Source organism: Gossypium hirsutum, chromosome D13 (genome assembly GCF_007990345.1).
Source record: "Gossypium hirsutum isolate 1008001.06 chromosome D13, Gossypium_hirsutum_v2.1, whole genome shotgun sequence".
In the NCBI taxonomy this organism is placed as follows: Eukaryota; Viridiplantae; Streptophyta; class Magnoliopsida; order Malvales; family Malvaceae; genus Gossypium; species Gossypium hirsutum.
This window is the reverse complement of record NC_053449.1, coordinates 39,608,500-39,680,588: the sequence shown is the minus strand read 5'-3', so window position 1 is coordinate 39,680,588 and position 72,089 is coordinate 39,608,500. Positions and strand designations below refer to the sequence as shown.

At 33.7% G+C, this 72,089-nt stretch overlaps 2 protein-coding genes and 1 non-coding gene across 4 annotated transcripts; 1 reads left to right on the top strand and 2 right to left on the bottom strand.

Moving 5' to 3' along the window:
* Positions 1-3,094: 3,094 nt before the first annotated feature.
* LOC121225875 (small nucleolar RNA R71) lies at positions 3,095-3,200 on the bottom strand. The gene has a single exon (XR_005923779.1). It is a non-coding gene; the product is annotated as a small nucleolar RNA R71 (small nucleolar RNA).
* A 39,697-nt stretch (positions 3,201-42,897) lies between these two features.
* On the top strand, positions 42,898-48,010 carry LOC107919943 (solute carrier family 40 member 3, chloroplastic). Of its 2 annotated transcripts, XM_016849387.2 has the most exons (13): positions 42,898-43,593; positions 43,811-44,015; positions 44,106-44,169; positions 44,478-44,602; positions 44,685-44,774; positions 44,863-45,039; positions 45,147-45,221; positions 45,972-46,073; positions 46,161-46,278; positions 46,406-46,552; positions 46,921-47,027; positions 47,109-47,222; positions 47,633-48,010. In XM_016849387.2, the coding sequence occupies exons 1-13, from the start codon at positions 43,427-43,429 to the stop codon at positions 47,924-47,926; spliced, it is 1,785 nt and encodes a 594-aa protein (XP_016704876.2). In that variant the 5' UTR covers positions 42,898-43,426; the 3' UTR covers positions 47,927-48,010. The 2 variants fall into 2 exon arrangements, with proteins under 2 accessions (XP_016704876.2, XP_016704877.2); XM_016849388.2 differs by lacking the exon at positions 46,406-46,552.
* An 869-nt stretch (positions 48,011-48,879) lies between these two features.
* Positions 48,880-52,222, bottom strand: LOC107919942 (proteasome subunit beta type-4). The gene is made up of 7 exons (XM_016849386.2): positions 52,006-52,222; positions 51,829-51,893; positions 51,641-51,717; positions 50,449-50,578; positions 49,736-49,895; positions 49,460-49,645; positions 48,880-49,160 (listed from the first exon to the last, which is right to left on the bottom strand). Exons 1-7 carry the CDS (start codon positions 52,009-52,011, stop codon positions 49,047-49,049), a joined length of 738 nt encoding a protein of 245 aa, XP_016704875.1. The 5' UTR covers positions 52,012-52,222; the 3' UTR covers positions 48,880-49,046.
* Between the last annotated feature and the right edge of the window lie 19,867 nt (positions 52,223-72,089).

Genomic DNA, 72,089 nt, shown 5'->3' with positions numbered 1-72,089 from the left:
GTCAAGTAGTAGTGGCCACTGCAGTCTAACACTTCCATTGCAATTCTCATTTTAAGCAATCAATCAATTTAAGATAGCAATAATTTTGATATTTTTAAAATTTTCTTAACAACAATTATAAAAAATATATATAAAAATAAATAAAAAATCATATAAAAAATCAATTGCAATAAAGAAAAATAAAGAATTTTGCAGCTAATTTTTCCACATTCAATCTCATAAAAATTCACAGTATTTGAACTTTCACAAAAAAATTAAATACTCATTTAGTTTGACCCTACTCATTTTTTCATTAATCTAACCCCAACTCTCTCCCTAATAGAATCTTTAAAGGTAAATACATTTCGAGGAATGATTTATTAAGTTCTGATGAGGGCACCAACTGCTCGTTTGTTTGGAAAAGGATTTTTCTACCAAGGATTTGTTGTTGAGAGGCATTAGTGGAGGGTTAGGACTAGGCATTCAATTGTCTTTTAAATGAACCTATGGCTAGCTGATGATAATAGTTTTTATGTCACATCGAGCCCTTTGTTGGGTATAGAGAACTTGTGTGTATGCAATCTATTCCAAACTGTTGGTAAGGGTTGGGATATCAATCTTATTTGTGGCATGAATGAAACTTATTGAGGCAAGTCGCATTCTAAAGTTTCTCATCAACTATTTTCAATTGAACAATGATGGGTTTGGCACTATGATCATTGATGTAGATACACTTTGAAATATGGCTATCGACTTTCTTTTGATTTGAGGGATCGTTCGCTTTTGTATAAGGTGTAGGGGTCATGGCTTAAGCTATGCAACTCTTCTCTTCCCCCAAAAGTTAAAGACTTTGTATGGCGGTGCTTGTGTAATTTTCTACCTTTTTGGTGTCAGCTAGGAGAAAAAGGTTGCAACGTCTCTCTTACATGTGTGTGGAGTGGGGAGTATAAATATGTCAATCATGGTTTTTTGGGGTGTTCGACTACAACATCAATGTGGCCTTTGGCTAGCATTACTCCCTCTGTTTTGTCCTTATCTGATTAGCTCAAAAGCTTGTTTGAGATAGTTGTTGTTACACCATTGAGCTTGATAAATGCTAAAAGTAACATGTTTTAGCCACATTCTTAATGCATTTTATGGTGAACTTTATGCTCCTAATCCTTTAAATTCATGTTTTTATACTTAAGAGAGTATTTTGGGAGCAAAAGGAGTAAAAAATAAGCAAAAATGGGAAAATTGAAGCAAGTTTAAGGAGCCACACGGGCTGGACCATCACACACGGGCTGGGCACATAGTCGTGTGAGCCACACGAGCTGCCACACGACCATGTGCCAAACCGTGTAGATTTCACGAATCGCGCTCCAAACACGCGAAAAAATGCAATTTTTAGGTTTTTCAGGCATTCTAAGACCTATATATACCAAATATAATAAGATTGGAGCAAGCCGCCAGAGGATACTCAAGAAAAAAACACAAAAAACACTATTAAAGCTGACTTAGAAGCAGATTTCCATAGAGATTGAATATCTCCTTTTGGTTTCTTTGAAGTTTATTATGAGTTTCTTTATTTCTTGTGATTATATTGTCTTTGAAATGTCTTTATTTGCGATTGTGAACTAATTTTCTAAATACCTAAGGGAGATGAACCCTATGATGAATGTTGTCTTTTGATTTCTGTTTTATGCAATAAATACTTGAATCTTGTTCTCAATCATGTGTGGTTAATTCTTGGTTTAATATTTCTAGACTATTAATCCATGTTTGTTGTGCTTAAATTAGAGGAGGAATAGACCCTGTTTAAGAGTAGATCTAGCATAATTGAGTGGATTTGCATGCAATCCTAAAAATAGGATAACATAAATCTACTAGATTAGAGTCAAATCTAATAAGGGGATCCATAGATCGAGTTAATGCGATAATAGGGGTTTTAATTAGAAAGAAATTTCAATTAATCAACCTAGAGTCAGTTGCTCTTACTCTTGAAAGATATATTAGCATAATTTAGGGATTTCTACGGATCAGGATACTAACTCTTGAAAGAGATATTAGCATAATTTAGGGATTTCTACGGATCAAGATACTAAGTGAAGAAATTGTTTAATTCAGATTGATAATGACAAATGAAATCTAGGTGAATTCTTTCCTGGGTATTGTTTCGCTTCTTGGTTGTTAATCGTTTATTTTCCTGATTTTTCTTTGTTGTGTTCTTTAGTTAATTAATTAATTTAATTTTAGTTTTAATCAATCTATCCAATTTTTTGGTTATATAATAGAAATACAATAATTAATAATATGTTTAGTCCTCGTGGGAACGATATCTTTGTTCACTGTAGCTATTCTATTAATTGATAGGTGCACTTGCCTTTGTCAAATTTTTAGTTGGTTTCGTGGACATCAAGTTTTTGGCATCATTGTTAAGGAATAAAGTATTAGGAAAACCTTATTTCTATTAATTTAGTCATTATTTATTTTTATTTTTATTTTAATAATTTTTTTAATTTAATTTTTATATTCTAATTTTTTGTTTTTTTGCTTCTGGTAGGTTCTTTTGGTTTATGACTAGAGGAAACCTATTGGATCCATTACTTTTTTCACTGAGATTGAAAAGACTACTCACAGAAATCATAGAGAGGTTAGAGAAGAAAGGCAAAATCAACAGAATATAGTAAACAATCAAGAGGAAAAGGATATTATTGTGGAGATGCGTGACAATCAAAATAATCAGCTACCTCTTGCAAACCCTGCTCTTCGGACTATGTATGATTATGCTAAGCTTACTCTGATTGGGACTGCATTGAGTATTGTAAGACCTACCATCACTGCAAACAATTTTAAGTTGAAGCTGAACACAATTTAGATGGTACAATAGTATATTCAGTTTGATAGTTTGCAAGATAAAGATTTGAATACTCACTTGGCTAACTTTCTAGAGATTTGTGACACATTCAAGATAAATGGTGCTTTTGATGACGCTATATGCTTACGGTTGTTCCCGTTCTCTTTGAGGACCAAAGAAAAACAGTGGTTAAATTCATTGCCACGAGGTTCTATCATGACTTGGGATCAAATGACCGAGAAGTTTCTGTTGAAATACTTCCCACCGGCTAAAACAACTAAGTTGAGGAACAACATCTCTTATTTTTCCCAAATTGATTTGGAGACATTATATGATGCATGGGAGAGATTTAAGGATTATTGAGGACATTCCCTCATCAAAGGTTACCTTTGTGGTTATAAGATTAAATTTCTACAATGATTTGAATCTCTTGACTAGGTAATTAATTGATGCAGTAGCTGGTGGAGCACTGAATAATAAAACACCTAAGGTAGCTCAAGAGTTTATTGAGGAAATAACACTGAATAACTATCAGTGGCAAGTTATGATAACAAAATCAATGAAAGCAGCATGTGTTTTTAATCTAGATGCAGATGCTATGTTGACAAGTCAAGTGGAAACACTGAATAAGAAAATTGATGGTTTGACTTTTTCAAAACAGGTGAATCCGGCAGTGCAATATGATGTGAATGGAGAGGGGATGATCAATCCAGAATTTTTACCTTTTGGTTCTAGTATGGAGTATGAGCAAGCCAATTTTATAAGTAACAATTCTAAACCTCAAAATAACTAATATAGCAATAACTATAATGCATGTTGGAAGAACCATCCAAAATTTTCTTGGGGTGGTCAAGGAAATCAAAGCTTACAACCCCTTCCGGGTTTTCAGCAACCTTATCAGGAAGAAAAGAAGTCAAACATTAAAGAGATGTAGGTTACATTTATTTCGGTGTTAGAAACTCGATTTCAAAATACTGAAACAGTACTGAAAAATCAGCAAGTACCGATTCAAGGGCTAAAAAATCAAATTGGACAGCTCGCCAAACTTATTTCGGAAAGACCACAAAGGAGCTTACCTAGCAACACTGAAACTAACCCAAGGGAGCAAATCCATGTAATCACTGTTTGAAACGTGGAAAGGTTAGTCGAGCTTGAAATGAAGTCGAAGCTAGAAACTATTGTGAAAAGTAATGAGGTTGAGAAATGTAAGAAAGAGGATAAGCCAGTAATTAGAGAATACAAACCACGAATTCCATACCCGAAAGCATTGAAGAGAGACCTCACAAATGAACAATATGGTAAATTTCTTGAACTTTTAAAAAAAGCTGCATATTAACTTACCTTTTGTTGAAGCCCTTTTGTAGATGCCAAAGTATGTAAAATTTTTAAATGAGCTGTTAACAAAGAAAAAGAAGTTAGATGATTTTTCGACTGTGGATCTCAATGCAGTTTGCTCTGTCATTCTCCAAAACAAACTACCTAACAAACTTAAAGATCCAGGGAGTTTTACTATTCCTTGTATCGTTGGTAGTTTAAATATTGAAAGTGCTTTGGCTGATTTGGGAGCTAGTATAAATTTTACGCCTTATAAGATGTTTAAACAACTTGGTCTTGGGGAACCCAAACCCACTAGGATGAGTATTAAATTAGCGGATAGATAAATTAGATATCCTAGGGGTATTATTGAAGATGTACTTGTTAAAGTTGATAAATATATATTCTCTGTTGATTTTTTTGTATTGAACATGGATGAGGATACTGAGGTACCTATGCGGAAACACGAAAATTTATGTATTTTTACATGCCCTTTTTAATTTAAAATCATGCTATTTCGGTTAAATTCTTGTCGAAAAATAATTAAATATTATAAAATAATTAAATTATGTTAAAAATATGAACATGATGAATTTTAATTAATTTTATAGTTAATTTTGATTAATTTTGACTATTTTCAACAGATTCGCACAAAGGGCGAAAATTGGCTCGGTAGACAATGCTCGAAGAATAAAACTGAGAAGCAATTTGAAGAATTGAGGAAAATTTATTTCCAGCCTAAGATGGTCCAAAAATTTGTGCTAATATAATTAATTTTAATTTATTCCCAATTTAATTTGGGATAAATAAATTATTATTAATTAATTATGGAAAAAAAGGGTCTTGTTGAACCGCATTGGTTGAACCGAATCTAGTGAACCAAACCAGCTACCAATTGGGCTGCCCAAAACCGTCCATATGCTGACCCAAATCAGCATTTTAGCTGACTAAATAAGCTTGCAAAGAAGCCCTTGAAGAACTTTCAACCTTGCATTCAAACCCCTCCAAAAAATGTGGCTTTATGGATTTGCCCCAAGCTATTTTTATCAAAGTTGAATCTCTCAACTTTGTCATGTGTGTGGCCAGCCAAGGGGGGTCTCTTTGGCTGATGGAATTTTCTATTTTTAGCAGCCACAATTAACTATAAAAGCCACCCCTTGCTGATCATTCAAATCATTCCTCATTCACATCTCTTCTCTCACAACTCTTCTCTCCTCTCTCACTTTTTTCTCTCATATTCCCATTCAAAGTTTCTTGCTCTTGTGCCGATTTCTCCTATTGGGAAAGGGGCCTTATTCAGCCATTTTGGAGCATCAATTGAGTGTTCATAGCAGCCTTGACCGGTGAGGACAACAAAGAAGGAAGAACGGAGCAACCTAGTCAAGCTACAGAAAACCACCGGATTTGATTCTTGCTCCTTATCTCTTTAATTTTTGTTGTTTTTATGATGAACATATCTATGAATATTTATGATATTGGAATGGTTAATTTAATCAGCTTAGCTTGAATTTAATTCGTGTTGGGTTGATTGCATTACGTCCTCTTGATTTGTTAAATTTATCTTTATGCTGCTATAGGCCTCGGTAAAATGTTTGATTAAGTAAAACCATGATTAAGTTATTTTTGCATTACAATTGTAAGATAACTAAAGAATTAATTATTTAAATGCATTGAAATTGTAATTAATGGACACAGTACTTAATCAGTGCATGTTTAATTCTTCTAAGGTAGCTGAAGATTAGATTGGCATTGTATTTGGCGATACATATGACTTGCATAACTTGCAAGATTATTGTGATTAAACTGTTTCAAGGTAAGGATACTTTGTTACCTCACATAGTCTTTTATATTCTTGTTAGGTTGAATTAATCGTTTGAATCGACATAGCAATATGCGAGAGATTGTTTAATCTAATAAGTATGTATGTGCAATAACATGTTTATCTTTATAAATTTGTTTTATCGGTCGAATTGACATAGGAATATGTACAAAAGATGCATGGGTTTTTTATTTGTAAATATGTTCATAAGTTAGCAAATTATCGAGTTGTTGTGATTTATTAGTAATAAGTATAAGCATAAGTTTAATGATTCTAAGGTAAGGAAATGTAATTAATCCAACACAATTATATCATCTTGATTAAATCAACTTTTGAAATCGTGTATTAGGACTTTATTTTATTTTATTTTATTTTACTTACTTTGCTTTCTAGTTTTTAATCATTTCCCAAACCCAAATATTTTTCTTCACCAAAGTGTTTTAACAATAATTTCATAAATATTCCTTTTTACAGTCCCTGTGGGTACGATAACTCGACATTTACTTGTCACTTTATTACTTGTTACAATTGTGTACACTTGCACATTTTCGTCATTCCACTATGATCTTAGGTCAACCCTTTTTAGCCACTGCTAGAACTATTATTGATGTGGGTACTGGTGAACTTGTGCTTTGTGTAAGTGATGAAAAGATTACTCTTCTAGCATGTGATTTTGTGGGACTCCTTAGTGAGCGAAATGATACTAATTGTTCTTTTAATGTTAGTAATCATATGGCTCAACTTCGTTGCCAGAAATCCCTCATGAAAATATGTTGGAGCCATATTTTATTCAAGGTGATAGAACTCGAGAGACAAGTGAAGAGAAACTGGTGCAGCTCGACGAACTAGATGAATGGTGAATAAAGGTCGATGAGAAATCGAGAAAGCAAAAGGAAATAACAAAGCAACACCATAATGTGCATGTAAAGAGAATGAACCAATTTAAAGTTGTGGACAAAATACTATTAGACAAATCAAATCCACAAATTTTTCCTTCAAAATTTAAGTCAAAAGGGTCCAACCTATTTGTGGTAAAAACCGTTTTTCCATGCAGTACAATTGAGGTAACACGTCTTGAATTCGGCACATTCAAGGTAAACAGTACTTGTCTCAGACCTTATTTTGGTGTTAAAACTAATAACAAGAGAGAGGAGTTTCAGTTCCAATATCAACCTTAACTTGAGTTTAAAAAAGGGAAGTCGAGCTTAGACTTTAAATAAGCGTTTCTCGGGAAGCAACCCGAGTGTTTTTGTGTTATTTATTTATTTTTAATTTCTTAAAAAAGTACATTAATTTTTATTTTATTACTTAAAATAATAATTAAAATTTTAAAATTTTAAAAAATTCATTCATTATCAATTTTTTAAAATTGAAAAAATAAAAAAATAGGGGTCACACAACCTGGGGTGGTCTACAAGGCCTGGAGACACGGCCGCGTGAGACACACGGCCTAGACACACGTGCGTGTCCTAGGCCATATGGATACTGGAGTTAAATTTTTTTTCTTTTCAATTTTAATTTACCCCCACCTCCCCTAGATCTCCACTGTGCACAACCTACTTCCCCCTCCTCTTTTCCCGTTCGTCCACGTCAAACAACCCTTTAACCCTATTCTACCACCTCCGTCGCCTACCCCCACACCCACAAGCTCCCACCGTTGAGCCACCTTCGTCAACAACACTTCCTATTCCCCATCCCCCTTTCTTGGTTCCTCTCGCCAGAACTAAGCCCCCTCATTCCCCTTACACCGCATGTCATCGCTGCCGAACATTTAACCGTCGTCAGAACCCCAACTCTAGTCACCACCATCGTAGCTAGTCTCCGCCTCCATAGGCTACACTTACCCCAACCACCATTTGGCCCATTACCTTTATTTTTTTCTTTTTCTGTTATTTTTATTATCTTTAATTATTTTAGTATTATTATTGTTATTTTTATTACTGTTACTGTTCTTATTATTAGTATTTGCTTGGTTGTGTTTCATATTTGATAGTTTAATATTATTATTATTAGGCTTTATTTATTTATTTATTTATTATGCCTTTATTGTGTATATTATGTTAGGCATTAGTTTAATTATTATTATATTAATTATTAGGTCTTATGGTTTCGATTTTAGTTTAGATTTGGTGTTTGTTGTGCGACTTATTTGATTGAGACCTTTTTTTCAATTTTTATATTTGCTTCATTTTGTACTAATTTTTATTCTGATTATCTGATATTGGATATTGATCTTTTATTACAGGTACATCGTGGTGAACATGAGAGGCAAATCTAAGGTTCCTGTTCCCGCTTCAAAAAACCGAAAGACTCCAGGCCCGACCTAATCTTCGAACCCCACCTTAGTTGCAAGATAGCCATGTCTCCAATTCCCTTCAGGTCCTCAAGAAGACCTATATCAACATTTACGGCAAAGACACTTGGGATTAAGCCGTTGTATCAATCAGGAGGAGATACACTTGGTCGGTAGAGTGCGCGCACTGATTGAGACAGCTCCTTGGGACCGATTTTTCTCCATCATCGAGCCCACCTACTTGGACCTTACATTAGAAATTTGTTCAACATTTTTTCTGCAATAGGTAATGTTGAGACATGATGAACTGCACACTATTTCTTTTCGACTCGGTGGTATGATACGTTATCTAAGCGTCCCGTGCTTTGGAGCCGCCTTTGGACTCTATTCTCCAAAGTTCATGAGTGTCGAAGGGTTCCTCACATTATACTAACACATTCATCAATCCCCTTCTCTCTGTTAGACTGATATTATTGCGATTGTGACACCTTATAACCCAAGTCAATCGAAGGCGACTTCTCTACCTCCAGCATTGTGCTACATCCATGCCATTTTCGCGTACACTTTAACCGGTCGGAGAGAGAGCACTGGTATTGTGGGTACATATGATGCTTACTTTCTTTGGAGCATGATGATGTGATGGCCCTTCAATCTTGTTTACTTCGTCGTCCTATCTTTTCGCCACTAGTCTGACCGTAATAGGAGGGGTCTTACCTGTTTGAGCCCCTATGTGAGTCACCTAGTGAGGTATTTTGGCCTCCTTGCTACTCTAGAGCAGACAACTTCCTTTACACTAGTAGGATAGATGACACCACAGGGAATATCAATTATGAGTCACATGAGGATGATCGAGTGACAGCATGGAATGGGTCCACGTCGATACATATTATGTCCTTCAGAACCTCAAAATGAGTATGAGGAGTTTCCCGACGATGATCCTCCTCACCATGCAGACCTACCTTGTTCTCCACCATTGAGTCACCTTACCATTGATCCTACTGTTACACTCGAGAACCTCTCTAAGTGGTTCGACTGATTTGAGCAGTGATGCTTTGAGTGGTTCGATAGCAACGACGCGGCTTTGCATCAGATTCTTCAACACCTCCATATCTCTTCACCCGATTATGCATCTCACAATCCCGACGCCTCTCACGACGATGATCACTAATCTATTTCGTTTTATTTACTTTATTTATATTATTTCCAGTTGTACTGTATTTTTAATTTTTAGTTGTTTTATTTTTATTTGTGAGACTTTTTTATTTTATTTTAATTTAGAACTATGCTATTGTTTTTATTATTTATATGGTTGTTTTTATTTGAGTTTGTAATCTCTTTGTCTTCTTATTTATTTTTATTTCTCTTATTAGTTGCTAGGAAGTATGCACTACATTTAGACTTACCCACATTTTCGGTTTCTCTATTCTGGCAATTTCCTCCAAATTCAGGCAGTGTCAGTTCTCTCCCTCTCTTTTGATATTGTGCTTATATTGTGTTTATATTTGTTTGTACATTAAGGACAATGTACCTCTTAAATGTGGGGAGGTTGTTTGTATATTTGTGATAAAATCCCTGAATTATTTGTTGTGTTTAAGTACATTTCTCATACCCTCCATTAGAGTGAATTTTTTTCCAAATTTGGATTTTTTATTGATGTTGTTTTGGATTTATTTATGGATACTTGTGCATTTGTTGATTTATATTTTAAGACACTAGAGAGTCAAGCATGATAAGTTTTTTTTCAGAAATAAATATTTTAGGTTGTCTCCTTGAATTGAAGTATTATCTTGAAATTTTAAAATTGTAAGTTTGACATCGACACCATAACTTTTTGTGAGATTTTAAGCCTACAGAGCATATATTTTAGTTCGTGATCATTTTATTTTTGGTTGAGAGTAGGTCAACTTGATTTGTTATTCTAGAACTTGCTTCAATTATGCATGTTGAGACCACATTATTGATTTGATATACTGAGATGATAAAGGCACTTAGGATTTAACCCATTTAACCTATAAAAAGCTTACCTATTGAATTAACCCCTAGTAAACCCCTTTGATAATAACACATTTTTTTCTCTACCCCGTTTTTTATTAACTCATAGCCCATATGTATGTTGTAAAATTGTCCTTTTTACTGACTCCCTTTTTGTCGAGATTTGATTTGGTTAGTTGCCTAACTATGTTTCATTTTTTTAATTGCTGAATTTTATTTTTGTTCTAAAAAAATTTAAAAAAAATGGAAAAAATATATTTGATTGAGCTTGAATAGTTTAGTTTGTAATTTCTCTTAATTCAGAAATTGATTATTTTTCTATTTTGGTAACTTATTAATTCGATCTCGATTATAACCAACTTTTCTGACCTTTCCTATACACCTAACCTAAGCCCCATTACAACCTTGAAAAGACCTCTTGATTGGTGTGTCATCTCATTTTATAGTGGTAGAGATTTGGTTTTTAAGCAAGCCTATGGTAATGACATCTCTTATTCGACTATTAAGTGCATATTTCATGAACCTTAAACACTTTGAGTGCTTTGAGTGAATCTTTAGTGAGGATATCAATTCTTGTTGATTTTGAATTTAAGGTAATTATTTAGATAAGGGAAGACACCTATGTTTTCGTGCTTTAAAAATTTCAGCTTGGATTGCTTGAATCTTTAGTGTCCTTTTGGTTGAGTTTCCAATGTATGATTGTTTGCGAATTATCTTGGAACATTATTGATGAAAATGACAAATTGGGAAAAGTTAACTTGAATGTGGGTTAAGAATTTTGCTTGAGGACAAGCAAACAATTAAGTTTTGGAATATTTGATAAATGCTAAAAGTAACATGTTTTAGCCTCATTCTTAATGCATTTTTGGATGATTATTCAATTTAAAATGGTGAAATTTATGCTCCTAATCCTTTAAATTCATATTTCTATACTTAGGATAGCATTTGGGAGCAATAGGAGCGAAAAACGAGTGAAAACTGAAAAATTGGAGCAAGCTTCAAGAGCCACACGGGCTAGACCATTCCACTCGGGATGGACACACAGCCGTGTGAGCTATATGGGCTGCCACATGGCCATGTGCTATACCGTGTCAATTTTGCAAATTGCACTCCAAACACGTAGAAAGATGCAAATTTTAGGTTTTTCAAGCATTCTAAGACTTATATATACCATATATAAAAAGAGAGGAGAAAGCCGTCAGAGGATACTCAAGAAAAAAACTCAAAAAACACCATTGAAGCTGACTCAAAAGCAGATTTCCATCGAGATTGAATATCTCCTTTTGATTTTGTTGAAGTTTATCATGAGTTTCTTTATTTCTTGTGGTTATAATGTGTTTGGGATATCTTTATTTGCAATTATGAACTAATATTTTAAATACCTAGGGGAGATGAGCCCTATGATGAATTCTGTCTTTTGATTTCTGTTTTACGTAATAAATACTTGAATCTTGTTCTCAATTATGTGTGCTTAATTCTTGTTTTAATATTTCTAGACTATTAATTCATGTTTGTTGTGCTTAAATTAGAGGAGGAATAGACCCTTTTTAAGAGTAGATCTAGCATAATTGAGTGGAGTTGCATACAATCCTAGAAATAGGACAACATAAATCTATCGAATTAGAGTCAAATCTAATAAAGGGGATCCATAGATCGAGTTAATGCGATAATAGGGGTTTTAATTAGAAAGAAATTTCAATTAATCAACCTAGAGTCAGTTGCTCTTACTATAGAAAGAGATAATAGCATAATTTAGGGATTTCTACGGATCAAGATACTAAGTGAAGAAATTGTTTAAATCAGATTGATAATGACAGATAAAATCTAGGTGAATTCTTTCCTGGGTATTATTTCGCTTCTTGGTTGTTAATCGTTTATTTTCCTGATTTGTTCTTTGTTGTGTTCTTTAGTTAATTAATTTAGTTAATTTTAGTTTTAATCAATCTCTCCAATTTTTCGGTTATATAATAGAAAGACAATAATTACTAGTATGTTTAGTTCTCGTGGGAACGATATCTTTATTCACCGTAGCTATACTATTAATTGATAGGTGCACTTGCCTTTGTCAAATTTTTAGTTGGTTTTGTGGACATCAAAGCACTTGCCTCTGATCATGCTTCTATGCCACACATTACCACATTTGTTGCTATATTTTTACAGGATTGGGAAGCCTCCAGGCTAGCTTATAGTCAGGTGTAGTCAACATCTTCATCTTCAGCTATGGCTACTGCTGTCTAGTCTCGCCCATCATCAAACTATGTTAAGTGGATGCAGCTACCGATTCGACTCATCGGGCCAGTACTTTTGTTGCTGTGATTCAAACTGAATATGGTGAGTTCCTGAAAGCTTTTTCTGGTCATTGCTCTGCTCTATTTTCTCCTATTTGGTGAAGGTTTTCTCAGTATAAGAAGCACTATCTTAGTTTATGGCAATAGGGTTTGACTCTATTTTGCTTGAAATGGATTTGTTGGAGGTGTATGTTGCTCTTCAAACTCATAGCTCGAACATTTTTTAGCTTGGAACTTTGCTTGATGATTTTCCACTTCTGAAAGCTCAGTTTTAGAATCTTTCCTTCTATTGGGTTTGTTGGAGTGCTAATAAGACAACTTACCAACTTGCTTGGGTTTCCTTATCTTAAGCACGCCTTCACACTTATGATGTTATTCTTTTTTGTTTGGTTTGTACTATTAGGTCAAAGGTGTATTGGGTTAGTTTATTAGCTTGGGTTTAGGATTTGCCTTCTCTCATCGTTTTTTGTTATTGCCTTCTTGCTTTATTAAAAGGAGTTGTTTTCCTTTTAAAAAAAGAATTTAGAAGAATAATATAAAAATGAAAAAATAAATTAAATATTTTATAAGGTTATTTTAAAGAATTATCAAAGATAATATTTTAGAAGGGTAAATTTATTTTTAGATTTCAATCAAAAAACATGTTGCACTAAAATTATATTTTAATTTAGATTTCATAAGAAAAATATTGTTTTTTAATGACCAAAAGGGAAGGTTAAAAAAATTAAGTTAAAATTTAATAATAAGATTTGTTTTTAATAAAAACAAAAAAAAAGTTAGATTATTTCAAAAAGAATACAGAAAAGGAAAAATAACTTTAATTAAATATTTATAAAGAGATTTAAAAGAATAATAAATAATAAATATTTAGAAATATAAAAAATATTTTTAAGATTTTTAAATGAATATTTTATAAGATTATCTTAAAAGAATTATATAAAATACTTTAAACCTTACATAAGTGATTAATTTTGTAATTTGTCCAATATTTTAAAAATATAGTTTTGCAAATGACTTTTAATATTGTTGAAGTTTAGAGTTAAGTAATTATATAAATTGATAGGTGATTTTTAGCATTTTTAGTTCAATTTGATTTTTTTTTAGGAGGAAAAGTTGAAAATCAGGAGAAAAATCTGATTTGTCATTCTCCTATTAGAAAGGGATAGGGATAATATGGAATCGCAGTTTCATACAATCTTTTTTTCTACACATGTATATAGGGGTAAATATTCAAAATGCATTTGTACAAAGCAATTTACTCTTTTTTAAAATAAATAAAACAATCAAATCCTTGCACTATTAGAAAATGACTAATAAAAGTAATAATAATCACGTTAATTAGTTTTGAAGAAATTTGGTCAATTTCAAATTAAATAGAACAATTGGTTGAATAAAAGAGAAGCCTAAATGGCCTTACCGAAATCAACCATTAGAAGTTTGGCCAAGTCCTACATCTTCCAGCAGCAATCTCCAGCTGCCTGCTAGTGGTGTCTCCATCTCAATAATCTCAAATCATTCGACTGCGGCTTTTCGCAACAAAATCTGCAACCCTGTTCGCCTCTCGAGGCACATGTTGAAGCTCTGCTCTCCACTGCCATGAATTCTACTCCAGGGATCCCTCAAGCTATGCTCCATAGGTTCATGACTGTTGTAAAATATTTATAGCCCCTAAGTTATAACATTCAAGCTCTACAGACCTATAACCCTGATCCCAAATCACGTGAAATCCCTCAGCAATCGCCTCCATCTTAGGGTGCAATACCGAGCTAACCAACATTGCGTCCAAATCCCAAAATCCAGTTAACCCATTTGTCTCGAGAGACAACTCCAATTGCTGCAAAACCACTAGAAAAATCCATAGCACCATCCACATTAATTTAATCCATAGCTCAAAATAATTTAATCTTTATATATTCAAAAGTGAACAAATTATGGTAATTGTATACAATACGATGTTGACTATTTACATTTTGAAACATGATGAGAAGGGAAAAAAAAATAGATATAGTTGTAAAAAGATCTACACATATCCATCCTCCATTGCTTAAATTTAACTTTTTACAAAATTAATAAATATTTCCAAATGTTTGAAAAATACAAAAAAATAATAATATTCTCTAAAGGAGTTCTTTTAAAAGTATTTTTTTTTAATGTTTTAAGTAGCGTTTGTGTTGATCCAAGCTTTATTTGACAAAAACATTTTGATATAACAAATACTATGTTTTGAATAAAAATCTTTTTAAACAACGCTTGACAAAATTGTACTTCAAATTATTTCTAAATTAAAAAAATCAAATTTATACTTAGAAAATTTTTCAAGGCCAAGTAAATTAAAAACAACACTTCAGAATATCTTTTAAACAAGACAAAAATGCTTCAGGTCAAGAAGTATTGATCCACTATCGATACTTTTTGTCAAGAATCGATAGATTTCTAGAAATTGATACCAAAATAGGCTAATGACTTGCAAACGATTTTTCAAGTATCAATACATTTTTGTTAGGTATCGATAAATCTTTAAATGGTATCAATTTTGACAAATTTTATCGAGACATTTTTTAGTATCGGTACGAAATTAGCATTCTGCCATTTTGAGGTATTCATTAAGTATCGATCATGTATCGATACCTTTTGTTTGGTATCAATAATTTTATCCTGGTATCGATTTTATCGGTTTTAACGATCACTGAATCAATGCATTAAATGCTAAAATTCTCGATACTTTTTCCAAATAGTATCGATACCTTTTGTTGCAGGTGAATTAAATGCACTGGTATTTTCATTCCAACGACTCTATTAACTTCCACAACAACCCCAATGGTTCGAAATGAATTAGAGGATATAAATACCATCGTCCAAAGGTCCTACAACAATAAGAAATCATATTCAAGCAAAAAGATCAATCAAATAACCTTTGTGCCAAATATTTCCATACTTTTCTTTCATACACTTGTGAGCTTTATTTTATTCTATTTACTTAAGTGTTTTTCATGGTAACTAAGCTTAAATTGCAAACACTTTGATCTTGGTAGGATAATTTCTTTGTTTGTTTCATTGTATCTTTTTGATATGGTTTGTATCTTAAGGGAGTTTGTAAGGTTAAACATTATCCTCAAAGGTTATCAAATTAGTGAATTTGGGAAAATCCTTAGTTGTGGAAAGCTAAGGTAGCGGAGTAAGCAATTGGGGTCGAACCACTCTAAATTATTGTGTTCAATTTTCTATCATTTTTCTCTAGCATTCACAAAATTTTTAAAAGCCAATTCACTCCCCTCTCTTGACAATTTTGGTTTGATTTATTGAGCTAATAATTGGTATCAAATATATTCTGTAAAAGACGATCTAACAACCAAGAGAAGATCCTCAAGGTAGCTCAACTTTCATCAATTTAATCCACACAAGATGACATCCACTTTCGACTCATTTTTCTATGATGAATCTCAATCTATCTCTATACCTCCATACTTCAATAGAGCCAATTACTCTTATTAAAAGACGAGGATGATGTTGTTCATTCAAGCTAATGATTTTACTACTTGGGACATCGTCATGGATGGTCCCTCCATCCTTCAAAAATAAGGAGAGCGTTTGGTGCCAAAAAGCAAGAATGAGTGCAATGAAGAGGATAGAATGAGCATTCAACTTAATGTCAAGGCCATGCACACTTTATTTTGTGCACTTGGTCTGAAAGAATATAGTAAGGTATCATCATGTACCAATGCCAAGGAAATTTAGGACAAGTTAGAAGTCACTCATAAGGTTACTAGTCAAGTTAAGAAGTCTAAAGTGGGAATTCTCACACTCTACTATAAAACATTCAAGATGAAGCCTGAAGAAGACATCAAGACTATGTCCAATCCATTTACAATTATCATTAATGGGCTCAAATCTTATGGGAAAACTTATCCCATTGAATAAGCTGGGAGGAAAATGCTTCGAAACTTGCCAAATTCATAGCCATAAAAGAAGCAAAGGACTTGGAAACACTCTCATTAAACGAGCTTATTGGTTCTTTATTCACTCATAAGATGAGAATAAAAGAAGGGGTCGAAGAAGAAAATGTTGAAAAGAATAAGGTTGCTATTGCTCTCAAATTCACGACAATTGAAGAGAGTGATTCTAGTGACGATATGGATGAGGATAAAGAGATGTCGATGTTTGCTAGAATATTCAAGAGGTTTATGAGATCCAATAGAGGTAGAAAGTTCCAAAAGAAAGAAAAACTCAAACTTGAATCTTCCAAGGAGAAGGAACCAATAATATGCTACGAATGCAAGAAATCGGGACAAATCAAGTTCGATTGTCCCCAATAGAAGAAAAATAGGTCAAGCAAACAAAAACTCAAGGCTTATGTTGCTACTTCGAGTGATGAGGATTCATCCAAAAATGAAGATCAAGAAGTAGAAAATCTTTTCCTTTTGGTCATCGATGAAACGAAGGTAAATTCTAACTCATCTAGTTCAATTTCCAATTCCTTTTATGAGTTACAAGATGCCTATTATGAACTAGGCTTGGAATTTGAAAGTATGGTTTCAAAATATAAGAAAATTATTTCAAAATTAAAAGATAAAAATAGTTCACTCTCTAAGGTCAATCATGAACTCGAAAGTAAAATTCATGATATGCAAGCAATTATAAATGATTTTGAGAAAAAGAACCAAAACTTGCATAATTTTCTTTCAAAAGTTCATGATGATCATCAAAAGCAACTTGAGTTTCTTGAAAAAGAAAAAGCTTTACATAACAAAGTTTCTTCAAAAAGTTTTTAAAAGGGAGAAAGTTCAAAAAAAAAGTTTGTTAAATCAAGTTTTAATTTCTATAAACATAGAGGTCCCTCAATGTTTTATAAAGGAAAAATTGTTAAGAGTAAATGGGTCTCTAAAGGATTTATTGTTACTCAAGACAAAGAGATACTTTCCAAATGGTTCCCAAAGGGATAAAAATTTTAGGAATTAATACATAAGGTCCTAAAAGAATTTGGGTACCAAAAACAAAAATTTAATTCTATGTTTTTCGGAAGAGGAGTATTGCTTCAAGTTGGGCAATTCAAGCAAAAACTCATGATACCTTGAGATGCTCAAGGCACATGACCAGTGACAAGAGCCACTTTATCAAATTAAAGCCAAAAAATGAAGGAGAAGTTACATTTGGTGACAACTCCAAATGACAAATAGAAAGAATTGGCTCTATTGGTAAAAGCTCTTCAATTCTTATTAAAACTGCTTTGTATGTCAATGGTTTTAAACATAATTTATTAAGTATTAGTCAATTGTGTGATAAAGGTCTCAATGTCATTTTTTTAGGGCCAGTTCTTCATTGATTAAAAAAAACACTTTTGACTCCAAAAGCACTTTTAGAAGAAAAGCTATACAGAACAAACTACTTTTGGCTGAAATTTTTAACTTTTCAAAAGTGCTTTTGAAAAGCACTTCTGAAAAGGAGAAGCCAAAAATTTTAGCTTTTCTTCTCTCAAAAGCACTTTTGGTGCTTAATTACTTTTTCACCCCTCCAATAACAGAGTACTTTCCTTTTTTTTCTTGGTGCTTAATTACAAATGTGTTAAAATCATTAATTAAAAATAAAAAATATTTTTTAAAATACCAATTACAAATATTTAATGGTTATATTTAAATATTTAAAATATAGTTTATATATTCTAATTAAATTTTATAAATAATTAATATTTATTGCTTAAAAATATTATTAATTTATATTTCATATATTAAAATATTAACAACAAGTTATGATAATTTGTTTATATTTTTACTAAAATATAATAATATTAACTAATTTAAATATTATTTAAATGCATATTTGTTACTTGATAATAACATGTCTAAAATGGATATTTTATTTCTCAAAAGCACTTTTTGACAGCAATGCTAAACACTCAAATTTTAAACCAAACTTTTCAAAAGCACTTCTTAAAAGCACTTCTCAAAAGCACTTTTCCACAGCACTTTTCAAAAGTAATGAAGAACTGGCCCCTAGCCTAATGGATGTAAAGTAATTGACATTGTGTCTTATAAGATTATGCTTGAAGGACATAGGATATGAAATACTTATATGGTACATTTAGATGACTTGCATGATTCATACATATGCCTTGTTGCTTGAGACGATGGAAATGTGCAAGTGCACACAATCGCAACAAGTAATAAAGTGACAAATAAATGTCAATTTATCGTACCCACAGGGACTGTGAAAAGATTTATTTATGAATGCAAATAAAAACACTTTAGTGAAGAAAATTATTTTGATTTGAAGAGGTGATTAAAAACTAAGATTTTTAACTAAGTAAAATAAATAAAGAGGATATAAAAGTTCCAATGCATGATTTCAGAAGATGATTTTAATCAAAATGACATAATTGTGTTAGATTAATTACATTTCTTAACTTAAAATTACTAAACTCATGTTCACGTTGTTACGAATAAATTCATGGCAACTTGGTAATTTGCTAACTTACGAACATACTCACCTACCAATATCCATTTATCTCTTGACTATATCTCTATGTCAATTCAACCGATTAAACAAATTTTAATAAGCAAATACATTAATGCATATACATACGTATGAAATTAAAAATAATCTCTTGTACATATCTCCATGCCAATTCAAACAATTAATTCAATCTCATAAGCACATAAAACATTACGTGAGGTAACAATGTATTTTTACCTTGAAACAGTTTAATCATAATAATCTTGCAAGTTATGCAAGGCTAATGTATTGTTAGATACCATTGCTAATTTAACCCTTAGCTACCTTAGATGATTAAACATGCACTGATTAAGTATCGTGTCAATTAATTACAATTTCAATCCGTTTAAATAATTAATTCATTAGTTACCTTACAATTGTAATGCAAGAATAAATTAGTCATGGTTTTACTTAATCGAACATCTTACCAAGGCCTATAACAACACAAACACAATTTTAATAAATTAAGTCGACAAAATGCAATCAACCTAACACGAATTAATATTTGAGCTATATTAATTAAATTAAATATATCAACATCACAATTATTCATAGACATGTTTATAACAACAATAAAATTAAAAGGATAAGGAATAAGAATCAAATCCGGTGTTTCTTCGAGGCTTAACTAGTTTGTTCCACTCTTCCTTCTCCGCTTGTTCTTGTTGAACCGATACTTCCATAAACACTTGAATGCTACTCCAAATGGTGGTTTAAGGACTCTTTTTCAAGAGGTGAAATTGGCAAGGGAATGGGGAAGAAAATGAAGAACAACAGAAGGGGATTGAAGAGAGAAAGTGAGAGAGAAGTGAAAGGATGAGAGGTTTTGAGATGTGTTTGAAATGAGCAGCCAAGGGGGTATTTATAGGTTGAGTAGGCTGCTAAAAATAGAAAAACTCAGCAGCCATAGAGTACCCCCATGGTCGGCCACACATGTGGCAAGTTTGAAGGTTTCAAACTTGCTATTTTAAGGTAAGGGCAAATCTAAGAACGCATGATAAGTGGAGGGGTTTGAATGCAAATTCAAGGAGTCTTCAAGGGTTGTTTTACAAGCCTAACAAGTTGATTGGGTCAGCATGTAGGACAGTTTTGGGCAGCCCAATACTCAATTGGATTAGTTTTCTCGGTTCAACTCAACTAGGCCTCTTTTCATAATTAATTAATAATAATTATTTAACCCAAAATAAATTAGATTTAAATTAAAATTAATTAAATTATGAATTAATATTCATAATTTGAACTGTCTTCGGCTGAGAAATTAATTCACCTTGATGCTTCAAAAATTGTTTCTCAATTTTGCGCTTCTAGCAGTGTCTGTCGAGCCAATTTTCGCCCTTTGTGCAAATCTGTCGAAAATGATCAAAATTAATCAAAATTTATTATAAAATTAATTAAAATTCAACATGTTAATAATTTAATTACAATTTAATTATTTTATAATTATGATATATTTTTCAACAAGAATTACTATAAATTTGCATGAATTTGAGATAAAAAGGGCATGAAAAAGTGTGTATATTTTCTTGTTTCCATTGCTAAAAATAAAAATAATTCTTTATTGTGGCATAGAAAACTAGGAGATGCTAGCATGAGCATATTGTATAAACTAGCCAAAAATGACTTAGTAAGAGGATTGCCTAAAATTTATTTTGATTTAGATAGAGTTTGTGATGCATGTGTTAAAGGCAACCATAAGAGAGTTTCTTTTAAACCTATCAATGATCTATCTACTAGTAGAGTTCCTCAATTAATTCACATTGATATTTTTGGACCAATTAGGACTACTAGCTTGGGTGGAAAACAATATGCTTTTGTGCTTGTAGATGATTTTTCTAGATTTACTTAAGCTATTTTCTCAAGTACTAAAGATGAAGCTTTAGAAAAATTCATCACATTTTTAAAAATGAATCAAAATGAAAATGGTTACTCTATTACTAGTGTTAGAAGTGACCATGGAACCAAATTTTAAAATCTTGATTTTAAAAATTTTTGCAACTCAAATGGAATTAACCATGATTTTTTAGCACCTAGAACTCCTCAACAAAATGGAGTTGTTAAGAGAAAAAATAGAACTTTAGAAGAAATTGATAGAACCATACTTTGTGAAAACAATTTACCAAAATATTTTTAAACGGAAGACACAAATATCGCTTGCTATATTGTTAATAGAGTAATGATTAAGCCTATTTTAATGAAAACTCCATATGAATTTTTCAAAAACGAATAGCCTAACATTAACTATAGCCATGAAGGACTTTTCCTTGGTTTCTCTTTAAATTCTAAAGCTTTTCAAGGGTTTAACAAAACTACATGTAGTTTTTGATGACTCTAACCTTCCTCCTAGAAAGGATTCTTGTATTGATGATGATGGTGTAGAAATTTTTCACAATGATGATAAAGTTGATCACTCATCAAATGACAAATTCAAGAATAAACACAAGATGATCTAAAGGAGCTTACAATGGAGGAGAAGGAAGTCACTCATCCAAGAGAGTTCAACTTTGTGAAGCATGGTAAGATTTTGGAAGATCCATCCAAAGGGGTAGCTGTTGGAAAAAACGGGTTTGGAAAACGCAACGGAAAATAAATTTAGGGAAAATAGAGTTTTAAAAAATTTTCAAAAACAAGATATTGATTGTGATATCTAAAGTAATAAGCATTTAATCAAAATTGTACATTTTCAATTTGTCTGGAATGAGCGCTTCTACCAAGTAGTCTTTTCTGCTATCCTCAAGCTCATGTCTACCGAATGTAAGCTCACTTCAAATTAGAAAAATTTTCACAAAAATTATCAATGGGGTAATTTCACAATTTCTCTAAACTTTTGGGTCAAGTTGTAAATAAAAAAATATCTATAAAAATTTTCTAAATAATTTCTTCATAGAATTTTCTCTACAACTTCCTCTTGAATTCAAGAGCGTGAAAAATAATGACCCAAGGCTTTCTTTATATAGGGAGAGTTTAAAGACTTCAACTATGATTAAACTTAATCACTTTAATATTCAATTAATATAATATTTATCAAGATAAAATTTTATATTAAATCTTATTAAAATAATAGAATGTTTATGTAGATAAACATTAAATTAAATTTAATATTAACATAATCATTTTAATATTAATTAATAAAATACTATTAAGATAAGTATTAAATTAAATTTAATATTAAACTATTAAAATAATATTATTTTTAAAATAGTTAATATGAAATTAAATTTTCGATAGAGTCCCAATAGGAGTGTAACTCTTCCACTGCTCAACCACCGAAAACCAACCGTCGTCGGCCACCAGAACGTCACCGTCGCAGCCGCCGACACCACCGTGTTTGGTAATGCAGGTGCAAAACCCTTACAGCACTCCAAGCTGGTTCTGCTGTTGCCAGTTTAGTCCAGGTCAATTACAACCCAACTGGTCTGGTCAAGCCACTGGTTGGACCGCCACCGTAGTTTCACATATTGGGCCTGGTTCGACCAGTTTTTGGATCTTGATATCGTTTTTGGGCTCTCGGGCCCAATTTACGATTTCAGGTCCAATTTTCAAGTTCAATTACTCATTGGGCCAATTGTCTAACTTGAAAATTAATTTCCAAAAATATCATATTAATTAATTTGATTAATTTAATTTTGCTTGATCAAAATTATTTTTTTCCAAAAATCACATAGATTTTCCAAATTAATTTTTCAAGAAAATTATTTAATCAAATTCTCTAGTTGAACAATTCTCACGACCACCTCATTTAATTCCACATTAAATAAATCGATTCAATTAAATTATTTCCAAAGTCGTAAAATTTTCTTCTGATTCAAATGCAATCCAACCGAGTTTTTATTGAGCTAGTAGAGGGACCAATCGGACATATACAATTAGCCTCTAGTAATTGCAATTATGTCCAGAAACATTGTTCCGATAATTCGTAATTACTTTATCATACACAAGAAGTACCATGATCGAAAACTCCTTATTGTATACTCTTTACGAAAGCAATTCATCCAACTGCTTTGTCTAATGACCTCATCATGTATGTGTCAGCCTCATATGATATCCTTGATTCCTTTGAGTTAAATCTGTTCACTCAATACAATCTTATTTATCTCATTGTCACCATTGTGTCTTCTAAATGATTAATACGATCATTGCCAACAAATGACTGTGATAACTTACTCGTTCGAGAACAAGCAACCCGTAGCCACATTCCATATTTATCAATCCACACAATGCCAATGAGAGGATATCATTAACTCTTTAATTGAGCTATGAATTCCACTGTTGTTGGTAAAGCCATGTCATACACAAGTCATGTACCCAACATATCAGCTATGGGCTCGATTATCTTTAGAGCATAAGCCTCCACTTATATTAAAGCACATACGTTGCATACGCATAGTCAGTGACTAGCTCAAGATTTAGGTAAATCACACTGTGAACATAACAAGTGAATTAGTTCACAAATAGATCTGGAATTAATTCATCTTGGGTCCAATCCAATGTATCATTCTACCAATGAATACATATATGTCTCCACCTGTAGAGTCAACTACTTCGATAGCCAAGACTAGCCATCTCCCCAATTAGAATTGTAGACGACATAATAATCCTTCTCAGTATTTGAATCAAATGCTCACTTTGATTGTTTTACGGAATTACAGACTCGTTTAGATTATCTATTAAAATAACTTGTCTTTCTCACAATGGAAACATTTTTACAATGTCACTTATCTTCAGTTTGAACTTAGATAATCAATAAGCTAATATTTGTTTGTCACAATTTCACTATGCATGCAAAATATAAAAGTCAAAAATGCAAAAGACATAATAGTGAAATGTGAAATTAAATTTATTTATTTATTCAGCGTTCAAATAAATAGAAAATAGTTATATGTTTACTACAATATGGGCATATTTCCTAACAATCTCCCACTTGCCCTAGTGAAGTAAATGTGTCATGTTTTGCATTCCCATATCCTCGACGTGTTTTTTAAAATTATTACTTACAAGAGTCTTAGTAAACGGATCCGCAAGGTTATCTTCATAAGCTACTTTCATCACATCTACAATTTCTTCGACTACTGCCTCTCGTATCAAGTGATACTTTCGATCAATATGTTTCGTCCTCTTGTGACTTCTCATTTCCTTTGTATTTGCTATTGCAGCACTGTTATCACAATACAGTGTTATAACTTTTTCCATACCAAGAATGACTTCAAGATCAATTAAGAACTTTTAAAGCCATATTGTTTCTTTCGTTGCCTCAGAAGCAACCACATACTCGGCCTCCATAGTAGAGTCAGCAGTGCAAGTTTGTTTTACACTTCTCCATACTATGGCTCCATAGCCTAGAACAAATACATTTCCCGACATTAATTTCCTCGAATCTTTACAAGCTTGGAAGTTTAAGTCTATGTATCCAACAAGAGTAAGGTTCTCCCCAGAATAAACAAACATATAATACCTAGTTCTCCTAAGATACCTTAATATATGCTTTACAACTTGCCAATGCCTGAGACATGGATTCGCTTGATATCGACTAACCATTCCTACAGTGAAACAAATATCTAAACGTGTGTAAAGCATCGCACACATAAGGCTTCCAACTTCCGAACATATAGAACCTTACTCATATGCTCTCTTTCTTCCACTGTCTTAGGACAGTCATCTAAAGAAAGATGAAAACCTGATGTAGTCAGCTGAATGCTTGGCTTCGCATCGGTTATTGCAAAACTTTCCAGTACCTTATCGATGTATGAAACCTGAGATAAAGCTATTGCTTTATTCTTTCGATCCCTAAGGATTCGAATTTTAAGAATATAACTAGCTTCACCCAAGTACTTCATGCTAAACTATTGAGCTAATCGCAGTTTAACCAATAAAAATTCTCCTACATTGTTTCTGATAAGTAGAATATCATTGACATATAAAATAAGGAAGACCACATTTTTGTCCTTTTATATGCTTATAAACACAAGGTTCATTAGCGTTTTACTCAAATCCAAAAGTCTTGATCGTTTGATCAAATCTTTTATTCCATGAGCGAGACGGCTGCTTAAGTCCATAAATGGAACTTAGTAGTTTGCAAACTTTTTGCTCCTTTCCTTTGACAACATAGCCAGTGGGTTGAGTCATGTAAATGGTCTCATCAAGATAGTCATTCAAGAATGTTGCCTTGAGATACATTTGACAAATCTCATAATCAAGAGTAGCAGCAATGGATAAGAGTATACGGATACATTTGATCATGGCTACCAGAGAGAAGGTCTCATCGTAATCGATGCCTTCTTTTTGTATGTAGCCTTTCCGTACAAGTCTAGCTTTGTGTGTTTCCACTTTCCCTTTCACATTTCTCTTATTCTTGAAGATCCACTTACACCATATGGGTTTAATCCCAATTGGTAAGTCTAAAATTTCCCACACCATATTAGATTTTATAAAATTCATCTCGGCATCCATGGCCTGTTTCCAGAGCTTGGAATCAACGTCTTGCATATCCTCCTCATAAGTGAGTGGATCATCATCCTCATGATTGGCTTTCGAATTATAAATACTACCATCATAGGCGAAGAAGTCTGATTTCTTAGAAACTCTCCCACTACGACAGATTCCCCTATATTGTTGATCGTTTCAGGTCTTTCTAAAACTTTCTTGAGAATTGAACTTGGTGATTGTTCTACCACTCTCAAAAGTTCCTCGAGTACCACTTTACTTCGAGGTTTAAAGTTATCCATTTAGCTTTCCTTGAGGAAAGTAGCATGAGTAGAAACTTTAATCGTATTATATTTCAGATTGTCGAATAATCCTCTATTTGTACCTTTCAGATATCCTACAAACATGCACAATTCTATCTGTGCATCGAACTTTTTTGCATCCTTATTTAGAATGTAACACCCCTAACTCATATCCGTTGCCGGAACAGCGTTACAGAGCATTACTAGGGTTTACGGATCAATCAGACATAAATTTCAAACATTTCATTACATATCAATACTCATAATAAAACCAATCAAAATCATATATATTGTCCCTTAAACGAGTCCTCAATACCCGAAATATATATTAGAAACAAGTCGGGAATAAATCGGAAACTCAGAAAATTTTTCAAAATTATTTAAAATTTTCAACACTACAGAGGTCACATGGCCATGTGGCCAAGCCATGTGGTCGTGTGACTCACATGGTCAGGAGACATGTCCGTGTCTCAGACCATGTGGGCATTCAAAATAGAGACACATGGCCGTGTCTAAGCCGTGTCCGTACCCATGTAGCTCTCTAACTTGGGTCATACGGCCAAGTCACATACCCGTGTACTAGGCTGTGTGAGCATACTAACTTGCATTCGTAAAAGATACAGGGGACACACTGTCGTATTAACTAGCCGTGTGTCACACACGATTGAGACACACGCCCGGGTCTCTACCCATGTGGACGAAAATAGGCAATTTTCTAAGCGACATTTCTCACCCAATTTGATATCAACCTAGCCTCAACAATTTACACATCAACAAGCCATGCCAAGGCATTCAACATAAGCTAAAATCAAATCTTAAACATGTATTTTATCACATACGACTAATATACCCATAGGTACCTCTAATGGAAATTTAAAAATATTTCCACCAATATTCAAACTTACCTATCTAATTTATTTAACTAAGTTACCAAAGTTCACTATAACTCAATTACATACATACATATATATATATCACTTATACTAACATCACAATCATACCTTAATTTCATACCAATATGTAAGTTGTTATATAAACAAAATATTGTTCATAATATTTACATAAGCTAAATTTTGACCAAAATCAAATAAAAGCCTATACATGCCATATAAACCGTATTTAATGTTTCAAAAACTACTAAGATAAGTTGGATAGTGTGATTTGAGTGCTGATCCGATTGTCCAACCTTCTGAAAATCTACAAAGACATTAAACAGCATATATAAGCTTAATGAAGCTTAGTAAGTTTGACAGGTTAAACAAAATCGTACCGAACCTACTATAACAAGTCAAATAAATAAAATCATTCATGTCAATTCACTATCAATTTCCTGTCATTCACAACCTCTATTGATAAATACATCCGTATTCAATCCAATATAAATAAATAATATGTCTTTCAAATTTATTTAATAAATCACCTTACCAAAATTTTTTAATTCAAAGAACGACTTATGGATAAAAGTACATCATAAGAGCTGAACAGAAACTCATAAGAGCTTATTCAACCAAATACGCCAAACAAAAAGTAAAACACGAGAGTTCACAACAAATGCTAAACCCCGATTTACTTGGGAAAAATGTTGTTGTCTCCTTCCAATTCCATCATAAACCAAATTACAAATGTACTCAAATCCCGCGTTCCATTCAACCCGAAATCCAATTCAATATTATAATTCTAACAATAATTCATTTTCAAAAATAGAATAAATAAATAATGCCATTCATCAATTTATACAAATCTTAAATTTTAACCGTACGAACATACCTGGATTGAATTGTAGTAATTGTAGAAGTTGATGAACTATTTTGCTATTTTTCCTTTTTCACGAGTATCTACGGGATCTTGATCTAGAATATAAAATTACTCACTTATTAGCATATATTTCTTTTCCAATTCACTTTACAATTAATATCTTTTTATTTTTCAAATTTACACAATTACCCCAACTTTTACAATTTTTGCAATTTAATCCCTTAATTAGTTAATCTATCAATTTAACTAATTTTTCAATCAATAATTTATCCATATATTCTAGGCCTTCATACAGCCCTATTAAACCCAAAATTCACTATCAAACCCTAATATTTTAACATTTTCACAATTTAATCCTAAAATTAATATTTAACAAAATTATTTTATAAAATCATCATACAACATAATCAAAGCTCTAAATCCATGTTATTCATCAAAAAAATCTAATATTTATCAATGGAAACTTCCAAAATTTTTAATAAAATCAAAAACTAAGGTATAGTTTAGTTAGACCTAATTGTAACAATCTTAAAAACATAAAAATTACAAGAAACTAGTAAAAATTGAACTCACGTGAAGCTAAAGTATGAAAAACCAGCTTAAGCTCTCTCCTATAGCTATTTTTCACTGAAAATTTGAGAAGAAATGTCTAGTAAACTTTTAAGTTCAATTTGTTTTATTTTTAATTTAATCAAAATTACCATTTTGCCATTGAATCATTTTATTTTATTATTTTTCCTTCATATGTCACCTCACCTTTTAATTTTGGTTTATTTACTTCTTAAGTCCTCCCTCATTTATTAATCAAGCCATTTAATCACTTAAATATTATAATTAGAAAGTTTTGCACCTTTTTCAATTTAGTCCTTTTTAATTAATTAACTATCGAAACGTTAAAATTTTTCAACGAAACGTTAAAATTTTTCAATGAAACTTTAATACTACCTTAATGACACTTCATAAATATTTATAAAAATATATACAGCTCAGTTTATAGAAACAAGGTCCCAATACCTCACTTTCTAAAACCACTTGACCTAATAAATCATTATAAAACATAAATTACCAATTCAAAAACCTTTTTAAAACCATATTTGACTCATAAATATTAAATAATAATATTTATGAACTTACTCGCCGGATTTGGTGGCCTTGAACCCCTATTTTTGACACCACTAAAAAATTGGGTTGTTACACAGAACGTGTGCTGGACAACCCCATATTCAAAAGTGATTTAGAACGGGTTTCTTTCCATACCACAGTTCATAAGGTGTCTTACAAGAAGACTTGTTTGGCACATCATTTAGAATATAGCAAGTGGTTTGTATTGTATATCCCTAGAAGGAAGTAAGAAGTTATGAATAGCTTAACATTGAATGAACCATGTCAACTAAGGTTCTATTCCTTCTCTCAGCTACGTCATTCCGCTGTGGAGTGCCTAGCGCAGTCAATTGGGATAAAATCTCATTTTCTATGAGGTATCCTAGAACTCATCAGACAAGTATTCCCTACCTCGGTTAGACTGAAGATTCTTTATGGATAAACCTAATTGCTTTTCCACTTCCGCACAAATCTCTCGAAATTTATCAAAGGTTTCGCTTTTGTGGTGCATTAGATATACATGTCCATATCGAGAATAGTCGTCAATGAAAGTCACGTAATTACTGTAACTTCCTCGGGTACTAATGCTCATGGGACCACATACATCAGTGTCCACAAGTTCTAAAGTTTAGTTGGCCCTTGTATCTTTCGCATTAAAAAAACCTCTTAGTCATTTTACCTTTCACGCAATATTCACATTGTGGAAGACTAACTTCCTTAAGCATACTTAAGAGACCATTTTTCACAAGTCTAATGATTCTTTCTTGGTTAATATGACCAAGACATAAGTGCCATAGGTACCCCTCCTTAGAGTGAGAAGTTTTAAGCTTTTTATTCACTGTTTTAGTTTGAAGCATCGAGTAGTTATTTGGTTTGATAAAGTAGATATTATTTTCCATCCATCCATTATAGATTAAAGAAGAATTTCTATAAATAGCAATCCTTTTATTAAATGTCACGGTATAATCGTCATAAAATAAACATGCTTAAAATGAGGTACATTAAACACGTTCTTTAAAACAATCTTTCTAAAATTATCAAAGTGTAAAATAACTTCTCCCACTGCTTCAGCTGAAACATAGTTCTCATCAACTGTCCATAATGAGAGGCTCATGTGACGCAGACTTCTCATTTCGTTGAACCCCTGTAAAGAAACACACACATGGTTAGTGGCTCCATAATCAATAACCCAATTGTCAAATGATTCTTCCACTAAGCAAGCTTCAACCACAAAGAGTTCCACACATTTACCCTTTTTGGCTAGGTAATCCAAATACTACTTCTAGTTTGATTTAAAATGCCCTTTTCTTGTTGTAGAAGAAACATTTGATCTTTTTAGGATCTTTTAACTTCTTAGCCTTCTTCCTATCCATACGAGGTGGAACCGAAGACTTAGTCAGTTTCTTCTTTCCCTTAGCTTTTTGCTTCCCCTTAGAAGACGAGAGGCCCATAGCTAAGTTTGCTTCAGGTTTCTCCTAAATAGACTTACCACCATTCAGCATCAACTCATAGGATTGTAATTCCTTCATGACCTAAGTCAAGGGCAGCTCATTGTTTCTTAAGTTGTAAGTGGCTTTAAAACCAGCAAACTCCTTAGTTAAGGATTTGAACACTATTTCAATTTGAGTGTTCATATCTAGTTCAACCCCATTATAATAGTGGATTGTAATAGTGGATTTCTGCTGAAAGTTCATTAAATTTGTAATAGTGGATTGTCAAGCCAATGTGACTTGGCCTCCGAGCAAATCCTCTAAATTTTTCATGATCTCTTTGGTAGTATGGAAATCCTTATGTTGATTTTGCAACACACTACTCATGTTTGGTAACATATAACATCGAGCAATTGAGTCAAAATCTCTCCAGCGATTTCTCGTTTTGGGTTGAGCTTCAAAAGGGCACGTTTTGTCAAGAAAGAATTTGTTTTTCTTATAACTGAGAACTATTAACAAGTTTCATTTTCATTCTCGAAACTTATCCCCATTTAATATATTCTTAGTAAGAATGCTAATAAGAGGAGTAGGAGACATATTTGAACTAAAAAGAAAGATTAACTAACTACTGTCTTTGTACTAAGCAAAAAATTTTCATTTTAGCACCATATCAAGAATACAGTATGATGCATGCGTCTTATATTAAAACCTTGAAAAAATATTTTTTTATTGCTACGATCATTCTCACACCCATCAACCATGTCGCATTGGGGTCCCATGATTAACTACCAATAACATGGATTACATCCAATCAGTTTATGAATCATAATTCTCAAGACTCCACACGAACTAACGACCGTTTAATGTTTGGCCATCATCTCTAGCTTAAATATCATTTCTTGGGAAACTATTTAATAAGAGATGATCTTGAGTGTGTAACCATTAACTCAACACCCATCATGAACATGCTCTCATTTGTGAGTCATCTTGGGACAATCTCTCTAAAATTCATGCATGACTAGTTGTCCTTAAAAGGAGATCCCATCTAGTGAACCCACATGACAAAGTTTACGTTCAGGTGCAGCCAGGGTAGGAACTAGTTCGAAACTTTATCATGCTATCACTTAGGGACCATCAATGGAGGTCGTAGGTCTTATTCAAGGACCTTCTCCCACCCAATATTTTAAAAAAAATATAAGGTTTTTTATCCCAAATTTTAAGAATGATCTAGTCCTAATGGCATTCTTACCTAATCTAAATGACATGCTTCTAATATATGCATGACATGCTATGACAATTTTATAATATTCACATTCATTCACAAGAATTAATCAAATATAAAAACAAACAATTTTGATTCTCTACAGTTTTTCTCTTAAGGGAAAAACCAAAGAAGTGAATGTGAACTATGCACCAGGTAGGGTCCTAGGAAAATGAGGTGAGTCAAATTTGACCGCTTAAAAACCAAACCTTTCCTAGCCAGGGCCAATCCTAGTGTAATGGCCTAAATTTAAGGTTATCAGAATAGTAGTTTCGTAACCACAAATACGATTTAAGAGAAAATTATTATTAATTTTTATGATTTATCGAGTGATTAGATATAAGACTAGTGTCACGGGGCTAGACCTTTCGTCTCGCAATTCGTGCGGCCTTAGGCGATCCGTTTATCCAAACTCGCCCAAGTCAGCCTTAAAAAGTGAGGATTCTTTTAGAACTCCTCCAAGGCACCAATTGAAGAGCGGGAGCGATTTATGCCAAAAGAAGAACAACGAAGAACAACAGAAAGAACGCTCGCAAAGTGTTTGAGTAAATGCTCTCTATTTCTCTTATTCACAAAGAATAATGAAACAATGAATAGAGTGAGTACAAATGAGGGGGAGGCTCTCTATTTATAGTTGAGCTCCCCCAAAACCGATGGTCAAGATACATTTACATCGACGGGTGAGATTTAACCATATCCCTTAATTTTAGGGATTTACAAGATAAGCCTTATCAAATCTAATCTAATCTTTACAAGATATGATTCCCTCTATCTTCTAAGATTAGTTACCATATTAGCCTAAGTTGCCATCTCTTCATTATCGGGCCAACCAGGCTTCAATCTGACAAGCTTGTCCAATAGCTCTTTGAATCGAGCCAGTTCTCGTAGGCCAAATGATCCCCATCTAAGCAATAGACCCCCATTGGATGCATTTGGTGCGATGGTCACGGGCTTTGAACTGCGGCCCGTGACATTCTCCCCCACCCATTCTCGCAACGTCCTCGTTGCGACTTCTGAATGGCACTGACTTGATTCGCCTCAGTCTCATCTCGTCTCGACGCCTTAGCCTTTCCCTTCTTTCGAGACTTTTGCTTCGGCTTACATCGCTTCTTCACTCAAACTGTCCTACTCATTTGTACATCTTGATGACAAGAAGTTATGTCACTCTCTTGTCCACATTCTAACTTTGCTCGAACAGAATCCTCTTAATTCACCACACTTGGCTTCGCTTTGCCCACAGTCTCTTGGCCTCTTTGCTCAAAAAATTCAAAAGGGCCCCTACGTTCTCGCCAAGTTAACAAGTTAGAATGCAAAACACTATCACAGTGTTCGGAATGTACCTTCGCATTTACTCTGGTCAACTGTCCCACATGCATCACTTATTTTTCCTTGAAGTCTGATGCACCACCCACCTCTCCCATAGATGGAAGCCTTGTCGATGACTCGGCCAACTCCGATGTTTCACTCAACTTGAGCCTATTGTTCCCAGCTTCACTGTTTTCATCGCAACTCTTTCCTCTAAGTCCGATGACAAACACACATTTTCCTTGGGTGGAAGCCCCTCCGATGACTCACCAAGCTCAGACGTTGCCTTTCTTTTGACTCCGGCTTACTTTGGACAGTTTCGCAACTCATGCGAACCACGGTACAAGAAGCACTTTACTCGCTTCTTTTTGCTCCTCTTTGCCCTCTTGGCTTCGGCTTTTCCCTTGCTCGAGCCAAGCTCCTTGGGCTCATTGTCTGCTCCATCGTTCCCCTCGATGATAGACTTCCTTGGACACTTCCGCAACCTATGCGGACCATGACACAAGAAGCACTCCACTGGCTTCTTCTTACTTTCGGCCTTCTTGGCTTCGACACCCCTTGCGCTCGAACCAAGTACCAAGGCCTTAACTAGTGGCTTCTCCTTAAGCGCGGATTTCTTCGGACATTTCTTCAACATGTGTGGACCGTCGCAAAGAAAGCATTTCAGCTTGTTCCATTTCCTCTTGGGTTTTTTCTTCCCAACTCGTGGTTTCCCACTACCACTATTGTCGTCGTTTCCATTGCGATCAACAATATCTTCCTTGTGATCCATTTCACATACGCCCCTTTCCTCGGACTTGGAATACCCAAGCTTGTCTTTCCCTAGACCAAGCTTGACCACGGACTCAACTACCGTAATGGCTTCTGACAGCTTTTGGACACCTCTTTGTTCCACCGCCTCTCTAACCCACGGCTTCAATCCCTTCTAAAAAGCAAGAAATGCTTCTTCCTCAGTCACATCTGAAACTTGGAGTATAAGTTCCTTGAACTCTTGAACATACTCCCCCACTGTGCCCCGTTGCATTATCCCTTACAACTTTTCCCGAACTTCTTTCTCGGTAAATTCTGGGTAAAACTTTCCCTTCAACTCACATTGGAACTCTTGCTACGTCCCAATCTCTCATTACCTTTTATCTGTGGTCCTGCCTCGCCACCATAAAAGCGCAATGTCAGTAAGAAACATTGAAGCAGTGTTTACCTTATCTGCATCATCCACGATGCCTTTGGCACGGAAGTAGTGTTCCATCCTCCACGAGAAATTATCTACATCGCATACAGACCTTGTCCCCACAAACTCTTTTGGCTTCGGGATATCCTCGTTATCGAGTGCTGCATTTGCCACTCCTTTCCCCACGCTGCTCGGCACAAGACCAGCTCTCCCTCGAGCTCTTCTATTCTTGTGCTCAAAGCCCTCATCGTGGCCATTGTTTCCTCCTTCAAAGCCATCATCATGGCCTCGAGAGCATCGTTCCTTTCCGTCAACTTCTTCATTTGGGAATCTAGCAACTTTTGCACGCTATCCCTTTGGGAAGTGAGACACCTGGTCACAAAGTCCCTGGACTGCTCCCTCAAGTCATCAATGCTTTCCCCAAGCGTATTGTCTGACTCTTTTGCATCCTCCATAGACTCCTCAAGTTTACCCACTTGTTCCTCAACAGCCAACAACATCTTCCTCAAAGACTTCTTCACCCACCTTTGTTCGAACTCTTCTCTCGACATCCCAACGGTGCCTTTGAACCAACAACTCAGATATTACTTGGTTCAAACCTTGCTCTGATACCACTTGTCACGGGGCTAGACCTTTCGTCTCGCAATCCGTGCAGCCTTAGGCGATCCGTTCATCCAAACTCGCCCAAGTCAGCCTTAACTCAAGTGAGGATTCTTTTAAAACTCCTCCAAGGCACCAATTGAAGAGTAGGAGCGATTTATGCCAAAAGAAGAATAACAAAGAACAACAGAAAGAACGCTCGCAAAGTGTTTGAGTAAATGCTCTCTATTTCTCTTATTCACAAAGAATAATGAAACAATGAATGGAGTGAGTAAAAATGAGGGGAGGCTCTCTATTTATAGTTGATGAGATTTAACCATATCCCTTAATTTTAGAGATTTACAAGATAAGCCTTATCAAATCTAATCTAATCTTTACAAGATATGATTCCCTCTATCTTCTAAGATTAGTTACCATATTAGCTTAAGTTGTCATCTCTTCATTATCTGGCCAACCAGGCTTCAAGCTGACAGGCTTGTCCAATAGCTCTTTGAGTCGAGCCAGTTCTCGTAGGCCAAATGATCCCCATCTAAGCAATAGACCTCCATTGGATGCATTTGGTGCGATGGTCATGGGCTTTGAACTGCGGCCCATGACACTAGAGTATTGATAAGAAATTTTATTAATTGCATGCCTAAATTGCCTATTAGGACTTAAATGCAAAAGTGGGTAAATATGAGTTTTAGATGATAAAGGATTTATTTGAAGTGCATAATCAAAGTAGAGGTCCTTAAATAGTAATTAGACCATAAAATTTCCATGGACAAAAATAGGCATGCATAGATAAAAATAACTAAAGTTTTAATGAAAGGTATTTTAGTCATTGAATAATAAAAAGAATAAAAAGGGAAAAAGATGGCAAAAATATCATCTTCTCCAAAAAGCTTACTGCCAAAATTTGAATGACACCATAGCTAGGGTTTTCACACTTTCTCAAGCTCATAGTAGGTGATTCCAATCCCCGTTTTTAATGTTCTTTACGTTTTTTAGATCCCGGTAGCTTAATTTAGCTTATTCTAGCAATAATTTAACCTAGGTTTTATATTTGGAAAAATATCCATAGGTGAAAAGTGTTTATTTTGATGTTTTAAGTTATAATATGAAGCTATAAATTATGTTAAACAACTTTTGCTAGTCGATTTTAAGCGAAAACGAGTAAAACTCCATAATCGGTAAAATACCTAATGTTCATAAGTAGATGTTAGAGTGAGAATTTGATGTTGTCATAGAAGAGAAAAATGTTCAGCATGTTGTAAAACATAGGAATAAGAGATGAAGTTTAATTTTCGAGCTTTGGGGCAAAAGTGTAATTATGTAAAAGTTTAGGGGCAAAATTATAATTTTTCCAAAGTTAGAGTCGAGGGCTGTTTTAATGAATGTGATTATTAAATAAGTTAAATTTTCTATTATAGATCAAGAAGAAAGGAATTCGAGGTTAGATTGAGGAAAGAATAAAATTGAAGACTAAGTGGTAGATTTGGCTATATTTGGTACCGAGGTAAGTTTACGGTAAATAAATGTAATATTTTAATAATTATTATTATGCTACTATTTTCCAGCAATTATGTATTTATTTTATGAATTTATTTGATGTTGACTCAAGTATGAGACGATAGAGAATTGATATTAAAAAGTCCCGTTGAAACATAAGGAAGGTATTGGATACAAATGTCATGACATTTGGGTAAAGAGATCCCATGTAAGACCATGTCTGAGACATGTCATTAGCATCCTTGAGATCATGAGAGGTCCCATGTAAGACCATGTCTGGGACATCCCGTTGGCACCGAGACGAGAGGTCCCCCGTAAGACCATGTTTGGGACATGGCATGGGCACCGATATGAGGACTCCCATGTAAGACCATATCTAGGATATGGCATTGGCAGTACATGAAACATCTCATGTAAGACCATTTCTGGTACATGGCTTTGGCATGTTATTATCAGAAAGAGACCCAAGTATCCTTATTGTTCCAATGTGGCTCAACGGGCTAGTAAATAACTTATGTTCATGAAAGTTCAGTTAAAAGCATAAATGGCAAGTTCAAGTGAGTTATAAGAGTTAAGAGTATATTATGTTACCATTGAAAATTAACGTTTCAGCAAGAGAAAAGTAAGTCATAATTATGAGTTATCTAAGTAAACAAGCAAGAGAACGAGTAAGAAAGTAAGTAAAGAGGAAATTAAAGATTATGTCACTTGAGTATTATTAATTGTGTTAAATGTTGCTATCTATTTATTTACTTGTAAACTTACTAAGCATTATGCTTACTTTGTTTATTTTCTTTTTATATAGCATTATTAATCAAAGTCGAGAATCCTAAAGACGTCGGAGATCGTCCACACTATCAACTACAACGACTCAGTATTTTATGATGTGTTTGAACTATGGCATGTACAGGGACTTATTTTGAATCTTGTATTATGATTTTGCTGAAGATGATGTGTAAATAGCTAAAGATGAATGGTTGTCAAAATGGTCAAGTATGAAGGTATTTGTTGTTATACATGTCTATGTGATAAATTATGCATAGAAATCATGAAAGAGTAATAATTTGCAAAGAAACAGATTTCAGACAGCAGCAGTGACGTGATTTTGAAAATTCACTTAGGATAGTATAAAATGAATTATAGGGTTTATGATATATAGAATGAAATCTTGTTGAGTCTATTTTCATGGAAAAATAACGGTTTAGCAAAAGGAATTTTATATTTTGAGATATGTGAATTTTGGTGAGACAGGGTCAGAACCGTTTTTGGAGTCCCCTGTTCTGAGTTTAGAAAATCACTAAAAATTGTAAAAAAATATTTATGAGTTTTAATTTATATTTCTAGATTTCTTATTGAGTCTATTTTCTGTAGAAATAATTGAGAACACCATATGAAAATCCTACAATGAGAAAACCTATTTTTAGTGGCAAGAGGTTAGAACAGCCAAGTGGTGAAACAGGGGAGACTTTAACTAATAAACTGTACTAATTGGCTGAACCAAAAATTCTGAAAAATTTATGGTAAGAAGATATATGAGTCTAGTTTCAGGAAAAATTTACAGATTTAAATTTCGAGTTCTATAGCTTGAGTTATAAATGATTTAGTGACTGTTGTGTGAGTGGACAGCTTTATCATAGATAGTGAGATAAATTTTAAAAGCAAACTTTTATGCCCCAAACTAATAAGTTAAATAAAGTAATGCCTCGAGCTCAACTCCGGCAACGGTCTCGGGTAAGGGGTGTTACACCTAGATATGCACCTTCTCATTACCACACTTCTCACAGTTATCGAATAACCTAAAGAAGTGAACGGAACAACACAACACATGTATTTTCTCATTACCACACCTCTTATTTTTAAACAATCAACTGTGGATCATATCATATATATATTATAAAATTACATAATATAAATATTATAAATAATTATAAAACCAATATATAATGAGATAGGTAATTAAAATAAAATTGTCAGCCAAGGTTTCTATGGTTTTATTTTTAGAAAATAAAATTACATAATTTTTCCCCACAATGCATTCCTTGGGTCTTCAATCGTCATCGCATCTTTTCCTTATCATGGACTCTTTTTGGAAAAATTACATTTAAGTCCTATATCTGTTTCCGGCTCTCAAGAATTCTATCAATTTTTAAAAAAATAGCCTTATGTTGAGATGATAGTCCACGGTCTATTTCCTAAGAACTACAACCTCGGCAATAAAAAATTATATAACACATATATAATATCACATCCATTCCAATATATAACTCAAAACATGCATAAGATCTAAAGAATGTCACTTTCTACATAATCAAATCATTTAAGAAGAGAAATTTATTTTGATTATCTATTTATACTTATAGATAGAACACAACTTGGCTCATGATACCAATTGTTGGAAAAAACAGGTTTGAAAAACACAACGAAAAATAAATTTAAGGAAAATAGAGTTTTAAATTTTTTTCCAAAACAAGATCTTGGTTGTGATATCTAAAGTAATAAGCACTTAATCAAAATTGTATCTTTTCGAGTCGTCTAGGATGAGTGCTTTAACCAAGTAGTCTTCTCCGCTATCCTCAAGCTCACATCTACCGAGTGTAGGCTCGCTCCAAATCAGAAAATTTTTCACAAAAATTACCAGTGGGGAAATTTCACAATTTCTCTAAACTTTTTGGTCGAGTTGTAAATCAAAAAAAATATTTATAGAAATTTTCTGAAATAATCTCTTCAAAGAAATTTCTCTCTACAACTTTCTCTTGAATTCAAGTGTGTGAAAAATAATGACCCAAGACTCTCTTTATATAGAGAGAGTTGAGAGTGTTCAACTATGATTAAACTTAATCACTATAATATTAAATTACTATAATATTTATCTTGATAAATATTATATTATTTTAATATTAAATCTTATTAAAATAATAAAATGTTTATGTAGATAAATATTAAATTAAATTAAATTTAATATTAAGATAATCACTTTAATATTAAATTAAATTTAATACTAAGATAAGTATTAAATTTAATTTAATATTAAACAATTAAAATAATATTATTTTTGGAATAGCTAATCTAAAATCAAATTCTCTGATAAAGTCTCAGTAGGAGTGTAGCTCTTCCACTAGTCAACCACTGAAGACCAACTGTCACTGGCCACTAGGATGCCGCTGTCACAGCCACAAGCATCGTCGCATCTAATGATGCAAATGCGACACCCTTATGGCACCTCGAGCCGGTTCAATTGTTGCCAGTTTAGTCTGGGTCAATGACAACCCAATCGGTCCGGTCTAGCCACCGGTTGGACAGTCGGCCCGATTTCACATACCAAGACCTGTTCAAATAGTTTTTGGATCTTGGTCTCAGTTTTGGGCTCCCAAACCTAATTTATGATCTCAAGTCTAATTTTCAAGTTCAATTACCCATTGGGCTAATTTTCAGACTTGAAAATTAATTTCCAAAAATATCATATTAATTTTAACTACTTTGATTAATTTAATTTTACTTGATCAAAATTATTTTTTTCCAAAAATCACTTAGATTTTCCAAATTAATTTTTCAAGAAAATTCTTTAATCAAATTATCTAGTTGAACAATTCTCACGACCACCTAATTTAATTTCACATCGAATAAATCGACTCAATTAAATTATTTCTAAAGTTCCGATCGAGCTTTTGTTGAGCTAGCGGAGAGACCAACCGAACATATACAATTTGGCTCTAGAAATTGCAATTATGTCCAAAAGCATCGTTCTGATAATTCACAATTACTTAATCAAGTCAGTCCACAAGAGGTACCATGATTGAAAATTCCTTATTGTATACTCTTTACGGAAGCAATTCATCCAACTACTTTGGCCAATGACCTCGTTATGTGTGTGTTACCCTCATATGATATCTTTGATTCCTTTAAGTTAAATTCGTTCACTCAATACAATCTTATTTTATCTTATTGTCACTATTGTGTCTTCTTAATGATCAATATTATCACTATTAACAAATGACTATGATAAGTTGTTCGTTCGAGAACGAGCAACCCTTGGCCAGTTCCATATTTATCAATCCACAGAATGCCAATGAAAGGATATCATTAACTCTTTAATTGAGCTATGAATTCCACTATTGCTAGTAAAGTCATGTCATACACAAGTCATGTACCCAACATACCGGCTATGGGCTCGATCATCTTTAGAGCATAAGCCTCTACTATCAATGCACATGAGTTGCATACACATGGTCAGTGACTAACTCAGGATTTAGGTAAATCACACAATGAACGTCAAGAGTGAATTAATTCACAAATGAATCCAGAATTAATTCATCTTGAGTCCAATCTAATGTATCATTCTACCAATAAATACATCTGTCTTTACCCGTAGAGTCAACTGCTTCGCTAGCCAAGACTAACCATCTCTCCAATTAAAATTGTAGATGACATAATAATCCTTCTCAGTATTTGAATTAAATGCTCACTTTGATTCTTTTACGAGATTAAAGAGTATAAATACCATCTTCCAAAGATCCTACAACAACAAGAAAGCATATTCAAGCAAAAAGATCAATCAAACAACCTTTGTGCCAAATATTTCCATATTTTTCTTTCATACACTTGTGAGCTTTATTTCGTTCTATTTGCTCAAGTGTTTTTCATTGTAGTTGAGCTTAAATTACAAACGCTTCGATCTTGTAAGGATTATTTCTTTGTCTGTTTCTTTGTATCTCTTTGAGAGGGTTTGTATCTTAAGGTTTGGGTAGAAACCTTAAGGGAGTTTGTAAGGTTAAACTTTATCCTCAAAGGTTATCAAATTAGTAAATTTGGGAAAATCCTTAGTTATGGAAATCTACGGTAGTGGAGTAGGCAATTGGGCCCGAACCACTCTAAATTATTGTGTTCAATTTTCTATCCTCTCTCTAGCTTTCGCAAGATTTTTAAAAGCCAATTCACCCCCTCTTGGCAATTTCGGTTTGATTTATTAAGCTAACATTTTGGGAACTAGAATTTGAAATTGAATTTTAAAATTTTAGCTTTGAAATTTATGATTTATGAATTCATTATTTCCAAATCATTTGTTTGGAAATTAAAATATTTGAAATTCAAAATTTTGAATTAATCTAAATTCATTGTTTGAATAATTCAAATATAGATTTGGATTTTAACTTATTCTAAGCTTTAAAAATGTTTTTTTAATTTAATTATTTAGGAGGATTTTGAACATTGTTATTTGAATCGGACTGGAACGGTTAACCGATATCGGTCTGGAGAAAGGCATTAGACCAATTGACTTGGGAATTGATACGGACTAGTTGATTGGGTGGTTGAACTTTTCTTTTTAATTTTTAATTTTATATTTTTATGATTTTTAATAATTTATTTAATAGAATCATACAAACCAGTCGAACTGATCGTACCAGTTAAATCGATTGAATTAGTTGAACCAAAAAACTAGTGATCTAATTAGTTCGATCACCAATTCAATTTTAAAAACTAGACTGGAACAACTAGTCAGACCAATTGCATTGGGTATAAGAAGACTAAGGTGTAAATTAAAATTCAAGGGTTTAAAATTAAAATTGTGAAAATTATGGTATAAATGAAATTTTTGAATATTTATATTGCATTAAATTAAATGCATGAAGCTTCGCCGCTGTTTTTAGAACCGGATCGACCAGTCAGATCGATTAGATCGGGAATCAGTTGGAGTACGAGTCTAAATTAAGGGATCAGATTGATTGACTCATGAACTAGTTAAATCAACAATCGAACTAATTGAACCGATTTTATCTATTTTAATTTTTGAATAATTTATCAATTGAACCGATTAAATCAGTCAAACCAATAACAAATGGTCTAACTGGTTTGCTTATCGATCCAATTCTGAAAATCTTGAACTTCGTTTATGATAAATTATAAGTAAAATTATTTATTTATTGTTTGGATTTAAAAGGAAGTGTGAAAAAAGAGAGAACAAAAAAGTTGTCATATTTTTTTTAAGGAATCTTGGATGTTGAAAATTTTAAGTTTAAAATGGATTTTGAAATCCAAAATTTAATTTGTACGAAATTAGACTTGGATGTATTCAAATTCAAATCTAATTTTTTATTTATTATCCAAATAAAAAATTTTAAATTTTAAATCCAAATATATATTTTTTACCCAAATCATGGTTTCAAAATAAATCATTAAACAACATATTTAGTTTTTTTCTCAAAAGTTTGGAAGAGGTGTTCAAGCTTCGGTTAAAAATGAATTAACTGACCGAACTGATCTAATTTGGTTAATCAGTCGGTTAACCGATCTAGTTCGGTCGAAAGTTGGTTAAAGGTTTTTTGAAATTTCGGTCAACGGTTAATTCGGTTTAAAATCGGGTAATTAACCAAATTAACCAAACTGAATAAATAATATTATAAATTATATCTATTAGGCTATTACTAATTCGGTCAAATGAATATTATCAATTTAATTATTTTTTTATATGTTTTATACTTGTTTTAACAAAAAAATTAATTTTGGTTAATTCGGTTAACCGACCGAATTAACCGAAATATTTTGATTCAGTTAATTTTTGTTGAAAAATTTTGGTTCGATTAACGGTTGAAGGATTAAAAAGTTTGGTTGATTCAGTTAATACTAGTTTGATTTGATTAACCGTTTGAACACCCCTAAAGTTTAGAATTAATTATTAATTTATTTTTATAAATGTTTTGAAGTTTTTGAATATTTTATTATTTTTATTATTTTTTAATATTAATATCATTATAATTTGTTTATCATATTCGTTTTTCTAATACAATACTTAAAATAAAAGAATAATACACTTCAATTCACGTCTTTTTACACTAACAATAATATTAATGTTAATCAAACTAACATTTAATTAATTTTTTTTTATTATTCAAACAATGGTACATGATCATACCTCGGATTATTACAAGGATTTTTTGGGTATTTATTCCAAAAAAAAATTCAAATTTCTTTTTTTGTGTTATTATCATGGAAACTACTAGAATGTCATACTTTGGAAATGAATTTCAAAAGTTTCGTACATCAAATGCAAGCGGAAAATTAGTAACTTGGCTTTAATGGACCCACTTCCACAAGGGTGCCGCCACCCTTCAAATCTAGTGGCCACAAAATCTTTCCGCTCACCTCCGGACTCTTGCGCAACAAATTATACCACGGATAACCCTCCCTTTTCTTCATCATTTCAGCTTTCCCAAACCCTTCTTTCTTTCTTCCCCTTTAAATTGAAGGTTATATACAGTTACCAGATTGTTTTTGTTATCTAGAAACTCAAAAGCTCCTTTTGATTTCCTTGTGGCGCCAAACCCAGATAGCCTTTTCTGTATCTCAAAAACCAAACCAGTTCATTTCAGCAGCTAGAAAAAGTTTCCAACTTTTGTTTCTTTGGACTCATTTGAACCTAAACCCAGATAGCATTTGCTGTCTAACTAAACCCTAAGCGCGGTAAAATTTGCTCCTTATTGCTATTCAATTTGCTTTCTTCACAGCTGCATGAGTTTAGAAAAACTCAAAAGTGGGTATTGGTGCTTCAATTTCTGGAGCAATAACAAGTTAAATAAGCAACAGCTGAAGCTAGCATGGCAATTTTCGCGGTTACAAATTCTCAGCTCTCTTTCAATTTGTTTAACTTCTCTGTTTCTAGGAGAGAAGCCTTTATATCGAGACAAGCTGCTTCTGGAATTCGCCATCGCTTCTCTTCTAGCCGATGGTTGAGTCTCAACTCCCCTCCTACTAATACTCATAGGTAACTCTTTAATTTGTTCTCTTAATTTAAATGTGGCAAAATATTCTCTCTCTCTCTCTCTTTTCTTTTTTGATGTAATGTCTTGTTGCATTAAGGACTGGTGATTCAAAGTCGAATTAGTCTGCAATTTGTCCTGAGAAAGCTATTTTTATTATATTTGAGATATTTGAATGAGGCAGCTAACAATTTTGTTTATTTGGTTTGTTCTTCTGTTTAGTCGTAGTTTTGACAGCTTTAAATTGAGATGTTCAATAACAAATACTGATGTGCATTTCAACCAAGTGGCTACTGAGGATGAGGATTTATCAGCAACAGATAGTACAACACCAATACTTCAGCTTAAATCTGATGTTCTTGAGACTGAATCTTTGAATATACTAACTGGGGATACTTATGTAGATAATCTCTTAACAGCTCTCCCAGTATGTTCCTCTTTGTATATCAGTTTATTTATTACTCGAGTGTAATATCCAACAACATTTTCCTATCATTTTATTCTTTTTCTTGCCTAGGTATTATCAGAGGAGGAACAGGAAGCTCTCGCTGCAACTCCAGCGCACCCAGAGGGATTATATGGTAGGATATTCTATTTTCATCTTATCAAAGCGCAGTAAATAGATAATACTCTTGATAGACTTAAACTGATCCTATTTTGTGTCTCTAAGCAGTAAGTGTACAATGTGTTCAGAAGGTTAGGTATTGTAGTCCTCTGCTCTCTTTGTGCTTTAGGGATTTGGTTTCTATCAAGTTGTCAATAGAGCATAAACCTCTTTAAATTAACTTTCTTATTTTGTATGTTATCAAGTTCTGGAAACTTGCAACAATGTCTTGTACTTTTGTATCTTGTTCTATCATTTTACTAAATTGTGGTATTCATATTTCAGCATTTTATGCAAGTTGCTTGGCTGGGAATTTAGTGGAACAGCTTTGGAATTTTGCTTGGCCTTCTGCTATTGCATTGCTTCATCCAAGCCTTCTACCAGTGGCTGTCATGGGATTCTTCACTAAGGTATAGATTAGTCCAACAACATAAATTCACCACGTAGAACAAGAGATAATGGAATACTTTCTAACAGAATTTATGTTAATAGCTTGTTATTATCATTGGAGGCCCTTTGGTTGGTAAACTTATGGATCATTCTCCTAGAGTACCTTCATATATCTTTTTGAATGCTGTTCAGGTACTACAAATGACAATAACTTTTTTCAGGATTAATGTAAAATTAACACTGTCCTAATTTGTTTTCTAAATTTATTGGCATCTTCCAGGCCTCTGCTCAGTTGTTGTCAGTGGCAATGATAATTCATGCTCATTCAGTTTCTTCTGCTTCTGCCTCGTCAAGTCTTCTACATCCTTGGTTTGCTGTGCTAGTGATAGCAGGGGCTATTGAGAAGCTATCTGGAGTGGCACTGGGGGTTGCTATGGAGCGTGACTGGGTTGTGCTGGTAGTACCTCATTCTATGCATTTTGGTTGTTTTCTTCACAGGGAACATTGGTCATCCATCTCTAGGAAAGTGGACTGCGAATTAAACTATAGTTCTTGTGTTTGCAGTTAGCTGGAACAAATAGACCAACCGCACTGGCACAAGCAAATGCTGTTCTCAATCGAATTGACCTGCTTTGTGAGGTATTTGATAGTCGGTAAAAAGACCTGTCTGGTCCCTCTCAATTTTGATATTGAGTAAATTGATCTCTCTCAAAAAGATTGGAGCAATTTAATCCCTGTCAATTTCAAAAGTGAGCAATTAAGGAAAATTAGTCACAATGTTAATGTTATTCATCAATTGTACATATTTTTTCATTGGTATAATAACAAATTGAGCTTTTATAGTTTACACATTCTGTCAATTTGTTCTTGATTTAACAAGTTTGGCCTGCAACATTTATATATTTGGTCAATTTGGCCTTGATTTAACAAATTTAGCTCTCAACATTTACACAGGATATATACACATCAAGGGCTAAATTTATTATTAAACCAATCAAATTATGTACAATTGACAGCAAACATTAACACCGTGATTAATTGTCCTCAGTTGCTCACTTTTGAATTTGACAAAGATTAAATTGCTCCAATTTTTTTGAGAGGGACCAATTTGCTCAATATTGAAATTGAAAGGGACTGGAAAGGTGTTTGTACCTTGATAATCTTAATATCTTTTATATTATAAAAACATTGGTCTATGGAGTTAGCTTTTAGGTCCAAGCCAAATAATTCTTTGTTTGCTTGTAATCCATAAAGCATGGATCTTAAATAAATGCCAGAAATTTTATAAGTTTGCAGTTATCTTAGCAATCAAGTTATGAAATGTTTTTCACTGTAAATATCATTGTTGCAATTTCTTAACGATAGATTGATTATCATCTATGATTGCAGATAGCTGGGACTTCATTATTTGGAATTCTTCTCTCTAGATATGATCCAGTAACATGCTTAAAGTTTGCTGCTGGTTTGATGATGTCGTCATTACCTGTTATGGTAATCGCTTATATGCTTGTTCTAGTTATCCATTTTAATTGGAGAAAGGATCTACTTTCTCTTCCAAATTCTAACACCATTCCTCAGATTGGTCTGACATGGTTAACAAACAAACTTTCTGCTGGAGTCCTTGACCGTGCTAAATGTTCACAATCCTGTTGCAGAACGTCTGCTGAGGGGCCTCTTCCAGATGCTGATAACCTTGGTAAAACTTGTTCATCTGATTACTATTCAAATCCTAGCTTTCTTCTTGCTATATTTAGTGATTGAATCTTTTCCAAAGGTTGATTTATGCTGGCTATATTAAGTAATTGTATTTTGTGGATGACCAGTTGATACTGGTTTGAAAGCCATCAAGCTTGGATGGAGAGAGTACATACAGCAGCCAGTCCTTCCTGCAAGCCTAGCATATGTACTCCTCTACTTCAATGTTGTTCTCACTCCTGGAAGTTTATTGACAACATTTTTAACTCAACGTGGTATCTTTCTATCTAATACATCTATTTAGAATTCCCGATTGTTTATAGTTTGTACCCAGGTTTGAGGACTGGAAAGATAACAAAAGCAATATATATTACAGAGAAGAGGGCATACAACAGCCGTCATTCTGAGAACATGCTAATGGAGTTTTTGCCTAAATTTGACCTCTTAAAGCACTGCATGCAGTGATATGCCTGAAATCTCATTCCATATCTAATAGTTGGTTGTAAACTACAGTCTGGCTTTTTCTTCATTTGTTGGATTACTTCTGATTACTTGAATAGATTTTATACTTAAGCTGAAGAAAATGCTTTGTATTATTGCAGAAATTCCTTGACTCCAAATGCTATGTGGATTTGTTTAACAGGTTTAAATCCATCTATCATTGGGGGGTTTAGTGGATTATGTGCTTTCATGGGTGTTGCAGCAACCTTCATATCTGCAACTTTGGTTAGGAGATTTGGAATTTTAAAGGTTGGTTCTTGTCTTTGGTTTTATCACTGGAATTTTCTATAATGGGGCCTGGTTCTAATGGCCATTTTTCCCTTCAAACAGGCTGGAGCAGTTGGATTAATTTTTCAGGCTTCGCTTCTCACCATTGCTGTTGCCATTTATCAGAGTGGACCACTTGCCCAGAGGAGCCCCCTTCTTTTCTTCTTATGTTTGATTGTAAGAACTTCAACTTCCAGGTTTCTTCATGGACTAGACTATTTAGTATGTAACCCAAACTGCCTTGGTGAACTAGGAACCTATGAAGGCATGACAGTCTGGTGTTTAGCATGTCATGGTGGGAGATCTAATAGAAATTTAGATTCAGTGACAGTCATATATATTAGTTATCCGCTAATGCCACCAGAAAGTACTAATAGATCCCTTAAAGGTCTATGTAACTTTTATTTTGGCAAGATCGGAACTTACTGCAACCATCACTTTCCAATTTGGTGTCTAACAAAAGGCTAGGAAATTTGGCATCATGTTAGGCAATCCCTATAGCAATTATGAAATCATCATGCAACATATGAATGATCAGTCTTTAACATAAGCAAGATACCTGAATCATCCTCACCATCTATATGCAGGTATTATCAAGGTTGGGACATATGTCATATGATATTGTTGGGGCCCAGATACTGCAAACAGGAATCCCATCATCCAAAGCAAATCTAATTGGAACAACAGAGATTTCTGTTGCTAGTTTAGCGGAGTCTCTAATGTTGGGAATTGCAATAATTGCAAATGATGTTTCCCATTTTGGATTTCTAGCATTGCTGTCGTTGTTATCAGTAGTAGGAGCTTCATGGATATTCTGCCGATGGTTGTTGAATCCTACAGAGGAACAAAGAAGCCTTTTCTCTTTTGATCCGCAGTTTTAGTTAGATTGCAAGTACATAAAGTTTCCATTGTATATTTGTGTATGTTCCCCAGGATTACGTATCTATTCAATTGGTTTAGCTTTATATGGATTGTATTCCCTCACTTCTTCAATTATCTACAGCTGCTATCTTTCTTTAGTGCAAAGGAGATATGATATATGACGGTCTTCAACACTGCCATATATACGTTTTCTTTCAAGATGCCTGAGGTATTTGGTTTGTTCGGTGAAAGTGTGCAAGATTTAATGCTCAAATTGACCCTTGAAATATACTTGTTTTTCTACTTCGATATTCACTCTTTTTCTAGATTAGTACTTAAATTAACACGTCAACTGATTCAGCTTCTTTCACCAATAAGAAAGCCCAACCACTCAAAATGTGTTACATGATAATTGAATATATTTAAAATAAAAACATTTTATACGAGTAATGGAATGACAATTTACCAATCTAGTTTAGTATTAAAATGAAAAAAAAATAGTTCAATGGTTAAATTCCTGCGCATAATCATAAAAGTCCAAAATATTAATTTTATTAAATAATATTAATTCTTTAAATAATAAAGGTTAACTAAATTGCTCCTGAGGAACTGAACTGACTCAATCCCTATGATGCCAGGTACTTTCACCTAGTTGGCTCCACGTGGTGGTCCTATGATTTTATTGTCAAAGAATAAGCAGCTGTTTTTGATCTCTTATATTGCTAACGCTGGACCATGATCGGTTCAAATTTTAGTTCACGAAAACTTCACCTTATTACCCTATATAGTTCATTACGATCATTCTCCTATTGGGGTCAATAAGAATATGTAACACAGATAACTAATGTGTATATTCATCTCCTACTAGTATTTATTTGTATTATAATTTTTTTGGAAAAAAATCGCCAAGTCCAGAAGAGAATGGTCAATCTAACGTCAAGAATGGACAACATCACTCGGAGCCTAAAAATAGTTAAGTAAAGCATACGCTGTCGCATTAAATCAAATGACAATCAGCCTCAAACTCAATAAGTTTCAACCAGACATAAAACATGAAACAAGTTGTCTTCCATCTATGTTTAATGTTCTTTTCATATGATTGCATAGAAGATTCCAGAAGGGATGAAAAGTTTGCTACAGCTACCATGATCCTATAGCACCCTGTGCAGGGTTCTCAAAAGCAGAGAATTCCCAGTACGTCTTCAATGAATATGGCTGGGAAATTGTTACACCATCTTCAGTAATTTTAGCTATCTGCATTCAACAGATTACAAGTGCATGAAACAAAAATATTGATAAAAATTTACCCGGACATCAAATAGACTTGATTAAGAGCCATCTTAACAGGCAACCATACAACAGTTGTCCACAGCATGTAACAAATGCCAGTTAGTCTATAAGAATAGTAACATCCATTGAGATCATTAACTACTTGCAAAAGCCTAGGACACCCTGCACATTTGTACTGTTCTAGAAGTTGCTGTCGAATGGCATGGATTGAAAAAAAAATTTTAAAGAAAGCAGTCAAAATGTTAAAAGAGAAAAGACTGAACCTGAAGCTTGTTAACAGCTGATCTATCACGATACAGGAGAACACGCATGCATTTCTCCAATAGTCTAACACCATCTTCAAAGCTCAAGTTCTCATGCCACTCTTGACGAAGAATTGGCCGAGCAAGGTGATTTCCAAACCCAGTTGCAACATGATTGTCCTCAAAGTTTACACCAATCATACTGACCTGATGAGTCATAGTTATAAGAACGGTCAGTTACAATAAGCCACAAATAGCTCATTTCTGAACAATAGAACAATAAAACTTTGAACCTACCGTTCCAAGATACTTTTGTCCATTTTTAACCCCCCCAAGTACAAGGGAGTTCCACAATGGGTTGAACTTGTTACGCCTGTTATACATGACTCGAGTCAAGTAATTGTGCACCTCTTTAGGCCCCAAAGAGTTGCCATCATCCCACATATTGTCATACAAGCTACAATAATCAAACATAAAAAAGAAACAATTTACTGTCAGAATGTTACCAACAAAATCCAAATGAAAATTCAGGGAAAGAAAAAGGAATAAGATAACTCATGAATGAATAATCAAAACAAAAGTACTTATAATCTTAGGGAGTGCTTGGTTGAGTGAAAAAAATAGAAGGATAGGAGGGAGTGGAAAAGTGGGGAAAAAAATTTAGTGGGCTTTGGTAGGGAAGAAAAATGAGAGGAAAAAAAGAGGTGAGAGAACTATTTTCCATCATAATGCATAAAAACCAATCAATCCAAATTGAGAGAATGACAAATGTGGAATTATGTATTTTTTTAAAAGTTTCATTTTCTTTCCTCTCATTTTTCAACTCTACAAAGCAATAAATGAAAAGAAAATTACTCTTTTTTTTTTTTAATTTTTCCATCTTTCCTACCAAGCACACATATGGAAAGATAAATTATATTTTCTTTCCACTTTTCTAACCCTTCAATTTCCATCTTTCCAATTTTCTTTCCACTCTACCAAGCAAAGCCTTAGTGACAGTCAATCCTTACATAAGCTCATCAAGATAACGCAAAATCTCTTGGAAATCACTGATTTCTCCACTTGCACCCAGAAGAGAATGCTTGCCAATAGGCTTCATTCGCTCCACACTCTTGTACCGCAGTGTAGACCCATAAGAACCTGTCAATTAACAGGATTTAGGCATAAAACAAGTGCATTCATTGGTGTAGTGAAAGTAGGAACCATTGACTTAGGCAATGAATATCAAATAGCGCATTTTAGCTTCGAAGCAACACCAGGGCGCTTGAAACAGCAGACTTCCAGCACAAAACAAGAAAAGAAGAGGGAAGAGGAAGGAGAATGAAAACCAAAAGCTACAAAGCATGCATTGCAAATGAACTATAAGCAAAATGTACTTTCCTAGTAAATGCAAACTTGTTTTATGGGAAACACAGATTTGAAGAAGTCTTCTAATTTAGGACTTTAATGTGAAATACCATGAGACTGAGAAGTACAGAGAGCTTTAAATAACTCCCAACTCCATTTCCCTCTATGATAATCTCGCAACCACACAAAATGCCTCAACAGGATCTCTTTTACCTCCATAAGGAGAATTATGTTACTCACTTTGCAAAATAGAGTAGACAGCTGAGTGGCTGACGAGAAATTTAATAACGAAGGCCTAATTATACAAATGAGGCTACAATTAAACAAACATATACAGACTCCATGTTCTAGCCTACAATATGGAATCTATATCAAGTACTGATCATTTCGAGCATACCATCAAACAAGCATTGTATCAAATGCTATGTTAAATAATATATGCTATGTCCAGATTTTCTATAAAAAAAGTTCTGTCAGAAGCTACAACAAAGTATTACCTTAAACTGACAATTCTTAAGCTACTTAGCAATGCTTAAATCCTCCAGTTGAATCATATATTTTAAAACATCATTACAGACAGAATCAAAGGGTCGATAAAGGATCATTCCATAATTCACATTTATAACTACGATCCAAAAGCATTAAAAAGAAAATGAATTCGGATCAAGGCTGCTTCAAGCTAATTGAATTCATCTTCTAAATCCTAAAACACCCCAAAAGGGCACAAAACTTCATTTTAATTTTTCCACTTGCACGCTTTTCCAAGAGCATTATGTACTTTAAATAACAAAACCAACTCAGACGAATAAAAAATCAGAAGAAAAATAAAATGCTTAAGAAACTGTATGAGCTGACCTCCCATATCAGCAGCCATCAAAATCCCATCTTTATACTTTAAAGCCACAACAGATGTTCCAGTCACATAGGGGTACCTATCAATTTAAAATTAAAAAATTTAAAAAAAAAAGTAAAAAGGGGGGATTTTCAAATACCCAACATCCAAAGAAAACCCTAGTTCAATTGAAATAAGACAAGTAGCATACAGAGTCCTTTGAGAGTCAGATTCAGGGCCGAGCAAGCTATTTTCGGGTTGCTTTGAAGCCATGAACTGCATTAGAAAAAAATTTAAAAAGAATAGGAGAAAAAGGTAAAACCTGTGGTTGTTTTGAAGTAGGACGTGTTAGATTAAGAAAACAAAAGAGGGTAATGGAATAACTTACATTCATTCTGATTTAAGGGTATAGATCGGTAGATTGAAGAAGGGGAACGATAAAGATGATCTGATGCTATACAACAATTTTAATGGAGTTGTGTGTTTCGTTTTCCTTTCTCTCAAGAAACTCCTTTTTTACGAAAACAGGCCCTGCTCCAATTGTTATCGGGTTTGGAGTTGGGACACGGGTTTTCTTTTTTCTTAGGGTAAACTAATTTGAGAGTTACCAAATTTTTAGTGCACTTTTATTTTGGTCACTTAAATTGAAATTCTTGTAATTTTATCACTCAATTTTTAAGGTACTTTTATTTTAGTCACACAATCATTAAATCTCTGACAGTGGTTAACTGTACACGCTGCATCATGTTTACACTTTCATTTTGATCACCGAACTTTTAAGTCATTTTTATTTTGGTCACCTAAAAAATATCATTTTTATTGTATTGATTGGGGTAAAATATTAAGGATTAAAATGAAAAAGTAGTAGAAAATAAAACAATATATTAAAAAATTATCAAATTGTACTTATTTATCACATTTTCGAAAATTTTAAATTTTTTTTTCAATATTGAAATTTTAAGTTTCAAAACATGAAAAGCAATGTTTTTGTCACCTTTTCCCTTTCTACATTTTTCTTTATCCAGATTCATCTCAAAGATTTGTAGATACCCAATAGTTCATCTATGACCAACTATTCAAGATTATTGGCCACCTTTATAGTAGTGACCTTGATGGAAAATCTCTTAGGGAGAGACTTGAGCACCTTTCTCACAATTTTGACATTTGAATACTTATTTCCTAATGCAAAAGCTTGGTTTGATAAGTCACATAACTTCACATAAAATCCATCTATTGTCTCTAACTTTTGTATCCTCAAGCTTTTGAATATCAAAGTCAGCATTTGCAACTTTAACTGGTTGATTGTGAAGGTTCCCTCATGTGCTATTTCAAACATATTCCAAGCATTCTCTGCCACTATGCATCTGACAATTCTTTTGAATTCATGTATATCCACTACACAGAAAATTGCATATAAGGCCTTTAAATTTACAATTTTCAACTTCTCTTCCTTGGTGTTCCATTGTATTTCTGGCTTTATAACTCTACCATTCTTATCATCCATCTTAGGTGCTTTCCATCCAGTTAACACAACATGCCAAGCTTTTTCATCGATCGACTTTATATAGGCCTTCATTCGTACTTTCCAATAAGGATAATTGCCAACTTCAAGCATAGGGGGTCATAATGTGGATGAATATTCCATATCTAGATCTTAGAAAGACTCTAGATCTTCACTAGCTAAAAGATAAAGTCGTTGCTAAGAAATAATTTGCACTATTGAATTGGTGTTTGAGATGATAGGCACTCCTCCAAGCACTAAATAGGAAACAACAAACACACAACGCACAAGAAGTTGATTACACAGTTCAGGTTCCCTACATTTGTGGCCTAGATAAATGAGAAATATGCGCTTTGTTCAATAATTACAAAGTGAAGCTTCTCAATCACACATATTGTGATTGTTTTCCCTCACCATTGTACTTTGAAGATATAATACTCTTACCACTATGTACACCCATTGTAAACACAATAAGTAAAACCACAACAAAAGGTTTTATTATCAAAATATCACTCTTACAAAGTTATTCTCACAAGAATAGATTAAGTGCCTAACTCTCCGTACAATATCCTAGACAAGCCTCTCAAATATATAGACTTTAATTTCAATATTTTCTTACAATTGAAGATCTAATACAATCTCACTAAAACAACAATACCATAAGAGTAGTATAATACATAATAACATATGAAGAAAATATGGAATTTGGAAGCTCATCCAATTGAATCCCAATCAAATTTGAAGTCCATGATCCAAGAGATTGCTTTGGGAAATTTTAGACCAAATCAATCACCAATATTTATATTCCCAAGCAGTATTATCTTTCATAATGGGATAGATATTTGCTATGTAATCAACATAGCCTAAATACAAGGTTCAATAAATTGCCAACACCTAAATATGAAAATTGTCTCCATACAAATTTCATGGGCAGAGGAAGGGGCACTCCCTTTGGGACCAAATTGTCAATTTCATATTTTTCAACATACTCTTTTAATTAAGTTGGGATTCTATTATTGTGAGTGAAGTCATGCCATGCATAAGCCATGTACTCCATATAAAAACTTTCGGCATACTAAGATGAGAGCATAGGTTTTTAATATATCAAAGTACATAAGTTACACACAAGGTCATTTACTTACTCAAGATTTACGTAAGTCACACAATAATTGTCACATGTGAATAAATCCATAAATGAATCTAGAATAAATTCAATATGAGTCTACTTTAATAATTGTCAGTCCATACAATCACATTTGAGTCTCTATTTTTGTGAGTTAATCCAGCTCTAATTGTATCCCCCAAGTTAGATTTAAAGACGACATAATAGTCATAACATGAATCATTTGCTCAATTTGATTCTATACATTATTACTTACTAATATAAGTTGTCTTCTCACATTATAATATGACCATATAATGCAACTTATTATTAGTTAAAATTTAGGTAATCAATGAGCTAATTTTTGCTTATTCATTTTACTTTTCATGCAAAAATTGATGATTTCTATTGTACAAAGATTATTAAATGAACATCTGGTAATTTTATTTATTCAATTACTTCTAAAATAATTAGTTATGATAAAATCACAACACAAAGGAAAACATTTGCATATTACTCGTTAATATGTAGTTTTGATTTATTAATTCATATATTCTATGTGGAATTTTTTTGCCATTAGGGCATATATTCTATTAACACATTGCCTAAGTTCAATTTGCCCACTATGCAATAACAGTATGGGAGATATAAATAATGTTTTTAGGGACAGTGTGGGTGTACCTCATTTATAGTACTTGCTAGGCTTTCTGGACTATTCTTCATTTATGGAAGATGATTTTGAACTCTAACTTGTAACACCCCATACCTGAACCGATCGTCGGGTCTAAGCTACGGAATGCCACAATCGTTATCGGAGCAACTACGATCGATTACATGCAAATTTCACCATTAATAATTTATTTAAAAGTATTACAAGCTTAAAACATGATGTATAATCATTTTTGGGTCATATACGAGCTTACAAAGCTCAATACTATCCCAGAGTCAACCAATACTAAACTAAAAAGTTTTTAAAATATTTCAGGTGGGGTTATGACTTCTAGGGCTTGGTGTCACGACATTAAAGACAATAGTCAAACTTCCCAACTTGAGGCCTAATTTTTAAATCTTACAAAATAAAATATAGTTTATGCTGCAACCTCAAGCAGGGGATGTCGCGACAAGGAGGGAAATGTTGTGACATTCAAGGTGTGAAGTCGCGACTTTGGAAACAGACCACTAAGTTTTCATTTTACCTTAGATTCAACCTAACATGATTATCATAAGATGGCCTCAAGGCCCCAAGAAAACATTTGTTAGCTCAAATAATCAAGCCAAAAATGCCAAGAGGAGAGTGAATTGGCTTTTAAAAAAAATGTGAAAGTTAGAGAGAGGATAGACAAATTTGACATGAGAATTTAGAGTGGTTCAGCCCCAAATGCCTACTCCACTACCTTAGCTTTCTACTACTAAGGATTTTCCCAAATTCACTAATTTGATAACCTTTGAGATAAGGTTTAACTTTATAAACTCCCTTAAGGTTTCTACCCCAAACCTTAAGACACAAACCCTCCCAAAGAGATATAAAGAAGCAAACAAAGAAATAATCTTTACAAAATCAATGTGTCTGCAAATTAAACTCAATTAAAATGAAACACACTTGAGCAAATAGAATGGAGATAAAGCTCACAAGTGTCTGAAAGAAAAGTATTGAAATATTTGGCACAAAGGTTGTTTTGATTGATCTTTAAGCTTGAATATTCTCTCTTGGTTCTTGTAGGATCTTTGGAAGCTGGAATTTATACCTCCTAATAGAATTCCAACCGTTGTGGTTGTTGGTGATATGAATAGAGCTGTTGGGGATGTGAATACTAGTGCATCTAATTCACCTACAATAGTAAGTATTGATACCATATATAAAATGGTATCGATAATTTTTGCATTAAATAAAAAATTCAGTGACTGTTGGAGCTTAAATATCTATACCAGAAAAATTTCATCGATACCATAGGAAAGTTATCGATACCGTATCGACACTTAGTTGAATTTGTGAAAAGTAGAATGTCAATTTGGTACTGTCTTTAAGAGGGGTATTGATATTTTGAAAATTATCGATACTTTTTGGTCTAAAGTTATACTGACTTGTTTGAAAAATAGTTTGACTAGTTAAAATAATTTTTACTTGATTAAAATCATTTTAACTTGATTTTAAAGTTGGTTCAAAAATTTTCTAATAGTTAAAAGTAATGATTGAAAATTTTTATCTCTTAAACTTCATTTGAGAAATCATTTTGTCAATTTTTTTCAACTTTAACTTTTATTCAAAAACACTTTAATTTGTTATATCAAAACATATTATCAAATAAAGCTTAGTTTAACAATCTCCCCCTTTTTGATATAACAAAAAAAATGGTAAATTTATTTTTGAATAAATTGCTCCCCCTTTGTAAAAGTCATTTTTAATTTAAAGCCTAAAAAATTGACATAAATTCAAAAGTTAACATTCATTTTTACTTTGAATAAAAATGGTCACATAATTTGCATGGCATAATATCAATCAATTTACCTTGACTTTCTCCCATTTTTTATATAAAAAAATCAAATAAAGCTTGAGGAGAAAAAAATGGTTAGTTCAAGATTATATAAAAAAATAAAGACTAAGTGAAATAACATGTAAAAAAACACCAAAGTATCTTATATGTAACAGCCTGATTTCGACCCTAATCGGACATAGTGGTTTCGGGACTACAGATCCGAGTTTAAAAAATATTTTAATATTATTTTTTGTGTTAATTATGTATGAAATTATATGTGTGAAAGTTTCGTGGAAATAATTTTATTATTTGTGTGCTTAATTTGATAAAATGGCTTAATCACGTAAAATAAAAAAATTTAGGGGTTAAATTTTAAAGTACTTAATTGTTGTTTTTGAAAAATGAGGGATTTATAAGGCAATAATGCCAATATGCATATAGTGGGTGGCAAAGGACTTATATGTCCTTATTATATATGTTATTTATATTATTAAATAAAGGTTATTAAAGTAAATTAATAATTAATGTAATTATATGATTAATATAACAAAAATAAGCCGTATTCTCTCCATCTTTTTGACCGAAACTAGGAATGAAATAGAAAGGTTTTTAAGCTTTGATAATTTCGGCACTTGCAAGCTTGATTAAGGATGGATTTTGTTCGGTTTTTGATGATTTTTATGTTTTTGAGATCGTTGCTTCGAATGCTTCAAAACTCATATCTTAATTTTGTGAATTGTTGATGATTTTGAAATGTGCCATTGATGAATGCTTGAGTTTTGTGATATTAGTTGATGAAATATGAAATATATGTGTTAGATTAACATGTTTTGTCTTTAAATTTTTGATGAATTTGAGTAAATAGGGTTAAATTGTGAAAATAAATTGTTGAGTGACTAAAATGTGAAATAAATGAAATATATGGATTTGTATAGACTAGGGTGATATTCGGCCTAAGCATAGTATGCGTAAATTTTGTGTATTTTGTGTTTTATGCAATAAAGACTAAATTGTAAAAAGTGTAAAATGTTAGGGGCAAAATGGTAATTTTCCTATTTATGTATTTTTGGACTAAATTGAATGATTTGATAAATAAAAGGGTTAAATTTGAATACGTTTAATCAAGAACCAAAGAAAACGGAATTAGATCGGGGGAAATCAAAAGTAATCGAGTAGTCGACTATGTCTGTCGATATCCGAGGTAAGTCGATAAGCATTTAAATTTTTTTAAATTCATTAGTATATAGTAGATAGGTGATAAATGGAATTATTGAATGTATTAATGGTCTTAGCTGATTATATTTGTTGAAATAGGTAAGTTATTTGAGTTCGATTCAATTAATAATTAATGTCTGTAAGCCCGTACGAACCCTAGAAATACATGGGATTTTCTTATAAGTGATTTTGTGTAAGACCATGTGTAGGACATTGGCATCAACTTGTGTTTTCGTGTAAGACCCTGTCCGGGATAGTGGCATCGATTTGTGATTACATGTAAGACCACGTCTGGGACGTTGGCGTTGTACGAACCTTTTGACTATTCGCGTATCCTATTTAATTTTGATCGGTTCAACGGGTAATGTTAAACGAAGATGGTTATGTAATTGAAATATATGTGCAAGGATGTATTAGTTAAAGAAATATATGGAAATAATGTAAGTTATTTATTCGAAATTATATATATATTATGTGAATATAAGTTTTGAATTATTATGTTGGTATGTATAGATGTAATTCGGATTTTGGTTGATAATTATGTTGTTAAAGGTAAAAGTTTTATAAGCATTTATACAATGACACAATCGGTTTTATAAATTATATATGTGATTAAAGTGTGGTTATGTAATATATAATATTCTTGTGTAATAAATTATGTGCCTTTAATCGTTACTAGTTAAAATATTTCTTATGTTGTTGACTTACTAAGCTTTAAATAGCTTACTGTGTGTGTTTGTATTTTTTTTATCTTTGTCTTATAGATTTTGAAGTCATTACGAGCTCAGGGATCGTTAGTAAAGCCTATCAGACTAGATTAGAAGTTGTTTAATTCTAATGTGTATATATTAAAGCCATGCGAAAATGGCTTAATTAGCTTGTTATGTTTGATTTTGAGTGAATTATGGTTTAGCCATATTTTGATGGTTTAATATTTTATGGATAGAATTATATATTAGAATGTTATGTGTGGTTGGATATGAAATTGAAAATGGTATGTTTAATTATTGGGAGTTGGTTTTTAAATGATAGTATGTGTATATGTTTGTTAGAATAATGGGATTTCCGATAATTATAAATTTGATATTTGTTTAATGGCTTATAATAACATGGTATGAATTGAATGATTTATATATATAATGGCTTAATTTTCTTGTCTATGTTTGGTTCTTGTTGAATTATGGCTTAAGTATATTTTAAACATCATTTAATTCTAAATGGACAGTACTTATAAGGTAATATATATATATTGATGCATTCGGTGATGCCTTGTTTATGAGTTTCGGCAGTAAAACATATGGTGTAAGTATGCTTGATAAATGTATTATAACAAATAATGATAAGTTGAGTATTATTAGATTAAGTAATTGGTACATATGTATAAGTGATATACGTATTGGGTTATGATTAGTCTCGGTTGTGAGATAAGCTAAATATTGAGTATAAGTAATTATGATTATATTAAGCTGAATGTGGATGCATGGATTAGTTGCTTTAAGTGTGCATTATTTGTATAGTGTGAATATTTTTTTATATGGTGTATATGTTTGGTTTTGGTATATAGGTAAAAAGATATGTTTAGTTTTAAAGTTTGTGATTAAAATAATTATAATGAAATAGTTGTAATACCCTATTTTGGCCCGGGTCAAAAGGGCCCAAATTACAAACGGGCCTATGTGGCCCAAACTAAACAGAGGCCCAAACTAACCAGGCCCAAAACAATAGTCAGAAAACCTAGGGTTTCTAAGGAAATCTTCAAGCGCCGCAGCCACCAGGCCCTTCGCACGAGCCGCGTCTCCGATCTTCATACCTGCACATCAAGAAAGAAACGAACAATGCATGGAAAGAAAAATCAAAGATTTGCAAATCAAATCAATATAAACAGATTCGTTTCTTTATATTCTTGGAGAATGGCTATAAAAAGCCATTAAATATACTGTAATGGGGATTCGAAAAATCAATAAAAAAAGAGATTATTTTCACATCAAACACAAAGAATACAAACAGAGAATCAATCGAAAACGAAGGTTGATATTTTCTTAGTTTCGTTGCATGTTATATTTTCCTTTTTTTTTATTGTTTTACGGAAACAAAATAAAATAAAGGATAAAAAACACTTATCTTTGCTCGCGTCTGAAACGCCGTTAGGGTGGCCGAGGCTCGTCTCCGAGGATAGACGACTGGAAATTGAGGGGTTCCAAGGGTTTTTGGGGTGTTTTTCACTGTTTTTTGGGGATTTTGAACCCGGATTTGGGTTTAGGGGCTTCGAAAGGACCAAATAGGAGATTCTCTTTTTTCGGCCACCGCAGACGACGGTGCCGTCGCCGAAGATCAGCGGCTGGCGCGATGGTCGACGACTGGCCGATGCCCTTGCCCCTGGCCGGGCGAACTGGGGGGAGAGTTTTTTTTTTTGAAAGGTTTTTTTTGTTTTTTTTAAAAGATGGTTTTAAAATAGTTTTTTGGATAGATTGGGGGCTTTTATAGGGTACCAAAACGGTACCGTTTTAGAGAGCCCCCAGATGCCCAAAACGGCGTCATTTTGGAGAGGCCGACCCGACCCGGCCTGGGATCCGCGTGTTTTTATACGGAGGGATAAATTGCGCTTTTAGCCCCTCCGCCTTTTAAGGTTCTTGCATTTAAGATTTTTTATTTTTAAACTTTACCCCTTTAATTTATTTTCAATTTTAATTTAGTCCTATTTGAACGACGCCGTTTTAGAGGAGAAGGGAGAATTTCCTTTCCAACCCCTCTATGTTATTCGCGTGTTCAATATGGTCCCTTTTATCTCTATTTATTTGCGGATTTGCCCCAGACTCCTATTTCCAATTCAAATTAGTCCTTTTTGTTTTTTTAGAGAATTAATTAATTTCAAAAATATAATTATAATTTTTATTTATTTTTTATTTTTTTTTTAAAATAATTTATATATGTAATTATTGTTTTCATAATTTATATATTTTTATTAATTAATTTCAATAATGTAATGACTATTATTTTTATATATATGTAATTATTTTTTTATAATTTTTATATATATGTATATATATTTTTTATATATTTACATGTAAATATATTTTTTATATTTATATATATACATATATATCTATGTTTTTTTATTTGTTTTTCGAAAATGCTTAAATATATATTTTTAATACATATTTTATAATTTATATATATATATATTATAATTTTCTTTATTTCATAAATGCATTATATCTTTTGTTATATAAATTCTATAATCCAAAATTTTATATGTAAATCCTTATGTATTTTTTTTCTTTCCAATTTCAATGTGTATATTATGAACCTTTTATTCTTTATATTTTTGTTGTTTATTTCCTTCATTTGTTTATTGATTTATGTTTTCATTTATATTTTAAAAGAACGTTTTTTTTTATTTTGCTCATTTATTTGATACTTTTCATGTCATTGATTATTTAATTAATTATTTGTTTATATTATTTCTATACTATTGTTGTAGTTATTATTGTTATTTGTTAAAGCGGTATTTATTTATGCATCAAATGTAGCATCACATCATTTTTTTTACTCGAATTTAAAATTTTCAAAATTGAGATAATACTCGTATTTAGGATTTTCAAGAAAATTGAGCCCTAACGTATTGGGTTCCAATTTTATTCGTTAAATCTAACAACCGAAAATTGCTCTTTGATAAAAAATAAAATGAAAAATCTTGTTGTTGGGAATTTAATATGTTGTGTCCTAACGCATTGGGCGTGACGTATTGATTTCTCGAGACAAAGATTTTTAAAAATATATATTAATAAAGGAAATATTCAATGTTTGGGATGTTGAGAAATTGTGCCCTAACGTATTGGACTACGGTTTCGTCATAAATCTTAAACAATTGAACATTCTTTTAAATTTTATCACACAAATCTTTTGGACAAACTCATCTTGAAGAAATAAAATATCGTGCCCTAACTCATTGGGTGTGATGCTTTCTGTTTCAAAATGAGGGAATCTTAATAAATAATTTAATTTAATTAAGGATCGTATTTTTTAACTCTCGATGTTAAGACATTAATTAATCAATTTGGTACCAATTTTTGGGTGTTACGAGGGTGCTAATCCTTCCTCGAACGTAACTGACTCCCGAAACTGTTTTTCTAAAAACTCGTAGACCAAAGTCGTTTTAGGTGATCCAATCACACCTTAATAAAGGATTGATGGCGACTCCAATTTTTATCGATAACTAATTTTTGTTTTTTTCTCAAAAATAAAAATGGTTTTGACAGCTTGGCGACTCCGCTGGGGACATAAAATTTAGAGAGTCGAGCCACAAAGTTGATTAATTTTTGTCTTATGGTCGAAAAAATAAATTTTAAAAAATTCATGATATCCTTTTGCATTCATTATTTTCTTGCTTAATTGATTTAAAGATTGTTTGCATTACACATTACATGAGTTGAATGATTTTACCCTTCTAAGTGGGAGTGAGAAACTATTCCTTCGTGAGGTTTTCACCTCCGTATAGGATAGTGGATCGCTTTCAGAGTACATCGGTACCTATACCTTCGTGAAATTTTCATCTCCGTATAGTCATAAGGAAAATGTATTCCCCTGAACCGAACTTGATCTATATGCGCCTATAATGGGTGAAGAGCGATGAATCTGCTGGTTCAGGTACCTTTGCCCTAGAAGCCGAACTTCATATAGTGAACCTTAGGAATCCACCTTAGGTAGAACTACACTGAACCCTAGTAGATATCCGAGTAGGTATTTTGCTATTTCTTGATTATATTCTATGTTTATATGATATTGACTTTTCGTGTTTTATTTTGATTGCATGACATGGCATTTCATTTCATCATAAAAGGCGTCGGTTCATATTCAGTTGCTAGATAGAAAGTTTATCATGGAAAAAGGGTTTCTTGATAAAGTGGAGGATAATGCGGCTGTCCTAACTTGGTCTGAAACAACGCAGCGAGAGAAAGGCGATAGTTTGGCTGATGGATATGTATCGGAATTATGAGACTTTACGCGCATCAGTGTAACTTAAAACAATCTGCAAGAGTTGAGGGAAATCTGGGATTAGTGGAATGATGAGGTTAGATAGTTGTTTTATAATAATTATAAGGATTTTCCTTATTTGCTTGATGTGAAGGTAGACAAGAACTTGTTTCGAGCCCTTGCCCAGTTTTGGAATCCTGCTTACAGCTGCTTCACATTTGGGAAGGTCGATTTGGTGCCTACGATATAAGAATATGTGGCTTTACTTTGATGTTCAAAGTTTCAAGTAGATAAAGTCTATTCAAGAGCTGTAAATGTGCCAACCTTTTCGAAGAAGTTGATGAATATAACGGGTATGAGTGAGCAGTGGGTTGTTGCACGGATTAAGCAAAAGGAGGATAGCAAGTGCATTCCTTGGAAGAGTTTGAAAGATTAAATTCTAACACACCCCGATGTGAGGAAGAGGTTAGACGTCTTTGCTTTGAGTATGTATGGCTTAGTTGTCTTCCCCAAAACTTTGGGACATGTTGATGAAGCAGTCACCGATTTATTTGACTGGCTTGATAAAAGGGTTACACCAATTTCAGCAATCTTAGCAGAAACCTTCAGGTCATTGAGTGCATGCCGAAAAGCGGGAGAGGGTAGATTCATTGGATGTGCACAGCTCCTACTCGCTTGGTTTCACAGTCACTTTTGGAAGCTTGATAGGGTTTCGTACCGGGTTTTCTCTGAAAATTATTCACCACTAAAGGAGATTGTAGCCACACCGAGGAGAGACGATATTTCAGAGGAAAAGTGGATGGGAATTCTTCAGAATCTTCAAGAAGAGGACATCGAGTGGAGAGCTCCTTGGTTGCTTCCAGATGAGATCCTGTATAGGTGTGGTAATTTCGATTGGGTTCCAATGCTTGGAATTTGGGGAGCTGTTGGATATGCCCCATTATTGGTGCTAAGGCAGTATAGGTCAAGGCAATTTATACCTACGACCCAAGGGATAGCTGTTTGTGGATTTTCGTACAGAGATGATGGTTATAAAAAGAAGATTCAAGAGATGTCTAATGCATGGAAACAGACTTGCCGAATGAAGAAGTTAGCTGTGGGTTCGATGACAACTCCTGAGTATAATGAATGGTGGGTTAGGAGAATCAACGACAATATACCAAAGATAAGTCAGGAAAACAGCCAATCAATAGAGGAATATTTGCGGGTCGTCCCTTCCGAGTTGGAAATTATAAGACAAGATTTTGAAAGAAATGCGGAGTTAGAAAAGAAGATAGAAAATAGAGGAAGAGAAGATGAACTTAAGATTAGACATAGATGTTCAAAAGCTCAAAACTGAGAAATTAAGAAAATGGAAAAATAAGGTTGAGGAGGAGTTGGATAATTTGAAGGCAGATTATAAAAAGTTGCGCCTGTCAAAAAGAACTGCTGGGTTGGGAAAAACCTCAGAATAGTGGCGAGCAAAAATTTGAGAAGAAAAGGACAAAGTCGATAGATGGGAATAGAAACTTCAAGAGGTTCAGACACGAAATGAGGCTTTAGAGAAGAGTTTGTCAGAGAGCCAAAAAGAAAAAAGTGAGTTAAAAGATAGGGTGACCGAGTTGGAAGGATCCATTCGTCAGTATCGAAATCGAAACTCTGCAATAGAAGGCAAGCTTGAGCAAGATTGAGGAGTTAGAAACGGCATTGCAAAATTGTGAGATCCGGATCAAGTGCTTGGAAGCAAATGAAAATCGTAATAATGAACAGCTCCACTACTTTCAGAATCAAGTTAGGAGCAGAGATCATATTATGGAGGAAGCTGTGGTCCAGATTCGAGAAGTAGCTGATCACATACAGACTTTAGCAGTGCAGGCTGACATGCTGAGTGTGAAGTATGAATTAGAATCGGATCGGGGGCAAGAGTTAGCTTTGTTACTTAGGAAGATTAGAATTCTGAGTAATAGGGCAAAGCTTTATTTGTAATTCACTTTATGTAAAGAAATTTAATTTCTAGTAAAGTTTTCTTAAATGGAATTGAATCGAAATTGATACCTTTTTGCATTCATTTCATGCATTGCATTTGCTTCATATGCATTAAAAAATATTAAAAGATTCTAATTAATTTCAATCACTCCCCAGTTAATTTGGAAACCAACCAACCTACCAAACACCGCTACGGTAGTCGATCAAAAACTAAGGACATGGACCAAAGGATGGAAATGCTAGAACAATTCCAAAAGGAGATGCAGGATCAGCTTCAACAACAAATGAATGAACAACTTGAGAAAATTCAGCAAAAAATAAAGGACAAAATGATGGAATCTCAAGGGAGTATGATGGCTCGATTAGCTCAGTTGTTGGCTAGAGGAACTAATAAAGGAAAGGGTTCTATGCTTAATGTTGAAGAATGAGACAGTGAGGGACCTGTTTATCCCCCAGGCTTTACCCCTCAGCATGTTGAGGTATATTCGCGCAAATCTTCTTTCACCATCAAGCCTCAGCAGTTTCAGGCCGGTGCTGTAACACCAATGAATTTTCAAGCTGGATCAGGCTCTAACCCCGGAGACAACCTTGTTAATCCTGCTATCCCTGACTTCAACGAAACAACTGAAAAAGAGAAAATGAAGGATGAATTGCCAAAACAACTAGAAGAAAAGTATAAATAGCTGGAAGAGAAATTTAGAGCAATGGAAAGTTCTGAGAGCTACTATGGGATTGATGCTAAAGAATTAAGCTTGGTTCCAGATTTAGTACTCCTTTACAAATTCAAAATGCCTGAGTTTGAGAAGTACAATGGAACTAGTAGCCCCAAAGCCCATATTACCATGTTTTGTAGACGGATGACTGGGTATGTTAATAATGATCAGCTGCTGATACATTATTTCCAGGATAGCCTCACACGGGCAGCATCCAAGTGGTACAATCAACTGAGTCGTACCAAGATTAATTCATGGAGAGATTTAACACAGGCATTCATAAAGCAGTACAACCATGTAATCAATATGGTACCTAATAGAATCACTCTACAAAACATGGAAAAGAAGTCCGGTGAAAGCTTTAGGCAATACGTACAGAGGTGGAGGGAGGTTGTCGTCCAAGTTCAACCATCTCTTCTAGAAAGAAAGATGACAATACTTTTCGTTAACACATTGAAAGCCCCATTTATCACACATATGTTAGGAAGTGCTACAAAAAGCTTTTCTAACATAGTTATGAATGGTGAAATGATAGAAAATGCTATCAGAAGCGGGAAGATTGATGCTGGAGAAAGTAGCAGAAGGTTGGCCTCGAAGAAGAAAGAAAATAAGGTCAACAACACAAGTAAGGGATATTCAAAGACGATTACAGTGAATCAGCTGGGAAAAGTGGCTGTTAACCAACAAGAATCATCAAAACAGGGATCTGACACAAGATAAAATACAGAGAAGCTTCAATTTACGCCGATTCCAATGTCGTATAGGGAGCTATATAAGAATCTATTCAATGCACACGTGGTTTCCCCTTACTACTTGAAACCTCTGCAGCCTCCGTACCCCAAGTGGTACGATACAAACACACAATGCGATTATCACGCGGGAATCATGGGACATTCAATAGAACATTGTACGACATTCAAAAAACTGGTTGAAAGACTCATAGGCATGGGCGTTGTTAAATTGGATGATTCACCCAATACAGAGAATCTATTACCTAATCATAATGATAATGGAGTGAACATGATAGGTGGGAACATGGGTAGAAGAATCAAGAAAGATATCGCAGAAGTGAAAATTCCTTTAAGATGGGTCTGGAAGAAGATGGTAGAAAAGCTGTCGTTTGTTTTGGATTCGGAGAGAAGCTTTGAAAGGGTGGATAACTACTGTGAGTTCCATCACGAGGAGGGACATGAGATTCAAGAATGTACAGAATTCAGAGCCTTGGTTCAAAGCATGATGGATGATAAGGAAATGGAGTTTTACGAAGAAGTTAAGGAAGAAGGGAGTATCTGCACATCCGAATTCACGAAGGTTCCAAGAGTAACTCGACCTGTGGTCATCATCTCGCGACCAAAGAGTAATGAAGTGAGAACACCAGTAATGCCAAAGATCATAATAAAGAAACTTACAACCTTTTCTTACCAAGATAGCAGGAAGGTTCCATGGAATTACAAGTGCAATACAACTGTCCCTAGAAAGAAGATCACAGAGGATCAGGGTATAGATCCAGAACCTGTGAAAGGAAGGGCCGTAACAGTGGAACAAAAAGGGAAAATAGCTGAGCCTATGCTATCTATCAATGAGCCAGTGAAGGAGGAAGAAGCTGTGGAATTTCTCAAATTTTTGAAGCATAGTGAGTATAATGTTGTCGAGCAGTTGCATAAACAACCGGCTCGCATAACTGTACTAACCTTACTCTTGAATTTAGAAGTACATCGAAATGCGTTGATGAAGGTGCTAAACGAGACCTATGTGGCCAACGATATTTCTGTCGGTAAATTAGATTGGTTGGTCAATAATATCAGTGCTGATAATTTCATATTCTTCAATGATGATGAAATACCACCTGAGGGTATGGGGTCTACTAAGGTTTTGCATATCACTACACGATGCAAGGGGTATACTTTGCTGGGAGTGTTGATTGACAATGGATCAGCTTTGAACGTGTTGCCATTATCCACACTTAATAGGCTTTCCATAGACAGCTCGCACATGAAAACATGCCAAAATACAGTGAGGGCATTTGACAGTACAGAAAGAAAGGTCAAGGGAAGAATTGAGATACCCCTACTGATTGGCCCAACAGTTTACGAAGTGGATTTTCTTGTGATGGATATCAAACTCTCCTACAATTGTTTATTAGGGAGACCATGGATACATTCGGCGGGGGCAGTACCGTCATCATTACATCAGAAGTTGAAGTTAGTGTCAGAAGGTCGGCTGGTGACAATAAACGCCGAAGAGGATATTATAGCGGCTGTATCCAATGAGGCACCATATGTGGAGACCAATGACGAGTCAGTGGAATGCTCTTTTCGATCTCTGGAGTTTGTAAATGCAACATTTATTCCTGAGGGGAGCAAAATGTTGGTGCCTAAAATATCCAAAACTACAGAGATGGGTTTGCAGTTGTTGGTAGGCAAATGAGCTTTACCCAGAAGAGGATTAGGGAAATACCTTCAAGGGAAAATTGAGGTTCCAGCACTAAGAGAGAAACAAGACCACTTTGGCTTAGGGTATGAACCAGATAGAAGACAAAGAAAGAAGGAGTTAGAAAGGAGGCAGGAAAGAAGAAGGGCACGTTTAAGTGGGGAGGAAATTAAATGGGAGCCGATGATAATCCCCCACATATCCAAAACTTTCATATCTGGAGGGATTATTCATTCTGAGAGAAGGATGCTGATTGAGGAAAGCATCGAAGAGACGTTGGAAAATATGCACATCAATGCCATTGGTGAGGATACAAATGAAGAAAGGAGCTTGTTAGCCATTGGTCCTTATGAACCTGGGAGTGTTTTAAATAATTGGACTGCGGAAGAAATACCTGAAGTCTTTAGAACTGTCTCAGAGTAATATTCAGAACAAACTTGTTGTTTTAGCCTAGAAATAATAAGAACTCTTTTGCCAAAAAAGCTTATGTTCAAATGTCATTATTTTAATAAAATACATCTTTGCAATTGTTTCAAGCAAATATTCTTTTATTCTTTCCATACGAGTAAATATATTAAATTATTCTTTCATTTATAATCATATTGCACAAATAATTGTACATAAATTCATACATTCTTTTGTAACCATATTAGGTCCATACGAAACATGTGTTTAGAGGGATCACAGGACTTTGAAGGTGACGTAGATGGTGGTTTATCTTTAGACTTGTTGAGAAGGGTAGAACAGGAAGAAAAACAAATTCTACCTCACAAAGAAGCAATAGAAGTTGTGAGCTTGGAAGAAGGGAAAGAGGTGAAAATTGGAACCAAGATTTCTGCAAAAACAAGACGAGACCTCATTGAATTACTCTAAAAATTCAAAGATGTCTTCGCATGGTCATACCAACATATGCCCGGGTTGAGCACTGACATTGTAGTGCATCGCCTACCTATAAGGGAGGATTGTAAGCCAATTCAACAGAAGCTAAGAAGAATGAGGCCTGATATTATGCTTAAAATAAAAGAGGAAGTCAAGAAACAGTTTGATGCTGGGTTTTTACAGGAGGTCAAATATTCTGAATGGGTAGCCAACATCGTTCCAGTCCCTAAAAAAGATGGAAAAGTACGAATGTGCGTGAATTACAGAGATTTGAACAAAGCTAGCCCAAAAGATAATTTCCCATTGCTACATATCGATACTTTGATGGAAAATACGGCGAGATATTCACTGTTTTCTTTCATGGATGGTTTCTCAAGATATAATCAGATAAAGATGCATCCTGAAGATATGGGAAAGACTACATTTATTACTTTGTGGGGAACATTTTGCTACAAAGTAATGCCATTCGGATTAAAGAATGCAGGAGCAACATATCAAAGAGCCATGGTAGTCTTGTTCCATGACATGATTCACAAAGAGATTGAGGTTTATGCTGATGATATGATTGCCAAATCCAGAACAGAGGAGGAGCATGTGCAAGTCCTGAGAAAATTGTTCTTAAGACTAAGAAAGTTTCAGCTCAAACTTAATCCAACAAAATGCACTTTTGGAGCCAGGTCAGGAAAGTTGTTAGGTTTCATAGTTAGTGAAAAAGGAATTGAGATTGACCCAGACAAAGTCAAGGGAATACGAGATTTACTGCCACCGCGTACTCAGAAAGAGGTTCGAGGTTTCTTAGGATGACTGAATTATATTGCTCGGTTCATTTCACAATTGACCGAGAAATGTGACCCTATATTTTGTCTTCTGAAGAAACATAATCCAGGTGTTTGGAATAAAGAATGCCAAGAAGCTTTTGAAAAGATAAAGCAATACCTATCCAATACACCAGTGATGTCACCACCTAGCCCAGATAGTCCCTTGATTTTGTATTTAACGGTGTTCGAAAATTCCATAGGGTGTGTGTTTGGTCAATATGATTCGACTGGAAAGAAGGAAAAGGTGATATACTACCTCAGTAAGAAATTCACTGATTGTGAAATGAGATATTCGTCTATCAAAAAATTATGTTGTGCCTTGATTTGGATGACAAAGAGGTTGAGGCAATACTTACTCTACTATACGACTTGGCTAATTTCAAAATTAGACCCTTTAAAGTATATGATGGAGTCAACGGCGTTGAATGGGAGAATGGCTAGATAGAAAATCTTGCTCTCCGAGTTCAATATAGTATATATAAGTCAGAAAGCCGTCAAAGGGAGTGCGATAGCAGATTTTTTGGCTAGCAGAGCTTTAGAATATTATGAACCTCTGGACTTTGACTTCCTGAATAAAGACTTGATGTGTGTGGCAAATGCTGAAGAGGATCCCCCAAGAAAATCATTCTTGGAGGTTAAACTTTGACGGAGCTTCGAATGCGTTAGGCAATGGGATTGGGGCAATCTTGGTATCTCCAAATGGAGATTATCATCCTTTCACTAGTAAATTAGACTTCAATTGCACTAATAACATGGTTGAGTATGAAGCTTGCATCATGGGTATCCGAGCAGCTATAGAACGGAAAATTAAGACACTAGAAGTATATGGAGACTTAGCATTGGTAATATACCAACTAAAAGGGTAATGGGAAACGAGAGACCCCAAATTGATTCGTTATCGGAGATTGGTTCTAGAATTGATTGAAGAGTTCGACAACATTACCTTTTGTTATCTCCCACGGGAAGAAAATCAGATGGCTGATACTCTTGCTACTTTAGCCTCCATGATTAAAGTGAATAAATTAGAGGACATGAAGCTCATTCAAATTAGTATTTATGAGATCCCGGCCCACGGCTACAGTATTGAAGAAGTGGAGAATGATAATCGTCCCTGGTACCAAGATATATTGCTATATGTGAAGAATCGTAAATATCTTGAGCAGGCAACGGAGAATGATATTGAGGAGACTAGCTATTGACTATGTCTTAGATGGAGAGATTCTATACAAAAGGGGAAAGGATCGAGTGCTGTTGAGATGCGTGGATGCTGTAGAGGCTAAGGAAATTTTAGAAGAAGTCCATGAGGGTATTTGTGGAACACACGCCAATGGATTCACCATGGCTAGACAGATCATGAGATTCGGATATTACTGGTCCACCATGGAAGGAGATTGCATCAATTATGCTAAGAAGTGCCATAAATGCCAAATTTGTGGGGATAAAATGCATACGCCTCCTTGACCTCTTCATGTTATGACTTCTCCATGGCCTTTCTCCATGTGGGGGATGGATGTCATTAGGCCAATATCGCCGAAGGCTTCTAATGGACATCGTTTCATTTTTGTGGTTATTGACTACTTCACTAAGTGGGTAGAAGCAGCCTCATATGCTAATGTCACGAAGTCAGCAGTCAGTAAGTTTTTGAAGAAAGAGATCATATGTCGATATGGAATGCCTGAAAAGATTATATCTGACAATGCGCTGAATTTGAATAACAGCACAATAGTAGAAGTCTACAACCAGTTCAATATTAGACACCATAATTCATCACCGTATCGTCCAAAAATGAATGGTGCAGTGGAGGCGGCCAACAAAAATATCAAGAAAATTGTGGCGAAAATGGTTGAAACTTACAAGGATTGGCATGAGAAGTTACCATTCGCCCTTCTTGCTTACCGAACATCTATCAGAACTTCTACTGGGGCAACGCCTTTTTCTTTGGTTTATGGGATGGAGGCAGTTTTACCCATTGAAGTTGAAATCTCTTCTCTCATGGTATTGGCTGAGTTAAAATTGGATGAGGCTGAATGGATCCAATCTCGGTATGATCAGTTAAATTTGATAGAGGAAAAAAGACTAAAAGCTATTCGTCACGGTCAAATGTACCAGAAACGAATGATGCGAGCTTATAACAAAAAGGTTCGTCCTAGAGAATTTCATGAGGGTGACTTAGTGTTGAAAAAGATCCTTCCTTTACAAAAAGATTTCAGAGGGAAATGGATGCCAAACTGGGAAGGACCTTGTGTTGTAAAAAAAGCTTTTTCTGGAGGTGCTGTAATTTTGAGTGAAATGGATGGTAAGAATTTGCTGAATCCTGTAAATTCAGATTCAGTAAAGAAATATTTCACTTGAAGGAGGGATCAAAGTGAAAACCCGCAAAAGGCGCTTTGACTAAAAAAAA

Bases quoted from the DNA above. Each gene is read 5' to 3' on its own strand.
- LOC107919942 (XM_016849386.2), bottom strand. The intron at 50,579-51,640 runs GTCAGCTCATAC...GTTAATTGACAG, and splicing joins GATGGCTGCTGATATGGGAG to GTTCTTATGGGTCTACACTG. The intron at 49,161-49,459 runs GTTCAGTCTTTT...TGTTGAATGCAG, and splicing joins CAGCTGTTAACAAGCTTCAG to ATAGCTAAAATTACTGAAGA.
- LOC107919943 (XM_016849387.2), top strand. From the start codon at position 43,427: ATGGCAATTTTCGCGGTTACAAATTCTCAGCTCTCTTTCAATTTGTTT. The intron at 47,028-47,108 runs GTTGGTTCTTGT...CCCTTCAAACAG, and splicing joins GGAGATTTGGAATTTTAAAG to GCTGGAGCAGTTGGATTAAT. The intron at 47,223-47,632 runs GTAAGAACTTCA...ATCTATATGCAG, and splicing joins TTTTCTTCTTATGTTTGATT to GTATTATCAAGGTTGGGACA.